The sequence below is a fragment of the Pleurodeles waltl genome, chromosome 6, assembly GCF_031143425.1.
Source record: "Pleurodeles waltl isolate 20211129_DDA chromosome 6, aPleWal1.hap1.20221129, whole genome shotgun sequence".
Taxonomy (NCBI): domain Eukaryota; kingdom Metazoa; phylum Chordata; class Amphibia; order Caudata; family Salamandridae; genus Pleurodeles; species Pleurodeles waltl.
This window is the reverse complement of record NC_090445.1, coordinates 1,418,741,806-1,418,802,753: the sequence shown is the minus strand read 5'-3', so window position 1 is coordinate 1,418,802,753 and position 60,948 is coordinate 1,418,741,806. Positions and strand designations below refer to the sequence as shown.

General features: G+C 43.5%; 1 protein-coding gene across 2 annotated transcripts; it reads right to left on the bottom strand.

Annotated features, from left to right (window-relative positions):
- Nucleotides 1-430: 430 nt before the first annotated feature.
- PPCS (phosphopantothenoylcysteine synthetase) lies at nucleotides 431-27,670 on the bottom strand. Of its 2 annotated transcripts, none has more exons than XM_069240774.1 (3): nucleotides 27,109-27,670; nucleotides 10,466-10,569; nucleotides 431-3,273 (listed from the first exon to the last, which is right to left on the bottom strand). In XM_069240774.1, exons 1-3 carry the CDS (start codon nucleotides 27,620-27,622, stop codon nucleotides 2,956-2,958), a joined length of 936 nt encoding a protein of 311 aa, XP_069096875.1. In that variant the 5' UTR covers nucleotides 27,623-27,670; the 3' UTR covers nucleotides 431-2,955. The 2 variants fall into 2 exon arrangements, with proteins under 2 accessions (XP_069096875.1, XP_069096876.1); XM_069240775.1 differs by lacking the exon at nucleotides 27,109-27,670 and adding an exon at nucleotides 22,674-22,795.
- Nucleotides 27,671-60,948: the final 33,278 nt, after the last annotated feature.

The following is a 60,948-nucleotide window of genomic DNA, read 5'->3' as shown; positions in this document are numbered from 1 at the left end:
TAAATCTACAAGTGAACTTAACACTCACATTACATGTTTTTAGGCCCATGGAACTGAAATAGGGATGTATCCCCAGCTTGCTAATGAGGATGTGGCTTTCAGAAATCTGAAGATACCTCTAAGATATTGTTATGTGCCTGCATTGTTGGGTACCTTTCTCTATACTCCACTCATGGACCAAACAGTTCTAGCAGACCATGGCCCCACACATCATCATCTACATCAATGGTTCCGATATCTCTTCACCTCCAGCTCTGGGTCTCTTTCTCAAAAGCTCCTACTGGCACTCCGCAAATTTTAGAATCATTTGTTATGTCTGGGCACAAAAGGTTGACGATTTAATGCAAGTCTGTCCAATTATAGTAGCTGTCACATTTGGGCCAGGACTCAAAGGTATTCTTCCTGAGCTTTAACATCAACAAAGTTGACATTTTCTTTTCACAGACCTTCTTTATTAAACATGAGCTTTTGTTTAAACATGAGCTCTTTATTAAACATGAGCTTCTGTTTAAACATGAGCTCTTTATTAAACATGAGCATTTTATTGAATCACATATATATCACTGATACAGGACAAAAAGTAAACGTGTAATTTGTTCAGACAAAGCCACAATAGATTTCCATGTGTGTATTAAATATAATTAACACAGCACTACAAACGAGCGTGAAAGTTGGTGTCAGTGCACTAAAATGGCACACTGCAGGGAGGTAAAATAGGGAAGCTGTGGTCCTCTGTATACAGCAAGGCTTTTCAATGCAATTAGTAGTGTACAAACTTAAAGCAGCAGACTTGATAAGGGACTAAATTTTATAGCTTCTCGTAAGGACTATAACTTAATTAGAACAAAATAGTTATATGATGAAACATGAAAAATCAACAGAAGTACTGTTCAACAGCAAGAGATATGCAAATCAGACAGTAAAGTTTCAAGTAGTGTTTTGATATCCTGCCTTCAAATCTGAGAATTACTAAGCAGGACATAAAATAGATTTCTAAATGTAAACATCTCTTGTCACACGCAAGTCCTACTTCTTAACTGCATCACCAACAGCTACATTGAGCTTTACATGCGTTTGCTGACATACTAAGTCGTATGCTAATTGTGATGATTGATGGATGTCTGAAGGAGGGGGAACAAGAAATCCAACAGGTTTAGATTCTAATTTCACACTGGGAATGGGACAGTAGGACAGGGGTTCAGTATAGGCAGGGCACACTTCACATAAACAAGATTCGCTAAATTTCCAGCATGAAAAATGCTATCAGAAATTATGCAGTGGGCAACGTTGCTACCCTAGAAAGGAACAGTATTTTGGAAGGCTACAGATGCTGCCTTTTTCAGTGAAATGAGCTATAAATATCCAAGCAGCCGGAACTCCTAATGCCTCCCAACTTTGAAATTCAAGGTGCTCCTGTCTTCAGGAGTACTTTAGCCAATTTACTACCTGGAAAAAGATCACTCTACATGTTATATGGGCTGCAAGGAATGTTTGTGTTTTTTACTTTTCCAGATAGGATGTAATAGCCGCTGAGGCATTTAAAATGTGTAAGCTTTCGTTAGCCAGAAACTAATGTGGTCTTCACTGAAGCACAGTAAGAATAACATTGATTTAACTGAAGGATTGTGCAATGCTTGTGGAAGACAATGAAGAGATGTTTAGATAAAAACCCGAGGGTGACCAGTGCTTCCAGAAAAGGCCCCTCTGATCAAGAAGGCCATCTTTCAGGTTAAGTCCATTTCACAGGAAGCCACAGGCTCAAAGGGTTTGTGCGATTATGTAAATCAGGATTTTGCACCCAGTACCAAATCCCTCTTAGCAAAATAAGACAACTTCTGGTCTGTCGTGAAATCCTGGTCCTCTTCAAGTAAGGCTGAATTATGTTGCAGAAAACAAACAAGAATTGGCAAAGTCAATAAGTCTTGCCTTTTGGACCTATATGTTTTGCTAATGAAGTTTACTGAAACTGCCCCTGCATTGGCCCAAAAAATAATAAACAAAAAGGAGGGAGGAGCACTGATACGACCCCTTTTGCCAGCTTTCACCCTGTAGGTGCAAGCATGTGTCAACAGGTGTGCACATGCCTAGAGAATGACACTAGGGCCGCTTTTCTTGAACAAAGATGGTGGCCGAAAATGGATGGATTAAAAAAAATAAGTAAACAGTGCAAAATAAAAAAAAGACCAATGAGTGCAGAGGGCAATGGGGGAGACAACGGGAGAGAAACAGAAAAGCAGCACATGAGGAAGCGAGCAACATGGGGTAAAAGAAAGGCACAGGGCAGATTGCAATATGGAATGCAGTGAGAGAGAGAGATAGAGTCTTAGGATGAGAAGTGGAGAGCAAATGAGCAGCACGGAGGGGACTGCAACACGGAGCTTAGGGTGGGTATTTGACAGAGGAAGATCATACCGGGGGAGAGCTGGGAAATGTGCACTAACATGAAGTCCTTAAACAAAAATAAAAAAAGTGAGCAGTGAAAGGGTACAAATCAGACAATCAGGTAAACAAACTATGGTCTAGTGCAGTGTTCCCCAACCCCCGGGCCGCGGACCGGTGCCGGTCCGTGGATCAATCGGCACCGGGCCGCCCCACTGTGGCGGGCGGTAAATGTTTGATAATTTTTCCGTGGCCCGCTTGTCACACAATGGGACAAGCGGGCCACGGAAAATTATCCAACATTTACCGGTCCGCGGCGATAAAAAGGTTGGACAACACTGGTCTAGTGGACGGATAAACACCGGAGGAGGATCATAGCCAGCAAATAGAAAAAAAACATAAGAAGCTGCTCCCTCAAAAGTAGCAGACCCCCATCAAATTTGCCACCCATGAAAGCTTTCTATGTTTGGCCCAGTTCCTGAAAAACTGGTTGTCTTTTAAGCGCGCACACATCATTTATACATATAAAGCAGCTGTATTCTTCTAAATGTCCTGAACTGACTTTTGTTTGCATTATTATTTCTCTATAAAACACGTGTGGCGCGTTTTAAGATCCCCCACAATCTTCTCCTCTATTTCCACGCCGCCTTCTGCTTCACTTTCAGAAATGGAAATGCTGGACTCTGAGTTGCTGGTCACCACAACAACAGAAGATCTCCGTGTATCAAGGAGGTTTGCCACAACAACCTGGTGACGGTACGTTTCCAAAGCTTTTCTTGCACGAGGAATCAAAAGTGTGGCATCAGTTTCCAATTTGAAAGAGATAACAAAAGCTTCAGGAGCCCAGTCTTTAACCAAAGGGGCCAGCATTTTTGGTACCATCTTCATTGTTATCTGCAGAGATAAAACATCATTCTAAATACATATCCAAAAACGTATGCCACAACTAGCCACATACCTTTGAAGGATAAACAACATATGGTGTGCCTTTCCATATAACATTGAATCCCACCAACATGTTTCTCTTTCTGCATTATAACTAGCTATATCCATTCTCAATCGACCAAAGAGCACCCTGCAGAAAGAAGTCTTGATGAGATGTGAGACACACCATTGCTGGTGTAAAGACCATCTCAACGCACAACGCAGCTGCTCGTCGAAAATACCTGCACGTCCCTAGACTTAAACTAAATCCTTAAGAGGTTTCCAGTTGTTCCAGGACATTTTGAATTTCACAGAAACTCCTGAGGAGCATGTTGTACTGGAACAAGTTCTAAGTATTTTAAGAGACAGAGGTCAGACTGACTGGAAAGTGCAAACTATTCACCCAGAAAGAAGAATATCAGAGTAATATTATTTCGTCCACTGGTATTAGCCAAAATTTTGTTTGATTGAAGCGATCCTGAGAGCCTCACCACACTCACATAAGGATGCTTTATGATTGTTTCTTGGACTTTGTGAATATTATGGCCATTTTGTTGCAGGTTATGCTTTGGGTGTGCAACCTTTCAGGATTTTACTTAAAAGAGGCTCAATGTTTGATTGGTCTTCACTGACCAATCATACTTTTATGGTGTGTAAAAAAACCTACTGTTTCAAGTCCAGGCTTTGTATCATTTTATTTCTGGAGAAAGTCAAGCTCTCACCCAAAATGTAAGAATACAATATAACAGTAAAGAATGTACAAGGAGGAAAACATTTCAGAGCAGATTGTGAAGAATGCCCATGCTATGTAAGATGTATGCGGCAGCAGGATCAAGAACTCAATGGGTTTTTCTGAGTGTGACAGGTTGTGTTTCAAAGGATTCATTGTTGCAGGAAGTGGTCAGATACAAAGAAAGACAGATGGCCAGATATAGGTGCCTAACAAGAAATTGGGGCCTCTACGCAAGTTGGTTCATACCTTACATTTTTCAATGAAGGTGTATGGAGACTTATCATTTTGTAAATACTTTATATTTGCATGCTGGTGTAATTAAATTTACTCTTGAAGGCAATTCAGGTGTCTCAGCCACCTCTAAGAAACTGAGGCAATGCCACATTGTGGCCGTCAATAGATGCACAAGTATGTACCATGGCTGATTACTGTTGAGAATGTTTGTTGTTGGGGAAGCAGTAGAAAACTCAAGAGATGCCTTTGTTTACTGTGCCACTAATCGATGGCCTTTGGGAAAACCAGCACTGGATTTCTCTGGTTAGCTTAATTAGAGTTCCGATTATATGAGACATATGATGGTTCTTGTTAATTACTGTTCCAAGTGGCTTTCTTTAACACACTTTATTGGGATTTCATTATTACCTGTACGAGCATATGAAACTGGACTTGGTAGTGGTACAGACAAACAAACAATGAGCCAGCGGAGCAAGGAAAGATATATCTACAAACTGCTCTGCAGGTGGGTGGTTCATGTGTTCATGCTCATGTTAACACTGAAGGCTTTTGCACAATTCCGAGCCCACCAGAACAAAGCAAGTTTCATTGTCGTCTGTGGCAGTGACGGATCAAGTCCAGGTCAACAAACTGGGAAGGAACAAGAAAGAGGAAAAGATAAAAGGAAGAAGGGGCTTCAGTCAAAATTAAGCCAGTCAAGCTGGAGGTAAAGCAGTTGGGTTAGGGGTCCAACTCTAGGCAATTTAGTGGTATGAGTGATCCAACATCAGAGGGGGGAGGACAGCACAATGCTTGTCAAGAACATCAAGAAAAATGGGGGGGGGGGGGGTGATACTCTGGGTGTGTACTGTGTAATAAGAGCTTATGAATGAAGTGAACTTAGTGTGGAGGGGTAAACTTTCTAATAACGGATTACATGTCCTAGCTAGGGGTGTCCTCTCGGGCACCTTGATTTCTCCCTGCGATAGGCCTTGCTTCCAGCACCTGCCCACTTAATGAAGGCATTTCGCCAGTATTCAAAGGAAGGAGGGGCTCTGGTCTTCTAGTTTGTGGCGATAGTTCACTTTGCTATGAGGAAAGCAAAGCTGGCAAATCGTGACACTGCTTTGTCTTATCTGGACCACTTCTAAACACCAAGCACCACTCATATTCAGGGAGTCTAACCCCACTCCTTTTCGTAGAAAACCCTACCTGCCTCAGTCTCCCATTTATAATGCAGCAGCAATATAAGCATGAAAGAGAGAGGAGAACTTTGAAGAGCCAGGAGGTTGTCTGCGGCCTGAACCCATGGTGTACAAGGACTACATGAACACATGTTTCCAATTCAGCATCTTCACTGGACCAGTACCAACAGACAGTGTGTTTAATAAAATGATGCCCAAGGAACAGCCCCTCTGTGTAGAGAGAACTGCTCTTGCAAAGCAACAAAAGGAATAACACTACCCTATCAAATTAATCCCTAAGGTCAAGAGACTACAGCTATGCCAATATTACCAATCAATCCACCGAATGAGACCCTGCTGCCAAGAAAGGCCCAAGAGTGGAAATACTGGGGCGTAAGGTCAGAGCCTCCTAATGAGGTGCAAAGCTCCGGCATAACACCACAACGCAACTCAGAGGAGGTGGAGATCAGCATGGGACTCCCAGAGGCCAGTAAATAGTCAGTTTAATTTGTAAGGGTGGAGTGGATGCGCCTTAGTGCAGGTGTTTAGCTATTGCAGTTACACAGAAAGGCAATAAAGATCAAAGTCAAGGGCCTCTAGGTTGCCTATCCAAGTCAGGAGATGCAGCTTGACTACAGCCACCCGCCACTACTCTGTGTGCGAAATGAACTCTCCTAGGATTCTGTCCAGGGAGCAAAATAACTTTCTTGGCGGTGTGATGGAAAGATTTGCAAAGTGATATCTTCAAAAAGGGCAATGCGACCCACCAGAGCAAGCAAGAGCAGAGCATTTTAAAAAAAGGCAACCTGAGATGGGATGGCAGATATTGATTTGTAAGGTTACGGTCAAGAAGGTCTTCATCGTTGTGACAGACCATAATGCCCAAGTAGCAAAATGTAGTTCCCTTCCCAACAGAAGGGTCTGCCACCTAAATCCATTGCCTCCTCGGGGGGGTTTGGAACAAAGATGAAAAATGTCCAACTTCAGGCAGTATTCTTAAAGACCTGTGGTACCAGTGAATTCCTTGAAGGTCTTGGCATTTTGGAATGGTCTATCCGAAGGTCTTTAAAACACATAAAGAGAACGTCAGCGATTAGGGGAATAACATGCGTCCTGTCTGTTAGTGGGATTCCCCATGCTGCACTTTCCACCGTCAGTCACATGGCAAGTGGTCCCATTTCCAAGGTTAATAGAACGGGGTGGCGGCAGCCCAAACAGATCCCCCTGCCAACTAAGAAGGAGGAAGAGATTAACTTCCCCGTGCACACCCACGCTGTAGGTTAGGGGTATAGAAATTGTTTTAGACAGATATAGCAGGATCCAAAGTGTCTTAGCACTTCAAAAAGGTAGCCCTATCAGAGGATGTCAAAGATGTTTTCCAGGCCAAGTAGCAATGTCGGATCAAGGCCAGGTCAGCGGTGGCAGCCTATTGAAGCCTATAGAGCAAAGGTCTCCACCCATTCCTATGCTCAGAGCTACTTCTAATCACTAAAAACCATTGTGAGCTACTGCCTAATATAGCGATTCTGTAAATGTACAAAGAGGCCAGATAACTTAACACTGCACCTGCAGCAACTCTAGTCCTGCTTTAGGGAGCATCCAGCATTAATGGCCCAGGAGCTGTATTGCAAATTTTTTACATTTGGAGTCCCCAAAGATCAGTTTGGTCCATTTGCACTAGAAAGCGAAAGAGAAAAAGACAGCAAACATGAGAAAAAAAACAGAGTAAGAGAGAGAAAGGAAAGCCACAGAACGAAAGAAAACAGGCTATCAGGAAAATAGAAAATAATGAAAGCAGAGCGATAGTGAAAAAATACAAAAGGGGGAAAAACAAGAGAAAGAATGAGAAAACAAATTAAACCAAAAGGAGCTAAATAAAATAAAGGGAAGTAAGAAAAAGAAAAGTAGTGAAAGGAATAAAGGAGGTTGCCGTCACACTGGCTGCTTCCCCGTAGGACCCATTAAGACTTTACCGCTAGGGTGACTGGCGGAAACCGAGGTTTACGCCAGTCAGCCTGGGGGGAAAGTAGTGGAAGTATTGTCTCCAGCTCGTAATCAAGCCGAAGACAATGCGGCCGCCTGCAGGGTGCACCAGCACCCTTGCAGTGTTCACTTTCTGCTAAGTGCATAGGCAGTGCAGGGGCCCCCCTATAACCCTCTGCACCTGTTCTCCGCCAGCTTTTTAATGATGGTAAAATCGCCATGAAAAGGCTGGTGGAGAACCAGGTCATAATCAGCAGGGAAGTGCTGCATGCAGCGCCACCATGGCTGATTGTGACCTGCACCCATCGTCAACCCAAAGGGATCACCGATCCCGGTGGAGACGGCGGAACCCTGGCGGTCTGACCGCCAGGGTCATAATGTGGAAGTCCAGACTGCCCTCGCGACTGCCAGCCTTGTAATCAGGCCCTAAGTATACTACTGAAGAGCAGTGTTTAAATACTCTTGACGGTCATTTCTAATCAATTATCCACTCATGTGGAGTTAGTGATTCAACGAGCGGACAAAAGTTGTAGTTTATAGTTGTAGAAAACCAGATGCTTACAAAAAGATGTGGTTTTCTGATAGGTTTATTTCCTGCATGTCAGTGTGCTAAGTTAGCTGATAGTGCCTATAACCAGCGCTATGTGAACTATCTATGCTAATGCACATACATTACATTTACATTTTTTTCATATGTATGTTTTTGGTGCACAAAGTGGGACGAACAGCCATGTCTTGTTTTTTCTGTCATGCTGTGCGAGTCCTATGTAATGCAATGCGTCTACCTAAATCCCTAGCTAGTGCTCTGGGAATTACTTGGACAGACAGGATCCATTCAAGACACATTATGAGAGAGAGAGGTCAAGATGCTTTTCACAAACAGAAGCTAGGTGCCTTTCACTATTGCTTCATCATTAGGCTGAAAAATAAAATTGCTTGCTACTGCTACCAGTTTCCTATAGGACAGGCAGGGCTCTCCTTGCTTCATTGCACAGGCTTTGCAGAGATCATGAAAGCATGTATTTCAATGTTTTCTACTTTTAAAATAACTGCCTGGAATGAATAATAAAGCAATTTGGAATATTTTGTATAATTTTCTTTCAAACTACAGTTGTCCTTACTGCACCACCAGCTGACAGCTGAAAACAGTCCAACTAACCTTTGGAAGCCATTCCAGCTTCCATAAATAGAATGCAGAGTTTCACCGCACATTATCCCCTTTTCCCGTATTTATTTAGTTGAAACTATGGCTATTTTAACACAACAGCAGTCAGGTTAAGAATGGGAGAGGAAATAATGCGATTCCAAACCGCATTTTTCTCTCAAAATAAGTGTTTTGCAAAAAATAAGGGAGTATAAATGAGGTGAATTATGCTAATTCATAGAATGGTGACAGGCCAGGGTGCTGTTATTGACAGTTAAATGGCAGGAGAGATATTTAGATCAATACTTCATACTGTCTAGAGTGCCTAACTTGTTATTTTAATAAAAAGATAGCTGGTGCTATTACAGATACCATGCTACAGACTCTTCCAGAACATTTCTCAAGTCACGAGGTAAACTAAAACTATCATACTAGAAGTGTTGGAGCCGACGGACAAGCTCACCAATTTTAAGTTGTGATGTGGATTCTGTCAGACCTTAGACAAGAGGTACACTCGACACAACAAACACTTTTGAGGTTTCTACAACATGTGACGTTAGCAAGAACAGCGTCAACTTTGGCCAATCTGGTGTACTGAGAATCACTGTTGGACTTTGAGCTGGGTCATGGCTTCCGGGAATTGGGGAAGGAATAGAGAAAGGCATCTGACCAAGTAACTAAATAGGTATCCCCTCTTGAGATTGTTTCTGCGTATTTGTATATGAAGCCTCGGCATTTCCAATGTTCTGCCTCAATGAGCATGCTGCAGTCCTCGTGCAACTGGACAGACCTTTGATGGAGGTCCCCCACTAGTTCGGTCCCTACTTGTGAACCTCCGGTAGCATGCCATCGGTGACAGTCCAGTATTGCTTCGGAACAAAGAGTTCCATTTGCACTGACTGTTTTACAATTATTTCACCTGAGAGGTGTGGAGTCTATAAGTTTTCATCAGGACGATCCTGGCCCCAATATTTAGTTTGCGTCAGTGGTTATTCGTGGTGGGCACCGGCATTCATCTTTGCAAACCACGCTGTATTTTTAAAAATTAGACTGATTCACAGCAAGTAAGAGAGGAAGACAAGGAAAGGTAGGAGAACAGGAAACTTAAGGAGGTTATAGCAAGGGAAAAGAGGTGGAATCAAGACTATGAAGCCTTGGTATTCCACAACGCTGACATTCTGCAGCAAGTTCCTTGCACTTATCTTACAGCACGGTCTGCCTGGACTTCATACCAACAGGTTTCCGGAAATTGTGCATGGTTGTTACGTTGCCTCCCATATTATGACCATTTCGCTCGTTTTGCGAACACATTTCGTTTGCAGTCATATGGTTTGTGCGAGTATCCCATCCAAAGATCATGATTACTTGAGTGGAAAGATGCTTCTGGCCAACAACTCCTGTGCTTGTTTTCTTCTGTTATCAGAAAAAAAGGCAATCAAGGGGAGCTGAAGAGGGTAAAATGAGTTTGCCTTCCAAGCATCCTAATCTCTAGCATTACTCTCATGATTTCATGCACACGAGGAACAGTGAAGATGTAAGATGCCATTGTTTCCAACAAGCACTGAATTTCAGCATCCAGTCACTGGCTGCCAGCCAGAGTGGTAGTGCATGTTTGCACCAGAGGTAGACATACCCTCAATGAAGTACACGGTTATAAATCCCCAACAATGACTAAGAAAACCACAGATGTTCTCAAGGGAGATAGCATTACACAACAGTCAGAAAAGAAGTAGGAATTTCAATTGTTCTATTAAAATATAGAATAACTTGAGGAACACGGGCACTATGATCTTTCAAAATAGATGGGGTCTTTGCTATATTAAGAATATTCCTAGTTTCTCTTGACTTCTGGCATCCAGAACCAAATGTTACAACAGCACCACAGCTTTAGCAGCAGAAGATTACCTGCAAAGGTCCACTGGATGACTGAATTTTATGCTCTGGCATTTCGGATGCTGGAATGTAAAAATCAGACACAGCTGCCGCCAGGTAAAACATTGCACAAGAACCTGTAAGCAAAAGTACAAAGAAATGAATGAGTGCATAACAGCTCATATCTTAACAAGCGCATCGCATTAGGTATGCTTTAGACAGATGTTCCACGTTTGCACCACAAATACCTTAGAGATTAAAAAAATTACATTAGAACTTATATTTAAAGGTCAAATAAGTTACATTTCAACCATAGTTGACAGATGCCAATGGCAAAAACACATTTCGACTGCTTTTTTCACAGTTTATAGAAATGTTTCCTGCTCTCATGTGTTCGCTCCTTTTTGAACTTGCTTTAGGTCCTGTAAACCCGCGCATAATTGAAGACAACGTCACATGAACAGAACGGCTATAACTGTTGCCGCCTTGATGACAAATTTGAAAACAAAAATATAAAACTCCAAAAACACTCTATTGCAAATGCTTGTGCCTAATCTTTCTACTATAAAACTCTTACTAAAACATTTCGTGTGGTTGTGGCTTAATGGGTCACCCATATTCTAACTACAATTCGGGACACCCATTTTTTCTGGTGGGACAGAACACTTTTTAAAATAATATTAACAGAAGGCTAGAGCTACTGTGGAAATGGCTTAGTGTAGGAAGTTGGCTCTGTATGTGCTATTTCAAAGTAAGGAATAGCATGCACAGAGTCCAAGGGTTCCCCTTAGAGGTAAAATAGTGGTAAAAATAGATAATACTAATGCTCTATTTTGTGGTAGTGTGGTCGAGCAGTAGGCTTATCCAAGGAGTAGTGTTAAGCATTTGTTGTACATACACATAGACAATAAATGAGGTACACACACTCAGAGACAAATCCAGCCAATAGGTTTTTGTATAGAAAAATATCTTTTCTTAGTTTATTTTAAGAACCACAGGTTCAAATTCTACATGTAATATCTCATTCGAAAGGTATTGCAGGTAAGTACTTTAGGAACTTTAAATCATAAAAATTGCATGTATACTTTTCAAGTTATTGACAAATAGCTGTTTTAAAAGTGGACACAGTGCAATTTTCACAGTTCCTAGGGGAGGTAAGTTTTTGTTAGTTTTACCAGGTAAGTAAGACACTTACAGGGTTCAGTTCTTGGTCCAAGGTAGCCCACCGTTGGGGGTTCAGAGCAACCCCAAAGTCACCACACCAGCAGCTCAGGGCCGGTCAGGTGCAGAGTTCAAAGTGGTGCCCAAAACACATAGGCTAGAATGGAGAGAAGGGGGTGCCCCGGTTCCGGTCTGCTTGCAGGTAAGTACCCGCGTCTTCGGAGGGCAGACCAGGGGGGTTTTGTAGGGCACCGGGGGGGGACACAAGCCCACACAGAAATTTCACCCTCAGCGGCGCGGGGGCGGCCGGGTGCAGTGTAGAAACAAGCGTCGGGTTTGTAATGGAAGTCAATGGGAGATCTAGGGATCTCTTCAGCGCTGCAGGCAGGCAAGGGGGGGGTTCCTCGGGGAAACCTCCACTTGGTCAAGGGAGAGGGACTCCTGGGGGTCACTCCTCCAGTGAAAGTCCGGTCCTTCAGGTCCTGGGGGCTGCGGGTGCAGGGTCTCTCCCAGGTGTCGGGACTTTGGATTCAAAGAGTCGCGGTCAGGGGAAGCCTCGGGATTCCCTCTGCAGGCGGCGCTGTGGGGGCTCAGGGGGGACAGGTTTTTGTACTCACAGTCTTAGAGTAGTCCTGGGGTCCCTCCTGAGGTGTTGGATCGCCACCAGCCGAGTCGGGGTCGCCAGGTGCAGTGTTGCAAGTCTCACGCTTCTTGCGGGGAGCTTGCAGGGTTCTTTAAAGCTGCTGGAAACAAAGTTGCAGCTTTTCTTGGAGCAGGTCCGCTGTCCTCGGGAGTTTCTTGTCTTTTCGAAGCAGGGGCAGTCCTCAGAGGATGTCGAGGTCGCTGGTCCCTTTGGAAGGCGTCGCTGGAGCAGGATCTTTGGAAGGCAGGAGACAGGCCGGTGAGTTTCTGGAGCCAAAGCAGTTGTCGTCTTCTGGTCTTCCTCTGCAGGGGTTTTTCAGCTAGGCAGTCCTTCTTCTTGTAGTTGCAGGAATCTAATTTTCTAGGGTTCAGGGTAGCCCTTAAATACTAAATTTAAGGGCGTGTTTAGGTCTGGGGGGTTAGTAGCCAATGGCTACTAGCCCTGAGGGTGGGTACACCCTCTTTGTGCCTCCTCCCAAGGGGAGGGGGTCACAATCCTAACCCTATTGGGGGAATCCTCCATCTGCAAGATGGAGGATTTCTAAAAGTTAGAGTCACTTCAGCTCAGGACACCTTAGGGGCTGTCCTGACTGGCCAGTGACTCCTCCTTGTTTTTCTCATTATTTTCTCCGGCCTTGCCGCCAAAAGTGGGGCCTGGCCGGAGGGGGCGGGCAACTCCACTAGCTGGAGTGTCCTGCTGGGTTGGCACAAAGGAGGTGAGCCTTTGAGGCTCACCGCCAGGTGTGACAATTCCTGCCTGGGGGAGGTGTTAGCATCTCCACCCAGTGCAGGCTTTGTTACTGGCCTCAGAGTGACAAAGGCACTCTCCCCATGGGGCCAGCAACATGTCTCGGTTTGTGGCAGGCTGCTAAAACTAGTCAGCCTACACAGATAGTCGGTTAAGTTTCAGGGGGCACCTCTAAGGGGCCCTCTGTGGTGTATTTTACAATAAAATGTACACTGGCATCAGGGTGCATTTATTGTGCTGAGAAGTTTGATACCAAACTTCCCAGTTTTCAGTGTAGCCATTATGGTGCTGTGGAGTTCGTGTTTGACAGACTCCCAGACCATATACTCTTATGGCTACCCTGCACTTACAATGTCTAAGGTTTTGTTTAGACACTGTAGGGGTACCATGCTCATGCACTGGTACCCTCACCTATGGTATAGTGCACCCTGCCTTAGGGCTGTAAGGCCTGCTAGAGGGGTGTCTTACCTATACTGCATAGGCAGTGAGAGGCTGGCATGGCACCCTGAGGGGAGTGCCATGTCGACTTACTCGTTTTGACCTCACTAGCACACACAAGCTGGTAAGCAGTGTGTCTGTGCTGAGTGAGAGGTCTCCAGGGTGGCATAAGACATGCTGCAGCCCTTAGAGACCTTCCTTGGCATCAGGGCCCTTGGTACTAGAAGTACCAGTTACAAGGGACTTATCTGGGTGCCAGGGTCTGCCAATTGTGGATACAAAAGTACAGGTTAGGGAAAGAACACTGGTGCTGGAGCCTGGTTAGCAGGCCTCAGCACACTTTCAATTGTAAACATAGCATCAGCAAAGGCAAAAAGTCAGGGGGCAACCATGCCAAGGAGGCATTTCCTTACACAACCCCCCCCAAACGAAAGAGGATGAGACTAACCTTTCCCAAGAGAGTCTTCATTTTCTAAGTGGAAGAACCTGGAAAGGCCATCTGCATTGGCATGGGCAGTCCCAGGTCTGTGTTCCACTATAAAGTCCATTCCCTGTAGGGAGATGGACCACCTCAACAGTTTAGGATTTTCACCTTTCATTTGCATCAGCCATTTGAGAGGTCTGTGGTCAGTTTGAACTAGGAAGTGAGTCCCAAAGAGGTATGGTCTCAGCTTCTTCAGGGACCAAACCACAGCAAAGGCCTCCCTCTCAATGGCACTCCAACGCTGCTCCCTGGGGAGTAACCTCCTGCTAATGAAAGCAACAGGCTGGTCAAGGCCATCATCATTTGTTTGGGACAAAACTGCCCCTATCCCATGTTCAGAGGCATCAGTCTGCACAATGAACTGCTTAGAATAATCTGGAGCTTTGAGAACTGGTGCTGAGCACATTGCTTGTTTCAGGGTGTCAAAGGCCTGTTGGCATTCCACAGTCCAGTTCACTTTCTTGGGCATTTTCTTGGAGGTGAGTTCAGTGAGGGCTGTCACAATGGATCCATATCCCTTCACAAACCTCCTGTAATACCCAGTCAAGCCAAGGAATGCCCTGACTTGAGTCTGGGTTTTTGGAGCTACCCAGTCCAGAATAGTCTGGATCTTGGGTTGGAGTGGCTGAACTTGGCCTCCACCTACAAGGTGTCCCAAGTAAACCACAGTTCCCTGCCCTATCTGGCATTTGGATGCCTTGATAGAGAGGCCTGCAGATTGCAGAGCCTTCAAAACCTTCCTCAGGTGGACCAGGTGATCCTGCCAGGTGGAGCTAAAGACAGCAATATCATCAAGATAAGCTGTGCTAAAGGACTCCAAGCCAGCAAGGACTTGATTCACCAACCTTTGGAAGGTGGCAGGGGCATTCTTTAAACCAAAGGGCATAACAGTAAACTGATAATGCCCATCAGGTGTGGAGAATGCTGTCTTTTCTTTTGCTCCAGGTGCCATTTTTATTTGCCAGTACCCTGCTGTCAAGTCAAAGGTACTTAGAAATTTGGCAGCACCTAATTTATCAATGAGCTCATCAGCTCTTGGAATTGGATGGGCATCTGTTTTGGTGACAGAATTGAGCCCTCTGTAGTCCACACAAAACCTCATCTCTTTCTTTCCATCTTTGGTGTGAGGTTTGGGGACTAAGACCACTGGGCTAGCCCAGGGGCTGTCAGAGCGCTCAATCACTCCCAATTCCAGCATCTTGTGGACTTCCACCTTGATGCTTTCCTTAACATGGTCAGACTGTCTAAAGATTTTGTTCTTGACAGGCATGCTGTCTCCTGTGTCCACATCATGGGTACACAGGTGTGTCTGACCAGGGGTTAAGGAGAAGAGTTCAGGAAACTGTTGTAGGACTCTCCTACAATCAGCTTGCTGTTGGCCAGAGAGGGTGTCTGAGTAGATCACTCCATCTACTGTGCCATCTTTTGGGTCTGATGACAGAAGATCAGGGAGAGGTTCACTCTCTGCCTCCTGATCCTCATCTGTTACCATCAACAGATTGACATCAGCCCTGTCGTGGAAGAGCTTAAGGCGGTTTACATGGATCACCCTCTTGGGGCTCCTGCTTGTGCCCAGGTCCACCAGGTAGGTGACCTGACTCTTCCTTTCTAGTACTGGGTAAGGGCCACTCCATTTGTCCTGGAGTGCCCTGGGAGCCACAGGCTCCAGAACCCAGACTTTCTGCCCTGGTTGGAACTCAACCAGTGCAGCCTTTTGGTCATACCAAAACTTCTGGAGCTGTTGGCTGGCCTCAAGGTTTTTGGTTGCCTTTTCCATGTACTCTGCCATTCTAGAGCGAAGGCCAAGTACATAGTCCACTATGTCCTGTTTAGGCTCATGGAGAGGTCTCTCCCAGCCTTCTTTAACAAGGGCAAGTGGTCCCCTTACAGGATGACCAAACAGAAGTTCAAAGGGTGAGAATCCTACTCCCTTCTGTGGCACCTCTCTGTAAGCGAAAAGCAGACATGGTAAGAGGACATCCCATCTCCTTTTGAGTTTTTCTGGGAGCCCCATGATCATGCCTTTTAATGTCTTGTTGAATCTCTCAACCAAGCCATTAGTTTGGGGATGGTATGGTGTAGTGAATTTATAAGTCACTCCACACTCATTCCACATGTGCTTTAGGTATGCTGACATGAAGTTGGTACCTCTGTCAGACACCACCTCCTTAGGGAAACCCACTCTGGTAAAGATACCAATGAGGGCCTTGGCTACTGCAGGGGCAGTAGTCGACCTAAGGGGAATAGCTTCAGGATACCTGGTAGCATGATCCACTACTACCAGGATATACATATTTCCTGAGGCTGTGGGAGGTTCTAGTGGACCAACTATGTCCACACCCACTCTTTCAAAGGGAACCCCCACCACTGGAAGTGGAATGAGGGGGGCCTTTGGATGCCCACCTGTCTTACCACTGGTTTGACAGGTGGGGCAGGAGAGGCAAAACTCCTTAACCATGTTGGACATATTGGGCCAGTAGAAGTGGTTGACTAACCTCTCCCACGTCTTGGTTTGTCCCAAATGTCCAGCAAGGGGAATGTCATGGGCCAATGTTAGGATGAACTTCCTGAACAGCTGAGGCACTACCACTCTCCTAGTGGCACCAGGTTTGGGGTCTCTGGCCTCAGTGTACAGGAGTCCATCTTCCCAATAGACCCTATGCGTTCCATTTTTCTTGCCTTTGGACTCTTCAGCAGCTTGCTGCCTAAGGCCTTCAAGAGAGGGACAGGTTTCTTGTCCCTTACACAGCTCCTCCCTTGAGGGTCCCCCTGGGCCTAAGAGCTCAACCTGATAAGGTTCAAGCTCCAAAGGCTCAGTTCCCTCAGAGGGCAGAACTTCTTCCTGAGAAGAGAGGTTCCCTTTCTTTTGCTGTGTTGTAGTTGGTTTCCCAACTGACTTTCATGTTCTCTTGGTAGGCTGGGCCATTCTTCCAGACTCCAGCTCTACTTGTTCACCCTGTGCCTTGCACTGTGCTCTTGTTTTCACACACACCAGTTCAGGGATACCCAGCATTGCTGCATGGGTTTTTAGTTCTACCTCAGCCCATGCTGAGGACTCCAGGTCATTTCCAAGCAGACAGTCCACTGGGATATTTGAGGAGACCACCACCTGTTTCAGGCCATTGACCCCTCCCTATTCTAAAGTAACCATTGCCATGGGATGTACTTTTCTCTGATTGTCAGCGTTGGTGACTGTGTAAGTTTTTCCAGTCAGGTATTGGCCAGGGGAAACCAGTTTCTCTGTCACCATGGTGACACTGGCACCTGTATCCCTCAGGCCCTCTATTCTAGTCCCATTAATCAAGAGTTGCTGTCTGTATTTTTGCATGTTAGGCGGCCAGACAGCTAGTGTGGCTAAATCCACCCCACCCTCAGAAACTAGAGTAGCTTCAGTGTGGACCCTGATTTGCTCTGGGCACACTGTTGATCCCACTTGGAGACTAGCCATACCAGTGTTACCTGGATGGGAGTTTGGAGTGGAACCTTTCTTGGGACAGGCCTTGTCTCCAGTTTGGTGTCCATGCTGTTTACAGCTATGACACCAGGCCTTTTTGGGATCAAAGTTTTTACCCTTGTACCCATTGTTTTGTGAAGAGGCTCTGGGCCCACCCTCCTGTGCAGGTTTTTGGGGGCCTGTGGAAGACTCTTTACTATTTTTAGTTTTGGTTGTCTCATCACACTTCCCCTGGGGAGTCTTTGTGACCCCTTTCTTTTGGTCACCCCCTGTTGAAGTCTTGGACACCCTTGTCTTGACCCAATGGTCCGCCTTCTTTCCCAATTCTTGGGGAGAAATTGGTCCTAGGTCTACCAGATGCTGATGCAGTTTATCATTGAAACAATTACTCAATAGGTGTTCTTTCACAAATAAATTGTACAGCCCATCATAAGTACTTACACCACTGCCTTGAATCCAACCATCTAGTGTTTTCACTGAGTAGTCAACAAAGTCAACCCAGGTCTGGCTCGAGGATTTTTGAGCCCCCCTGAACCTAATCCTGTACTCCTCAGTGGAGAATCCAAAGCCCTCAATCAGGGTACCCTTCATGAGGTCATAAGATTCTGCATCTTTTCCAGAGAGTGTGAGGAGTCTATCCCTACACTTTCCAGTGAACATTTCCCAAAGGAGAGCACCCCAGTGAGACCTGTTCACTTTTCTGGTTACACAAGCCCTCTCAAAAGCTGTGAACCATTTGGTGATGTCATCACCATCTTCATATTTTGTCACAATCCCTTTGGGGATTTTTAACATGTCAGGAGAATCTCTGACCCTATTTATATTGCTGCCACCATTGATGGGTCCTAGGCCCATCTCTTGTCTTTCCCTTTCTATGGCTAGGAGCTGTCTCTCTAAAGCCAATCTTTTGGCCATCCTGGCTAACAGGAGGTCATCTTCACTGAGAGCATCCTCAGTGATTTCAGAAATGTGGGACCCTCCTGTGAGGGACTCACTATTTCTGACTAACACAGTTGGAGACAGGACTTGAGGGGTCCTGTTCTCCCTATTTAGGACTGGAGGAGGGACATTGGTCTCCAAGTCACTAATTTCTTCCTCTGTGAGGTCATCATCAGAGGGGTTGGCTTTTTCAAACTCTGCCAACAGCTCCTGGAGCTGAATTTTGGTAGGTCTGGAGCCAATGGTTATTTTTTTGATATTACAGAGAGACCTTAGCTCCCTCATCTTAAGATGGAGGTAAGGTGTGGTGTCGAGTTCCACCACATTCATCTCTGTATCAGACATTATTTTGCTAAAAGTTGGAAGACTTTTTAAAGAATCTAAAACTGTTTCTAGAATCTAATTTCAAACCTTTAACAAACTTTTAAACTCTAAAAGACAATGCTAAACAGGGACTTAACACACAAGGCCCTAGCAGGACTTTTAAGAATTTAGAGAAATTTCAAATTGCAAAAATGAATTTCTAATGACAATTTTGGAATTTGTCGTGTGATCAGGTATTGGCTGAGTAGTCCAGCAAATGCAAAGTCTTGTATCCCACCGCTGCCACCAATGTAGGAAGTTGGCTCTGTATGTGCTATTTCAAAGTAAGGAATAGCATGCACAGAGTCCAAGGGTTCCCCTTAGAGGTAAAATAGTGGTAAAAATAGATAATACAAATGCTCTATTTTGTGGTAGTGTGGTCGAGCAGTAGGCTTATCCAAGGAGTAGTGTTAAGCATTTGTTGTACATACACATAGACAATAAATGAGGTACACACACTCAGAGACAAATCCAGCCAATAGGTTTTTGTATAGAAAAATATCTTTTCTTAGTTTATTTTAAGAACCACAGGTTCAAATTCTACATGTAATATCTCATTCGAAAGGTATTGCAGGTAAGTACTTTAGGAACTTTAAATCATAAAAATTGCATGTATACTTTTCAAGTTATTGACAAATAGCTGTTTTAAAAGTGGACACAGTGCAATTTTCACAGTTCCTAGGGGAGGTAAGTTTTTGTTAGTTTTACCAGGTAAGTAAGACACTTACAGGGTTCAGTTCTTGGTCCAAGGTAGCCCACCGTTGGGGGTTCAGAGCAACCCCAAAGTCACCACACCAGCAGCTCAGGGCCGGTCAGGTGCAGAGTTCAAAGTGGTGCCCAAAACACATAGGCTAGAATGGAGAGAAGGGGGTGCCCCGGTTCCGGTCTGCTTGCAGGTAAGTACCCGCGTCTTCGGAGGGCAGACCAGGGGGGTTTTGTAGGGCACCGGGGGGGGACACAAGCCCACACAGAAATTTCACCCTCAGCGGCGCGGGGGTGGCCGGGTGCAGTGTAGAAACAAGCGTCGGGTTTGTAATGGAAGTCAATGGGAGATCTAGGGATCTCTTCAGCGCTGCAGGCAGGCAAGGGGGGGGGGTTCCTCGGGGAAACCTCCACTTGGTCAAGGGAGAGGGACTCCTGGGGGTCACTCCTCCAGTGAAAGTCCGGTCCTTCAGGTCCTGGGGGCTGCGGGTGCAGGGTCTCTCCCAGGTGTCGGGACTTTGGATTCAAAGAGTTGCGGTCAGGGGAAGCCTCGGGATTCCCTCTGCAGGCGGCGCTGTGGGGGCTCAGGGGGGACAGGTTTTTGTACTCACAGTCTTAGAGTAGTCCTGGGGTCCCTCCTGAGGTGTTGGATCGCCACCAGCCGAGTCGGGGTCGCCGGGTGCAGTGTTGCAAGTCTCACGCTTCTTGCGGGGAGCTTGCAGGGTTCTTTAAAGCTGCTGGAAACAAAGTTGCAGCTTTTCTTGGAGCAGGTCCGCTGTCCTCGGGAGTTTCTTGTCTTTTCGAAGCAGGGGCAGTCCTCAGAGGATGTCGAGGTCGCTGGTCCCTTTGGAAGGCGTCGCTGGAGCAGGATCTTTGGAAGGCAGGAGACAGGCCGGTGAGTTTCTGGAGCCAAAGCAGTTGTCGTCTTCTGGTCTTCCTCTGCAGGGGTTTTTCAGCTAGGCAGTCCTTCTTCTTGTAGTTGCAGGAATCTAATTTTCTAGGGTTCAGGGTAGCCCTTAAATACTAAATTTAAGGGCGTGTTTAGGTCTGGGGGGTTAGTAGCCAATGGCTACTAGCCCTGAGGGTGGGTACACCCTCTTTGTGCCTCCTCCCAAGGGGAGGGGGTCACAATCCTAACCCTATTGGGGGAATCCTCCATCTGCAAGATGGAGGATTTCTAAAAGTTAGAGTCACTTCAGCTCAGGACACCTTAGGGGCTGTCCTGACTGGCCAGTGACTCCTCCTTGTTTTTCTCATTATTTTCTCCGGCCTTGCCGCCAAAAGTGGGGCCTGGCCGGAGGGGGCGGGCAACTCCACTAGCTGGAGTGTCCTGCTGGGTTGGCACAAAGGAGGTGAGCCTTTGAGGCTCACCGCCAGGTGTGACAATTCCTGCCTGGGGGAGGTGTTAGCATCTCCACCCAGTGCAGGCTTTGTTACTGGCCTCAGAGTGACAAAGGCACTCTCCCCATGGGGCCAGCAACATGTCTCGGTTTGTGGCAGGCTGCTAAAACTAGTCAGCCTACACAGATAGTCGGTTAAGTTTCAGGGGGCACCTCTAAGGGGCCCTCTGTGGTGTATTTTACAATAAAATGTACACTGGCATCAGGGTGCATTTATTGTGCTGAGAAGTTTGATACCAAACTTCCCAGTTTTCAGTGTAGCCATTATGGTGCTGTGGAGTTCGTGTTTGACAGACTCCCAGACCATATACTCTTATGGCTACCCTGCACTTACAATGTCTAAGGTTTTGTTTAGACACTGTAGGGGTACCATGCTCATGCACTGGTACCCTCACCTATGGTATAGTGCACCCTGCCTTAGGGCTGTAAGGCCTGCTAGAGGGGTGTCTTACCTATACTGCATAGGCAGTGAGAGGCTGGCATGGCACCCTGAGGGGAGTGCCATGTCGACTTACTCGTTTTGACCTCACTAGCACACACAAGCTGGTAAGCAGTGTGTCTGTGCTGAGTGAGAGGTCTCCAGGGTGGCATAAGACATGCTGCAGCCCTTAGAGACCTTCCTTGGCATCAGGGCCCTTGGTACTAGAAGTACCAGTTACAAGGGACTTATCTGGGTGCCAGGGTCTGCCAATTGTGGATACAAAAGTACAGGTTAGGGAAAGAACACTGGTGCTGGGGCCTGGTTAGCAGGCCTCAGCACACTTTCAATTGTAAACATAGCATCAGCAAAGGCAAAAAGTCAGGGGGCAACCATGCCAAGGAGGCATTTCCTTACACTTAGTGAGTTAAGATCACCTTGACGAGCCAACATGTGATTTGTCTAGTCATGATTTTGACCCCTGGAAAGACAAATTGAACTTGTTTATCTTTCCAAGGTAATAAATTGAGGACCATTACATTAGTGTAGTACTGGATTGAGGATTTATTATGGGGAGGAAAGCAACTACGGAACATGACAACACATGTTAGGCTGGAACTCAAAATAGCAGGGAACCAGAGTATAGCCATGCTTCTCCTCAACCATGTAATTCTGCAGAACCACTGGAGTGGATAAAGGCGTAGTCAGGAAAGAAGATGACTTCAGCACCTGTGCAAGTTTTAAGGACACTTGATCGCGCACTGCAACCGCTGACTGCTGCCCCTTTGGTCAGTTGACGAGAAGGACTTCCCTTAACAGAATCCGAGGAACGGTGGACGTCAAAACACTGCTTTATAAAATACAAATTACCTATGAAATTTTCACAAGATATTTGGAGACTGATGTCTCAGCGACAGTTACACTTCTGAAGTGGGAAGAAGGTTGTAAGACAAAAGTGATTCAACACAGTAGCACTTCCTCCAAGTGACAAAGCATTCCATCAATGGTTCCACTGCCACACGCAGGATACAACGTAGACTTAAATTTTTATGCCAGGCGAAGCCATATGCAATGCAGCAGAAGAGGTAATCTGGGACGCATGTAGAGATCACAGTAATTAAGCCTGGAGCTTGAGAAAGCCTCTGGTGTGCCAATCCCTTTTGCTGGGGAACTTCATTACTTATATAAAGGGGTTGGTACCAAAAGCTGTTCTTAATTATACTGCCATTGAAGACAAATACAGACAATTCGGTTTCCATTAGGGCATTCAGTTTCCTTCGCTTTCAGTATGAGCTTACCACATGATGGTATTTAATTAATAAAAAAGGGACATACAACTTGCAAGTATCCATCATTTTACTGCGGTATAAATGGTGCTTAGTGCTCATGAATGTTTTACACAGTTATGAACAGGACAAATAATGTAGTTTATAGGAAACAACAGTCCGACAAAGAAACTAAAAAAGTAGACAATCGAAGCTACTGTACGTACATTTGATTATAGATCAACCAATGAATACATCTCTATAGGATCCTTCTGCTGTTTATGTGGACAGCGTTTCAACCCCAGCCATGTAATGGGTCATCATAAGGACTGCAGAGATTCATGCAAAGCTTCGAGTCATGTACTAACAAAAAATGAGAAGCACATATTATTAGGAATATCATGCAAAAAAGGATTGTCTTGTTTAAAGTTAAGCATGCCAGAGGGCTAATTACTGATGTACATCTAGAAAAAATAACCGGAAAAAAGCTATGAATAAATCAAAAGATTAATGCAAGAGTGAGCCCATCACAAATGTGTGAGACAAAAACAGGAGACTCACTTAGATGCGAGATGCTTTGCACTTTAAAAAATTCTCAAAATGTGGAGCGTTAAGGGATAGCATTTAAAATTAGTCACTGCTGAGTAAAACTAAACAAATGAATAGAATAAGTGGCATATATGGGAAATTCTTAATGATATCAACGAGCCTATAAAACTATTCCTAGGTCTACTTCTATGAATATGATGAAGTCTCAAACCAGTTTTATGGGTGCCCTGACTGGGCACGCCACTCAGCCAGTTATTAATAACCCAGACCACATCCATGGAGCTTCCTGCAGAAACAGAAACAGCGGTCAGTGTCCAGATACAGGACTAGGTAGGATGCATGCAGCTGAGGCCCATCTTGAATATACAAAATGGCTTAACGGTGTGCTCAAAAGAGAATAGGTAAAAAGACTATGAAGGGACGCTCAATACTACAAATAGTGGAAACTAAAAACAAAAAACAAAAAAACCCAGAGGGGAATGGATAATTGAAGAGGAAATTTTACAAATGTCTTTAAAAATTACATTCCTTAAAAAAGAGGGTATAACTACACCCTAGTTCACCAAACACGAGTAGGCTTACTTACATTACCACAACCAATGCACTCACAAAGAACAGTTGTGTAAAACGTCAACTAATATATACATAAAGGTGCTTAAAAATAAAGTTGCATAATTATATAGTCCAGACAAGTTAATAAATGCTCCTGGATATGTATGAACAGGCCTGTAATATCTACATATACATGTAATACCAAAAATGTATAGAAATTAATAAAGAGTTGGCAGAGAAATGGTCATCCCATCTAATTCTCAAAATGGTAGGAATGTAAAACGTCTATGTTCATAAATGACTTGTTCAGATACTTTCAATACTACAGTGAAGTCACAAAGAATCGATGTGTGAGAAGTCACCTAAATGTATATAAACATGTATTTTACAATACAGTAATATAGTTATAAAGTCAACATAACTTAATCAATGTTCATGATCATGTATGAACAGCATGCTCTAGAGATGTAATATCTAAAAGTACATTGATACACAACTGTATAGAAATAAATTCAAAGTTGGTAGATATCTGGTTATCATAAATTCTCATAATGGAAGGCATGTAAACATGCCCACAATTCATTGTCAGAAGCACTGTTAAAGTGCAGTAGTGATCTACACTATGATTCAGGAACACAAAACAACAAATATGTTTTTTCAATCCAAGGGGGTGGAATTGAATTATTTCACGATATTAGGATTGTTGATGATGCCGTCACATTTGCAAATCAACTTGTATTCTGCTTTATTCAAGAAGTTTTGAACATCTTCTCCAATCCCACTTGTTTTTTTTAACTCTCTCAATCACCTGCCAATGAAGATCGTGGCTGGGTTTTATAAAGTGGCTTACAAGAGGGGATGTGAGATCCTACTCTGGATACGACTCCAGTATTGCCACAACTTAATCTTTACTTTTTGGACAGTCTGGCCAATATACATCAGTTTACAGGGACTCCAGATAGCATGGATGACATTGTTTCGTATTGCAGTTGTAGTAGTCCCAGAGTGTCTGTTTGATGTTACCATGGACATACTTATTGCAATCCCTATTGAATCTGCAAATTATGCGGCTGCCACATCTGTAGTGACCAATAATGTGATTGACTCCAAAATAAGTTCTCCCTTGATTTCTTACCCTCGCAGAAAGAGGACATTGGGATCTGGCTACAAAGGCCGGGTTAGAGTATTGCTCATATTGCAAAATGTGGTGACACAAAGCAATCGGTCTCTTTTTTGTCCTTGGGAGTTAAGAGGTGCTCCCTTTGGGAGTACCAAGCCATTTTCACAGACCTCTTCACTAGTTTATGTTGACATTCTCTGAACCAATAGCTTGGTATGAAGGATTTCCGCCTCCCTACAATAGTCGTCTCTCCACTTGGAGTTTCTGCAAATACACCGGAACAGGCCAAAAGGTAAAACACTCCCCAGGGCCCAATGGCAGTTGCTAGTGTAATAAAACAGTGTATTCCATTACGTTGGTTTTCAGAATAGTTTGGTACCCAACAGACCGACTTCTGCACATATAGTTCAGTCAGGAAAGTCAACTGAGCTCCTGCTGTAGGTATGAGTAAATCAAGCGTCAGGGGAAAGACAATTTATCCAAGTCAAAAATACAGTTTACTTTCATTACTCTGCCAGATCATGTAAAAGTTGTCTATAATATGGTTCCACTGACGAATGTGTCTATAGTAAGGATTGAGGGTTGAATCAAATGTACTGGCACACAAAATCATTCATGAACCAAATAGCAAAGTTGCGGGAAAAAGACGCTCCCACTGAAGTGCTTCATCTGTAAATAGTGAGCAGAATCAAACCCAAAATTATTTTTTTTGAGAGCCAATACAAGAAGAGAAACAATTAATTTTGTGGGAACTTCGATATGTTCAGGACAAGTGTCCAGGAGATCAGAAATCACTTTAATCCCCTCATTTTGATGTATGTTCATATAAAGTGATTATATATTCCTACAAACCAGAATTTCCTCATTACCATCAAAAGTACAATATTCGATATTGGTGATAAAGTCATCAATATCCTTTATATAGCTCTGTGTGGTGTTGACATAATCCCTCAAGTAAAAAAAAAATATATATATATTTATCAAAGACAAAAGGTTCCAAGATACAGCAACATCCAGAGACAACCGGCCTACCTGGTGGTACGTTAAGGTCTAGGTGAATCATAGGTAATGTAAATAATATTGGAGTTCTTGGGTGTTTAATGTTCACTGAATCAAATTCATTCTTACTCAGAAAACCCTCTCCTTTGGCTAAGCTTGTAATCTCCCTAATCGTTTTTAGATGTTCTGGAAGTGGGTTGGATAGTAATAGGACAGAGTGATCCTACTGTCAAAATGCCCATAAATCTGTCTGCTTTGAATCAAATCTTGCATAATAATTCCCCCACCCTTATGCACAGATCTGATCACAATCGTATTTTTTTTTTAAAGGCCATTGAGGGCTGGTTGTTCATGCAGGCTTATGTTGAAAGGAATGTACTCATGGGTCTCTAATTTTGGAGAACCCTCTCAGAACTATATTTTTAAATGCCAGCAATTCAGCCATCACCTAAGTATTTGGCGGATTAAAAGTTGTGAGTGGTCCTACGTTGGTATGGTTAGTGCTTTCAAGGTATGGTTTTTCACAAAAGAAGGTTTTCAGATGAAGATTTCTGAAAAGATTAAAAGTTTCCATCTAAAGAGAACCGAAGTTTGTCCTACCGATTAAAACAAAGGACAGACCACAGCTCAAAAGGGACATTTATTTTTCCAATGCACGATAGGAGTGGTTAAACATAAGGATAGTACTGCAGTGATAAGTATTTGTTTGTGAAGGGAGTACACTGTTTATTGTGGTTGGTCTCATTTACAGAACTTGCCTCGTTTGTCTTTCGTGAGGAGGAAAATTATGTGGTTGATAATAGAGTGTCAGACATAAATTGGGTCTCTTCACTTTCTGTCTCTGATGACTGCCCAAACTGAAAGTATTTACACAAAGCCACCTTGCTTGCATCCACTATTTTATGGTATTAAGACATCACATTAAAAGAACAGCAGCCAATATCCCCAGGCCAGAAAGAGGATTCCCATCTCCTTCAACCATTCATTGGAAGAAGCCTTGCTGCTATCAGAATGACTTTTTCAGGTGGGCTAGAAATGAAGCTATTCTAAGCCCCTATCTTCTTCACATTCCATCTACTTGATATATGAGAGACCGCATTCCTCACAGCGAGGCATAGTTTGGCCTTTTCTGCTACATCCAAGCAGCTCATATGACCAAGGACAAGTACAATTTCAGTGAGGAACTCAAATCCTAATTCGATACCAATTGGTTTCTATGGTTTCAGACATAGGTGCTGAAAGTCATGTGCGGGGGTGCTGCATTACCCCCCAAGATATCTATGGTGACGTTCAGATGGTGGATGAGCAGTAAGGATGCCTATAATTTTTTTTATCGTGTCACATTTTTATGCATTGAAAAACAGGCCCAATTTCAGGCTATGTCATCTGAATTTTTTTTTCCCTTTCCTTTTAACATGGAGAAAACTGTAGACGGTAGTTACCCAAGGGGTTGAGCGCCTCGGCGGCGGCCCGCAGCAAATGCAGGTAGTCGGACAGAGTGCCGAACTCCACGAAAAGCAGAGTGCCTTCTTGCCGCACCTGCTGGTAGCGCTCCAGCACCGGCACAATACCGGGCAGCAGACTCTGCTCGGCCTCAACCCGCTGGCAGCAATCTTCTCCCGGCACCAGCCGCAGCGCATCCAGCCAGCTGAGCGCCGTGAAGCGCCGACTGTAGGGGCTCATGGAGCGGTGGCGGTGCAGGAAAATGACTGCATAGCCGGCTTCCAAGAAACTCTCTGCGGACACGGCGCCGCGCCAGCCGCTGCTGAAGTTATCCAGGAAGCGGACAGTGCGGGACTCCAGGGGCACCTTGGTACCACCAGAGGTCACCAGCACCACCCGCCTGCTCTCTGCCCCGTGTCGTGTCGCGAACTCCCGCATAAGTTGGGCGGAACGTTCTATCCCGGCCGGTGGCGGAGGGAAATCCATCCCCAGGGACCCCACAGTGTCCGCCATGGCGAGATAGCTTGGGCTGCGTGTGTTCAGCAACAGTGAAATGAGAGGTAGGCGGGGCCAGGACCTGCCATTTTAGGTATGGGCAAAGGGTTAAATAGAAGCCATCTTAGTTGTGGTCAACGGACAGACACGGACTACCGGCCAGTGTCCTAGCGAGACAGCTACATATCCGTTTTATGATCTTGCGAGACGAAAATTAACATTGGCTTTAGGAAGATCTAATGTTTTAGACACTGAAAATGTATCAGTCTTTTTTGCACCTCTGTCTTTAAAATATTGCCTAACTTTGGTTTCACAATGAGTTTCTTTTTTCCATACTAATATTTTGCCTTGCTTTATCCATTCAAGTGCAAGGCTAAGCAAGAAAGGCTAGTATCAAGCCAAAGAAAACTGGGAGCACTTTCTCCACCTACATAGAGTCCTGTTAGCGCAGCAGACCTTAATAAGTAAATTTACAGGGGGGCACGAATAGGTCGATGAACCTTTTGACTTGCAATTAAGATGTTTTTATCATAACTCCAGTACATGCAAATCAATAAGCAATAACAGTAATAATCAATAGTCAGTAATTGTCACGCACAATGACCTTCCAGTCATAAATAACTACACCATTTAGTAAAATAATATTTATATCCTTATATTAACAATGCTATGGTCATGTAGATTAATCTCAAAATCAAATTAAACACATACAGAAACAATACTGACTGTCCAAAGCAGCGGAAGAAACATAATCTACTACTCCAGTCAGTATCTCCATTGTTCTCCTCCTGAGAAAGTTAGTCTCAAAAACATTACACACAAAATGTTACATTAGCAAGAACGGCATCTTCTAGCAGTCGGTTCTCATGAGAAACTCTCAGTTATGAGCACATTTAAACAATGCAATGGAAAATCACAGTTTAACTCCTGGGGACAGCCATTTTTTAAACGTTAAGAAATACAGCTTTGACATAAGTCTGGCAAGTAGGCCAAGACCTTTGCTAAGTTAAGGCCTACAATTAATAAAACTAATACAAAATGCATAACCCTTAATATGACATATTACTACATTAGTCAAACATATATTCAACTTTTCACAGTATTAGAATATTAATGAGTACACTTTGTGAACATTAGCAGCCACTCATCGTAATCACATTTTCAAAGGCGTGCATTATTTTTCTACGTTATTATATTTTCTACACAAACCCATTATTCAAAATACATGAACACTCATTAATAATTTTTATTAGAACACCTGCGCTAGCAGTCCTGCAAGGTTCGGTCTTCTCACCAATCCTGTTCAACCAATATTTAGAACTACTCTGTAAGATCCTCAGTAGTTCAGGAATTCTTTACAACCTATTAGATGATGACACCAAGAGCTATATGAAATTCTCATCTTTAAATGATATGCTGCATCTCTCTAACACTGTGGTAAGAATTCTAAAATAGACAATCGTTCACTCACCATTTCAAACCTAATGCTGTAAAAACGGAACTCCTTTTAACCTCTCTTTAAAAAAGAAAAATCCTGTACACAAGTGGGTGGAATCCTCTGCGCTGGATTGCAAACCAGCCGTCGTTGTGAATGTCAAATCGCTGAGCTTTTTCCTTGATAGCCGGCTTAATCTTCAGAGGCATATGTTTGCTATGGACAACAGCGATCGGCTCCAGCTAAGGCAGCTTTGGCCCATCTGATAGTTGATCCCAGAATAAGATTTAAAATCAGTAAGGTAGGTTCTGGTTCTCTCCAAGCTGGACTACAGAAACCCTCTTTTTCTGGACTTCTAAAAGCTCATTTGTTCCACCTCATCGTAGTTTTAAATGTGGCTTTGTTACAGGCCACAAGAAATGTGACCATCTCACTCCTATTGTGCTAACCCTCCATTAACACAGATCTTATTGTAAAGTAAAATGTTGCATATGACCTCTTAACTACCAGATCTATTCTCTTATTTACGGGGTCAGATGTCTAAAGATATAATAGTACACTGCATAGACAATCCTGCTATAATGAATCTACCTTAACCAGAGTACAGAAATCATGCCTAATCCCTGCAATGGATAATGTTTGGACAAAAGACAAATCCTTTCTTACAAGAAAGGATTGTTTGTCAATATTCTTCCATTCTCCTCTAATCACATTTCGTCTTGCCTTATGTAATGGTACAATCCAATCTCTTTTCTCTGGCAATTGACAAGAAAATCCTCCCCTTCATCAACAACTGGAGCATTAAAAAAAAGTCATATTGTCTCTGATGTGTTGTATCACCTCTTTAAAATCTGACCCCTGAATGAATCTCACCTTGACCTCCTCATCCAAGTCTATATCATCAGAGTCTTGAAACCCTGGCGTGCCCATTTTAGGTCTCTTGAGAGATGTAAGTGCCTCTTTAGCTTTAACTGCGGCTGCTACAGCTTCCCGGCTTCATAAGCTGCAAATCTGTCACAGTAGGAATCATTTGAGAAGACTCCATTCCTCTGGATCTATGTTCTTTTTCTTAGAAGTACCCTTGCCTTCCTCCATAGTAACACTGAACGAAGGCTTGCACTTACTTCCTTAAATAATTCGCTAATTGGAAACAAGTGACGAGTGAACGAGCAACTACACAGACTAATCCACAAACAGCAAGTCCCAATAGCAAAGCGACCCCCCCAAAAGCCACGCCCCACTGCTCTCATACAACCTGAGAAGTCAGAAATGCTGATTAACTGAGTGCAAGAGAACAAGGCTTCCAGATGTTCAACAAGGATGTTTGTCCACTAAACAATTTAAAAACGAAAAACAAGTTTAAGAAAAAATGGAGTTGCTCTGCAGAAGCTCTTGTAGCCTGGTCAATCCAATCACTGAGTCCACTCGAGCAGGACCTCTTGCTAATGGCAAAATGAGGTTGCTTTAGCAGACCCTCTTAAAAAGAAATTAGCTTAATTTTTCTACTTACCCTGGACCCTGGTGAAAGGAAAGAAGAGTAGAGCGTGCTTATTGTTTTATACCATATGGCAGGGGGTATTGGTAAGCCTAAAGGGAGGACTGGGAGACCTTTGTTTTTATTTACTTGGTTATCATTGAACAGTCACTCAATGGTTAATGACTGTGATGGGGAGTTTGGACACAGGTGCTCATGAGTACTGGCAGCCCCCCCCCCACAAACACTGACTCTAATTAAGTATTGGGTATGGCCAGTGCTTAATTTGAGCTAGTGTGTGTGGGTGGAGGCCAACAGCACTTATTTTTTCCACATCTGATATTTTCCGAGTTGAAGAGAGGAAAAAAAGACATGAATCAGAAAGATGAAGGAAGAGGAAGACGGCAAACCTGTCACAAATGGAGAAAGCAGGAACCTGCATTATAAAGGAGCGGAGAGTGTCTGGAAGGGGATTACACACTACCAGCCATTGTATTTGGTGTTCTAGCATTTAATTGCACTAGCCATGGCTTCTAAGCAGAGCTTCAGAAACTGGCAATCTTTTTTCCACTAATTAAGCACTGGATTTGACATAGAGTAAGAGTGGTATGTGTTCTATGATGACTAGACTATATGCGTCAAAATCACTTTTAACATCTCAGCCATTGCTCACCCAGGGAAAATAGAAATTCCACAAATTGGGTCTTCAAGGTGGGTGGCCCTATTTTTGGAAGAAAAGTTTATTGGCCAGTCAGCATTTGTGGATCTGGGGAATCATCATCAGACATATCCCTCTATTGTAGGTGCAAGAGTGCCTTGCGTGAGCTCAACCCCTTGTAGGAAGATGGGTTCAGCCCATCTACTCCACCTGGATTTTTTGCTTTTTGATCACCTGGTTTTAGTGTAGACCTTTTCCTGTGGTGGAGCCTCATAACCTGGGACTCACCCACAGTAAACAATGGCACATGCACTGCACATGTCTACCACCAGTGTCCTCCTGTTAAGATAAGGCTGCAGTGGCACAGCAATGGTAAGAGGCACTTATATGTGAACGTGTGTGCACACGTATGAGGGATGTGCATGGGATGCTCCTGTCATGTACAGCCCAAGAACTGCACACAGGTAGCCTGGTGCAGAAGGGACTCTACTGGGTTGGGTAATAACCTGGGAAAGACCTTATAATGTTAGTGTGCACATATAGAGAAAGTCAGTGTGATTTACTGTTTTGTCTGCAGTTACACTCCATTATACACTTAAAGGGAAGGCTGCCTTAGGGCACAGTGGTGCTCACCTTTGGTCTACAGACTCCAGAGTCGTACTGATGTACAGTATAACCTGTACGAAAAGACCAGTTCTGAAAAGTCTTAAGACATATCTGTACAGCTTTTGGGTCATCCAGGAATGTCATATTTCTCTTGCTCAGCTCAGGATCAGAGCCTTTGCCTTTTGTCAGCCTTGTGGGCTGGTTTAATTACTTTTCTCTCCAGCTTCAGGAACAAAGGCCTCCTCCCAAAAAGGGAGCAATTAACAGTTCTTAAGAGTGCTTCTGAGAAGGAAAAGGGTGGGAAGGACTACTCTGCCACAATCAGCCAGCTGTCACCCTGTACCTGGAAGAGGGCTGACCAAGCCCACTAAACAAAGGAGGGAGCCCAGATCTCTCGAGCCAAACCAGGCGATGGTCTCTTTTGAAGTTTTGCTGGGGAAGGCCCTGGCAGTGATGTCCACGAGGGGTGGAGCTGGGACCCCCAGATCAGACGTGGCAAGTGACTCCTGGGTGATGCCTTTTTTAAATATTCCGGGAGCTGTGCAGGGAGGTTGAGATAGGAGCGGAGAGGTGATGAGGCACATCAGCATAGGCCAGGGGGGCATCCCTGCTGGACACTCCTGCCCCCAGTTAAATGGTCCTGCCCAGGGGAGCTTGCTGTCTCTTGGTGTGCTTTTCTGCTGGGCACTGGAACTGGAGGCAGCCGCAAGGGACAATTGGAAGGAGGGACACTCTGACTGCCATCTGGCTTAAGGACTCTGACTCTAATTGACCAGTGGGGCTCTCCCCAGGACCAGGAAAGCTGGTTCTTGTATACCCCCTGAGGACCAGTTGGGGGAAAGGCTGGGCATCTGCACACCCACGGAGGGAAGCCCAGAGGAAAAGTAAAGAGAAAGGCAGGCACAGTGGGCCAGTGATACCAGCTCCCTGCAAAGTTCATCACCTTTGAGGCCAGAAGGCAGAAGAAGGTGCTCCAGGTGGCTAGGGCTTGCCACCCCACCCCATCCCTGGGACCCATGAAGCTGGCATGGCGGGAGAGTGCTATCGCGCTCCCCAGTGAAGGTGGGAGGGGGCCCACACATGGGGTCCTAGGCCTCTTCTCTTGCCACTCATTGCCCCCCATGTGGCAGGCCCTTCCCACGTCTAGGATGAGTGGGAAGCCCAGCCACTAACCACATGCCTGCTCGTGGGAACGGGCAGGCCAGAATACTACTGCTGGCTCCCGCAAGTGCTGGTTGCTCAGGGAGTTGGTGGGGACAGCCGGTGGCGGGTTCCCCAAGCTGTCCTCCCAAAAAGGAAGGTGTTTTTGTGGCGTGGCGCAGTGAGACTGGGTGCACCGAGAAAAAGGGGTGCGGTAAGAGGCCACTTTTTAAAAGAAAAAAAAGCAAAAAACAAAACAAAGGAAATTGAAGTCACGGCTCTGCCTGATTCAACAGGAGAGCTGCTATAAAAAAATGCACAAGGTCAGAGAGGAGTGCCACATAATGCCCTGTGGGGGCTGCCCAGCTTTGTAAAAAAAGTCACCTATCTTCAGCATGTGGTGGGCACAGGAGGATGGGGTCACCAACAAACAGTTTCTAAAATGCCGGAGGGAGCTGCAGGAGCAGCACAGCCTCCCCCTAAAGGATTACCCGGGTCATCAACCTAAGGTGGGCGGGATACTGAAAAGATAAGCCCTCAAGAGTTTCTAAGCATTTTCAAGCACTCCCCAGGCTTCAGCATGTGTTCTACTGCTGGGAGTGCTGCACACTCTAGGGGCAAAGTCTATTGCTGAAGTATCTGTGGCCTGAAGGTGGTCAACATAAGTTTTCATGTTGTGCAAACACCCTCCAGGGGTGAAGAGATATATTTGCACATGTGGTGATTATGAATGTGATGCCCTGTAGGGGATACATTTTAAGTGCAACACCCTGAAGGGGTGAAAGTCTATAATTACATAGGGCTGTGAATATAAAGGTAATGCCCTTCTGGCACTATTATTTAATTGCATTATTCATACTAAAGATTATGCCGCGTATACAAACCACCCAGACATGCTAGACATTTCCACTTGGTGATGCTTTAATTATGGAATGACACTGACAACCACTCCTTCAAAAGTATACATGCTTTATTGACAATATTAAGTGTGTTCTTTCAAAGTTACATTCACTTATTGCATTTAGATACACGTGAATGATCTCGGCATGTAATTTGTTGATCCAGATCTCCCTTTGGAAGGGGTAAGAGTGAGTATGCAATGTCATCAAGTAGTATTTCCAGCCGCTTAAGTGTAGTTGTAAATTGTTTCATAGTATTGAGCACTGTGTGTGTAATAAATTTATTTTTTTCCTTTTTCAAAAGAAAAAACAGACTGGACAATCATTTTAGTGAGTGCTGTTATTGTGTATCTGTAATAGTGATTGTTATTAATGTGTATCTGTGAATAGTGATTACTAGCCCACACCACCTCTCTTTGAGTAGGCCTTTAACTGCTCCGCTTCGCTACCCTGAGAGAGTCAAGCGCTACAATGGTGTGTTAGGTTCTCAGGGGAGGACAAATGTGGACCTATTACTTGTGCCGGCCTTACAACTTATGACCCATTTTCTTACAGGCCTAATTTCATTAAGAGCCTTCTATACTGCATATACGACATGCCTGCTCTGATATCTGAAACAAAAAGAACGTATTTCAAGGGAAGGGAGCAGTGGAGTAACGCAAAACGATGGAGCCCCCTGCAGAATGTATATTTCACAACTATTAACTGGTCTTGGGCTGAATGAGGCCTGAAGGTTTGGGGGTCCCCTTCGCATCAGGGGCTGCCGAGTCTGTGCTACACACCTGGGACATAGGAGGAGGAGATTGTTCAATGTGCATCGGAAATAGTCTGGAGGGTCATCATTAAATAACAGACATAATTTAGCACATTATAAATGTAAGCACCAAATATATCACAAGGAGTGTTTTGTGAGATTGTGATATGTGTGAGGTGCAGTGCAAATAATCTATTTGAGTGGCAATGCCTGGGGGCAAATTAAATATATAATGTGGCTAAGGTTCCAGTAGGGGCGTGCAAGATAGGGACATATGCAATCTTGTGACAAAGAGGGTGGCGCAATGCTGAGGCAGAAAGCTGGTTTTAAAGGTGAAAACTGTATTAAAGATTTGTTATATCATGGAAAAATGTTTGATTTAAACAATATGCCAGGTCCAGTTTCATCAAGACTGCTGCATATGTGGGCCCCTTTGGTTGCATCACTGTTGAACGAAGAAGTACAATTGAATCATGGGATAGCAGGCAGTGACTGAGGGATATGGCGCTGATGAGGGATAGTCTGGAGAAATCTCTAAATTAAGATAGTATTAAATGGGATCCTGTGGGACTGTAATTGATAGACGGGCATGCCAGTAGCATTGCCACACATGAGAACACTATACGGCAGTTTTGAGCGTAGGTGTAATTTACAAGATAAAATATCCGTCATAATAATAGTGTACATCAACAGGAACCTGCATTCTGTTCTGGTTGCAAATATGACACATACTGCGTTGTTTCTCACCGGTAAATATTGTTCATTGTAATATGTGAAAACTAATAAAAATAAAAAATTTAAATATGAATTATTGATACTCTCAAGAACTTCCAACGGGGAAAAAAATAGAAATCTATATAACACGAGTGACACACTCGACTACGATGCGATTCACACAGGACTGCACAACTCTTCCTTCCATCTGAAACAGTTGCATATTCCCAGGAGTAGTGGTGAAAGTCTTTCATGATACTCACATGCATTACAATTCACGTATGTGTGTAGGCGGACAGCGTACCTTTATGGTCGCTTAAAGGTAACACCACAATGCATTTGGAATTGTAAACGACTTTCAGTTTTAGACATGAGCCCCTCCACTTTCATACACGAATATGCCTTTACTCCTGTTCTTGACAGTAGTTAAGTGAGGAGTGTATTCAGTAGCGCACTTCCAAAGTCTTATGAATATCCACAAACCTGCAAACACAGGCGTGTTTATCTGCATGTGTTCCCATCCAGAAATAGAAACTCCTGCCCCTGTAAGACCCATTACTCTAGTAATTTAATAATATTATATGTGAGTAAATCGCATAACAATTATACATTTAAGTTTCATGAATACAAAGCGTGGATTTACACTCATGAGTGGAGCTATGTGCACAATGACGTTTGGTTTAGGTCCAAGCAGCTTTGTGGATCAGGCCCTAAATATCTACTTGTGGCAAAGACGTGTTGGTACTCTCCACTAAATGCACGGCAGCCAACCTGAGAAGTGCTGCTTATTTGCCACTAAAAGTATAGCATCTCTGCAGAGATGTGCTTGTAATTCAGACTATTCCAAGCCACCCAAAACTATATCAATGAAGTGGAGGGCAGGTATTATTCATTTTTAACCTCTTAGCTGCTGGGCCTTTTCCCCCCCCAGTGCTGACCCCTTTTTTGGCTATTTGGGGTAGTTCGCGCTTAGGCCTTCATAACTTTTTGTCCACATAAGCTATCCACGCCAAATTTGCATCCTTTTTTTCCCAACATCCTAGGGATTCTAAAGGTACCCAGAGTTTCTGGGTTCCCCTGGAGGAGACCAAGAAATTAGCCAAAATACACCTAAGATTTTTTTTTTTTTCAAAACAAATGGGAAAAAAGGGCTTCAGAAGAAGGCTTGTGGTTTTTACCCTGAAAATGGCATCAACAAAGTGTTTGCGGTGCTAAAATCACCATCTTACCAGGTTTCAGGAACAGGCAGAGTTGAATCAGAAAACCACATTTTTCAACACAATTTTGGCATTTTACTGGGACATACTTAATTTTTACTATTTTTTGTGCTTTCATCCTCCTTCCAGTTAGTGACAGGAATGGGTGTGAAACCCACATTGGATCTCGGAAAGCTACGTATTTATGAAAAGTAGACAAAATTCTGAATTCAGCAAGGGGTCATTTGTGTGTTCCTACAGAAAATAACAGCTGAAAAACATTATTGAAATTCAGCTGAAAAAAACAGCCATTTTTCTCAGCGTTTTACTTTTTTGTAACTTTTTCCTGCAATGTCAGATTTTTTAAAGCAATATACCGTTACGTGTGCTGGACTCTTCTGGTTGCAGGGATATATAGGGCTTGTAGGTTCATCAAGATCCCTAGGTACCCAGAGCCAATAAATGAGCTGCACCTTGCAATGGGTTTTCATTCTATACCGGGTATACAGCAATTCTTTTGCTGAAATATAAAGAGTGAAAAATAGGTATCAAGAAAACCTTTGTATTTCCAAAATGGGCATAAGATAAGGTATTGGGCAGCAGTGGTTATTTGCCCATCTCTGAATTCCGGGGTGCCCATACTAGCATGTGAATTACAGGCCATTTCCCAAATAGACGTCTTTTTTACACACTGTCTTACATTTGGAAGGAAAAAATGTAGAGAAAGACAAGGGGCAATAACACTTGTTGTGCTAATCTGTGTTCCCCCAAGTCTCCCGATAAAAATGGCACCTCACTTGCGTGGGTAGGCCTAATGCTTATGACAGGAAAGGCAACATGGACATATCACATTTTTACATTGACATCTGATGTGTTTTTTGCAAAGTGCCTAGCTGTGGATTTTGGCCTCTAGCTCAGCCGGCACCTAGGGAAACCTACCAAACCTGCACATTTTTGAAAACTAGACACCTAGGGGAATCTAGGATGGGCTGACTTGTGGGGCTCTGATCAGGTTCTGTTACTCAGAATCCTTTGCAATCCTCAAAATGTGGCCCAAAAAACACTTTTTCCTCACATTTCGGTGACAGAAAGTTCTGCAATCTGAGAGGAGCCCCAAATTTCCTTCCACCCAGCGTTCCCCCAAGCCTCCTGATAAAAATGATACCTCACTTGTATGGGTAGGCCTAGTGCCCGCGACAGGAAATGCCCCAAAACATAACGTGGACACATCACATTTTCACAAAGAAAACAGTGCTGTTTTTTGCAAAGTGCCTAGCTGTGGATTTTGGCCTCTACCTCAGCCGGCACCTTGGGAAACCTAGCAAACCTGCACAGTTTTAAAAACTAGACACCTAGGGGAATCCAAGATGGGGTGACTTGTGGGGCTCTGATCAGGTTCTGTTACACAGAATCTTTTGCAAACATCAAAATGTGGCCAAAAAAACACTTTTTCCTCACATTTTGGTGACAGAAAGTTCTGGAATCTGAGAGGAACCACACATTTTCATCTACCCAGGGTTTCCCCAAGTCTCCCGATAAAAATAATACCTCACTTGTGGGGGTAGGCCTAGTGCCCGCGACAGGAATAGATCACACAAGGGTCAATGTTGGTACTTACATGAGGCAACTGTTGACCCTGGGGTGATCCATTCCTTACGCAGGCACTAGGTATAGGCACTCAAGTGGAGTAGTGTTTTTATCAGGACAGGTGAGGAATCACTGGGTGGTAGGAATTTTGTGGATCGCAGCATATTCCTGTAGTTTGTGTGACAGAAATGCAAGAAAAATAGAGTTTTTATTCAAGATTTGAGCTTTGCAGGGTACTCTGGGTAAGAAAACTTTGGGGAATCCACACAAGTCACACCTCTGTGGACTCCCCCGGATGCCTAGTTTCCAGAAATGTTTGGGTTTAGTATGTTTCCCTATATAGCCGCCGAACCCAGGACCAAAAACACAGGTGCCTGCCTTACAAAACAAGTTTGTTTTGTGATAGATCATTTTGATGTCTCCACAATACAATTTGGGCAGTGGAATCTGGGGCTGAAGTAAACTGGGGAGCTTCCAAGAGAGCACCCTCTCTGTGCTTGCCCGCACATTTACCTGCTCTCTGGGTTGGGCTAATCCACTATTGCCCTGTTTCAAAGACTGTGCTTGCGAAGGGACAACAGGACTGCCCTCATCACCTCCCTCACAATTTACTGGAAGGAGTTATCCAATGGGACTCCTCCAACTGAAAAATCACTCCCAGAGTCTGCACCATTGTCCTATCCCTCAGATGCTGCCTCAGTATCTGCTGTCTCAGTCTCTGATCCTATGTCAGAGCTGTCCTCTATAACCCGAGTGACGTCAGCAGCAGTCATCCATCAAGATGCCATCTCTGCTATTGCGCTAAACTGTTGCTCTAAAACACTAGCCTAAATAGACAGTCACAAAATTGCTGGTGTGTGTGTGTGATACGTGCAACAGTCGAGGCCACCTTACCTGCGCTTCTTCCCTCAATCAGCACGTTCTTTCAAGACACTCAAACACCTTGTCACATACCATTCGTTACAGTCTTTAGCACCTCCTGCGCCCAGTCCAACAATCATTATTGGTGCTCGTACTCCCATGTCCTCCTCCTCGGATTCCCTCATTACCACCCAGCAAACGTGCTCTTCATCTCTCTATAGCCACCCCCCACCACGCACATAGATTTCATTTGTATTATAGTGCAGGTAGTGGCTGACTTTATTAATGTACTCAGCTCTTTACATAAAATACAGATTTGCTCTTTGCAGTAGTCATTTAAACCTTCTGCGCTTCTTTATGGCACTAAAACTGCCACTAGACAAAAGTCTGATCCTTTTGTAGCAGAAACATAATCACAAGACTTACTTGACTTTTTTTATTGCTGCCTAAAAGCTACAGTTGAAATGCGTCATTTGAAGTATGTGCACTGCTTTGAAGACGCAAGCTGCAACTGCAAGACAACTGTTGGCAAATATACATATATATATATATATATATATATATGATATATATATATATATATAGATCACTTTTATATGTGGGTCTGGTTTTCCTGGGGGCCGAATGCAGCCCCCAGGGAAACCACACATGCACTGACAAAAGTGATCTATATATATATATATATATATATATAGATCTTTACATAGATATATCTATCTACATGGATATATCTATACATATATATATATTTTTACATATATATATATATATATATATATATATATATATATATAGATCTCTCTATATATATAGATCTATCTATAGATATATCCATGTAGATAGATATATCTATCTACATGGATTGATATATCTATATATAAATCTATATATTATGTAAAATGGCCCCCAGGGAAACCCTACAACTACAAAAAAAAAAGACTGCCCCCACAGGGGGTCGCCCTGCCCCCCTGTGGCGCGCTGACGTCACAAAGGGGCGGTGGGGGGAGATACGGAAGCTCTTCCGTGTCTCCCAGGGCTTTAAAAAAAAAGAAGAAAAGATTTTCAAACCCCGTCCCTGGTGTCGGCCACTGGTCGTGACCCGCACCAGGGAGGTACTGAGGGCGCGCACTAAAGGGGTTAATGTATATTGCATATTAAACTCTCTGCTGTCGTGTTCACCCTAAAATTAGGCAAACAACACTACCATCTAGTGGGCTGTCATAATTGCCGGTGTTGAGAATAGCCTGTGATGAATACCGGAAACCACTGGCACAAACTGAGCACTGTTCTAGGCAACTGGCCAAGCATATCACGATCCACACGTATCTAGGACTCCCAGCTCCTAAAGGTCACTTTCAGTGAGGCAAATATTAATCTGCCAATGTTCATGGACTTTGCTCTGTTGACTCAGGTATTTGAACTATACCCACCCTTTAGATGTGGAATGATTAATTGTGTGGAATTATTTTTCCAGTTTTGACAGTGCTTGTTCTTTTGAATTACGTTTTCTGAGAGTATTTCTGTGCATATGCAATCAGTTTTACATTACCCTATTTGTCTACAAGTGCTATCATCACCATTGTAATAATACGTTTCATCATTCTTCTCATTGCAATTTTCCTCGTCCTATTCCCGTTTTAATTATTTTTTCTGGCCTCACATTGATTGAGATTGATTGCCCGTTTTCCATATTGAGCAACTAGAAACTATTCTCTTTCAGCTTTTAATCATTCCACTAATTTTTGGTAATAATCATCTTTCTTTACATTTTGAATTTTAATTGTTTTCTGGTCATTTTGAGAGTGATTGTCTTTTTTTTAATTATTATATACTGAGCAACTGAGTACTACTATCAACTCTCCACTCCATTGTAATTGTTTATGATTTTCAGTTGAACTGTCTGACTAACCCCAAACTTTACAGGACGTCCATTTTCTTTGGTACTTCAAGAGCACCTTTCATGCAATTCTCTCTCCTGCTGCCATCTTTGCAGGGCCCACCACTCGCCTATTGTTATGCAATTCAGTGGGCATGCATAGCCTATGTGCGACGTCATCATTGTGAGGCCCCAATCATTGTGCTTTCTACATGGCTGTCGCTTTACGCGAAGCATGTCAGTGCTCCATTCATTCCTAGAAGCCGTCAGTTATGGTTGCCTTGCCTGCCTCCCTTTGCTTCAGTGTTGTGCAGCCAAGAACAGTTGCTTGGGTTATGCTGAATGATATTCTGATCACAGCAATTTCCCCTTGTATAATTCTGTCAGTTTACACTTTTTTAAATATATTTTTTTAGCGACTTTAGTACTGCGTTCAAGTTTATTATGTGAGTACCCGGAGGGATTGCTCACAAATGTAACTTTTTTAATTGTGACCTTCTTGCACCTTATTATTTTAATAGTGATCTAATCCCAATTTTTAATTGTTTTTTTCTTTCAGTGAATTGAGGCCATTATGTGTCTTCTTACGTGAGTAATACCTGTACTCACCACTAATTTGGCCTAGACTTTTCAAACACTCACCCCAAGTCACAGATCTGGGTTTAATCCATCGTTCTTTTGCTCACCATGCCACCCCAGTTTGGACCCAGATATATGCAAATCAAGCCAGGTCCTCCCTGGACCGGAAACAAGCATCCTAGTACCGGTTTCAGGGTATCACCCTTCATCAGCTAGGCTAGCTTGAATCCAGGGGCACAGTGAGCAAGGGACCCACATCTGGGCATACCCTTCCCACTTAGGGCAACTTTAGCAATACAAAAAGATGATGGACAGAGTGTTGAAACTTTTCAAACACTCACCCCCAGACACAGATCTGGGTTTAATCCATCGTTCTTTTGCTCACCATGCCACCCCAAGTTTCAACACTCCGTCCATCTTTTTATTTTGTTTTGTGATGTTGCTTTGTGCGCCCAGTGCCAATAAATCAGCTGCACCTTGCAATAAGTTTTCATTCCATACCGGGTATACAGCAATTCATTTGCTGAAATATAAAAAATGAAAAATAGGTATCAAGAACACCTTTGTATTTCCAAAATGGCCACAAGATAAGGTGTTGAGAAGCAGTGGTTATTTGCACATCTCTGAATTCCAGGGTACCCATACTAGCATGTGAATTACAGGGCATTTCTCAAATAAATGTCTTTTTTACACACTGTCTTACATTTGGAAGGAAAAAATGTAGTGAAAGACAAGGGGCAATAACACTTGTTTTGCTATTCCGTGTTCCCCCATGTCTTCCGATAAAAATGGTACCTAACTTGTGGGGGTAGGCCTAGCGCCCGCAACAGGAAAAGCCCCAAAACACAACGTGGACACATCACATTTTCACAAAGAAAACAGAGCTGTTTTTTGCAAAGTGCCGAGCCGTGGATTTTGGCCTCTAGCTCTGCCGGCACCTAGGGAATCCTAGCAAACCTGCGCAATTTTGAAAACTAGACACCTAGGGGAATCCAAGATGGGGTGACTTGTGGGACTCTGACCACGTTGTGTTACCCAGAATCCTTTGCAAACCTCAACATTTGGCCAAAAAACACCCTTTCCTCTCATTTTGGTGACAGAAAGTTCTGGAATCAGAGAGGAGCCACAAATTTCCTTCCACCCGGCATTCCCCCAAGTCTCCCGATAAAAATGGTACCTCACTTTCGGGGTGGGCCTACTGCCCGCGAAAGGAAATGCCCCAAAACACTATCTGGACACATCAAAATTATCAAATACAAAACTACCTGTTTTTGCGGGGGGCACCTGTGTTTTTGGTCCTGAGCTCAGCAGCCTTCTAGGGAAACCTACCAAACCCAGATATTTCTGAAAACTAGACACCCGAGGAAGTCCAGTGAGGTGTGACTTGCGTGGATCCCCCAATGTTTTCTTACCCAGAATCCTCAGCAAACCTCAAATTTAGCTAAAAAATCTAATTTTTCCCACATTTCTGTGTGGGATCACCGCCCTGGGACAAAGTTCATATCACCAAATGTTACCTTCAATCTCCCGGTAAAAATGATACCTCATTTGTGTAGGTGGGCCAAGTGCTTGTGAAAGGGAAGAGCCAAAAACATGTCGATATTGAGGGGGAACCAAAGGGGGCCCAAAAGGGCAGTTTGCCCAAAAACATTTAGGCTGACCAGTGCAGCAGAATTTCTATCGCTGTAGATGAGACAATGCTGGGTGGTAGGATTTTTGTGGATTCCTACAGATTCCGGAAGGTTTCATCACAAAAACGTGGGAAAAATGTGTGATTTCCAGCAAAGATGGAGGTTTGCAGGAGATTGTGGGTACAAAAATGGTGCAGGGTGCATGTGAAACACACCACCCTGGAATCACGCAGATGTTTAGTTTTCAGGTGTGTCTAGATCTTGTGGATTTTTCTACATGGCAGCGTCCCAAAGTCCATAAAGTGCAGACCTCACCATTCCAAGTGGGACGATTTTGAGAGCCAAGCTCTCATGGCCCAAATGTAAAACTAAAACCCAAAATAATCAAATGTTTCTTGCTTGCTGTGGGATAAGATGTTTTAGAGTGCATGGGAGAGCTGAAAGACTGTTACCCCCTTCAGTTTGGGTGGGGGCAGAACCAGGCACATACTGGTTGGTAGCGCTCACCCCAATATTTTTAGTTTTTTTTAAATTCCCTGGCATCTAGTAGACTTTTCTGCCCCCTGGGGTGTGGATCAGGGGTAATTGCCCCATCTGCCCACTAATGGGCAGACCAACTTTGGCCCCATTTATTTGGGGTGGGGGTATGGCCATACCCCCACCTTCTTATTTTTGAAAAAAAAAATCCCTGGCCTCTGGTGGGCTTTCGGCCTTCCAAAAATAGGCCTATCTGCACCCAAGGGGGGCAGATATGGCCAACAGTAACGTGCCCCCATGGGGAGCGACCCTTACCCAAGGGGCTGCTCTCCTAAAGAAAACACACGCATGCACACACACCAACCCCTTGTGCATAAGTGGTTTCTGCCCCCCTTGGGGGCAGATTGGCCTAACAAAAATTGGCCGGCAGAAATGGTCTAAATACAATTTGCCCCCCCAGGGGAGCGACCCTTATCCAAGGGGCTGCTCCCCTAAAGAAAACACACGAATACACACACACCAATCCCTGGTGCATAAGTGGTTTCTGCCCCCCTTGGGGGCAGATTGGCCTAACAAAAATCGGCCGATCTGCCCCCAAGGGGGGCAAAAATGGTCTAAATACAATTTGCCCCCCAGGGCAGCGGCCCTTGGCTAAGAGGTCGCTCCCCATCTCTAAAAAACAAAAAAATAAAAATTACATTTCTTTTTTTTTTTATCCCTGGCACCTAAAGACATCTCCCGCCCCCCCCTGCCCCCCAGGGTCAGATCGGCCTAATAACAATAGGCCAGTCTGCCCCCGGGAGGGGGAAGAAATGGCCTAAAATAAATTTGGCCCCTGCCCACCCAACCCCTGCAGGAAATGACCCTTGCCTAAGGGGTCACTCCTCTTGCATGACATTGGCGCAAAAAAAAAGATACCGGATGCCTAGTGGTTTCTGCCCCCCTTGGCGGCAGATTGACCTAACAAAAATCAGCCGATCTGCCCCCAAGGGGGGCAGAAATTGTCTAAATACAATTTGCCCCCCAGGGGAGGAGTGACCCTTGCCTGAGGGGTCGCTCCCCATATCTAAAAAAACAAACAAAAAAAACACACAAAAACAAAATTAGCCCTGGCGCCTAGAGGTTACTGCCCCCCCGGGGGCGGATCGGCCTAATAACAATAGGCCGATCTGCCCCCGGGGGGGCAGAAATGGCCTAAAATAAATTTGCCCCCCCGGGAGTGACCCTTGCCGAAGGGGTCGCTCCCCTTCTGTGAATTGGGCGTAAAAAAAAAAAACTCCCAGTTGTCTAGTGGTTTCTGCCCCCCTTGGGGGCAGACTGGCCTCATAAAAATAGGCCAATCTGCCCCCAAGGGGGGCAGAAATGGCCTAAATATAACTTGCCCCCTTGGGAGCGACCCCTGCTTAAGGGGTCGCTCCCCAACTAAAAAAAAAAAACACAAAAAAAACAACAACAAAAAATGGCGACTAGTGGATTCTGCCCCCCCTGGAGCAGATCAGCCTAACAATAGGCCGATCTGCCCCCAGGGGTGGCAGAAAAGGCCTTGAAAAATATTGCCCCCCTGGGGAGCGACCCTTACCCAAGGGGTCGCTCCCCTCATGCCATTTTCCATAGAAAAATAAATCCCTGGTGTCTAGTGGGCATTTCGCTTTACGATCCGGCTTTTGAAATGCTCTGCGAGACTTCAAAGGGAATGAAATTCCTTTCCTTTGAAGCCTCTCAGGCCCCCATCACATGATGGGAAGAGAAATGCTTTGCATTTCTCTTCCAATCGCGCTGGAAGCTGAGCTTCCAACGCAATGGGGAAGTGGCCTCTGATGAGTTCAGCACACAAATGCACGCTGACGTCATCAGACGTCACTGGGGGGGGGGGGGGGGTCTTTATTTTTATTCTTCAGATGGCATATCCTGCCTTGTATTTTTTTTTCATTTACCCTGATTATGTTTCTGATGGTTACTTTTTCTGTCTTTCGCATTTGATTCATTATCAGGTCGGGTGCCTCGTTGGTGTTGCAGTGGTTGGAGTTTGTCAATGAAACTTCACAAATTTCTCCTGCACATAAAAATCATTCCAAAATTCATTATACACCATGCTACACAAGCTTATAGACATGTTCACATTCAAAAGTGCACAAATTGTGAAAGATTCACTCAGCTTCTGTGACACGATGCGTTCTTCAGTGAAAAGGAGACAAACACCAGGAACCTGTTGTACCAAAATATTGAGCCATAAATATCACGGCCAAAATATTGTGTTGTCAAAAATATCATGAGACTTAATAATAAGGGTAAGAATATCATTTTTTAGGGATTCAATAGGTCTTGTAAAATATAGTGTTACATAATAAAGTTTCATTTAATATAGTTGTGCATAATATTGTTTTAGTTCATTTGATTAATATTAGTTATGATAGTATTAATAATATGTTTGTTTAATTTGGTTTGGCTTACTTTAACTTTTTATGATTTTTTTAATGTAATTAGAAAATGTTAATTTAGGATAAAGTAAATGGGTATGTCTGGATTAAGGTGGGAATATTTTAAACATGTGGATTTCTTAAAATGTATACTTGATTGTTCATGTAATTTAATTTCTAATTGGTAATTAGCTATGTAAATTAACTCAGATATTTAAATTGTTTTTTAATAATTGTTAATTGGTTGAGCAGTTCAATTATTAAATTGTTTAAATGTTTTATTACCTGTATTGTTTTAATTGTTTTATTTAATAATTTAATATTTTTTCATTTTATTATATTTTATTAATTACAATTGTCTGAGTTCATTATTTTGGTTAGAGAGGGAACCATTTTCATTTTAAATATGTTTAGTATTTTTTAATTTTTACTTTTTATTTGTAACATAACATTTGTATTTTAAAAATGTATTTGTTTTATATTTCATGAATACATTTATATAGATAATTCTTATTTTTTAATGTAAATGTTTAAATGTTTTATGTAAAAATTTGGCGTGGGAATAGTAAATGTGACCCCCTCCAAAGTCCAACACTTCCTGTACTGGTGCTTAGATAGGAGTATGAATAGTAAATTTGACACCTAAAAAGTCTTCCACTTTCCCTACTTTTGCTCAGATTGGCTTGTTGATAGTAAATTTAACTCCTCCAAACTCCAACATTGCTCCTAATTTACTTATATTGGCTTGAGAATAGTAAATCCAACCCCCTCCAAAGTCCAACACTTTTCCTACTTTTGCCTAGGTTGCTCTGGGAATAGTAAATCTGACTCCTCCAAAGTCTAACACTTTCTCTACTATTGCTTAGTGAGGGTTGTTACTATTTATTTTGATTTTCAGATTTTTAAAAATATTTTTTACATGATTTACAAAATTATTTGTATTTTTATATTTACTATTTTATTTATTTTGGAATATTTTTTAAATTTATTGTGTCTATATAATTTGATTCATGTTTGTTATATGTATGTATTACTGTTTATTATTAATAATGTCCTGTCGTTTTTATTGTTTCATTTTTTAACAATGTATCTTTATTTTTTAAACATTTTTAAATATTTGTATTTATTTTTAATTACTTTAAACTTTATCTAATGAAATATATTGCTATAAATAGTAAATTCAATATGCAATAATATTTCTGGCCCACAATATTTTTGTAGTTTACAATCATATTTACTAAGTATGTAAACATGATATTTTGGTTCCTGATATTCCTTTTCTGACATTTATGTATCACGATATTTTTGTTCCCCATATTTTGTCATAAAACCTCAGGGACCAAGTAAGCAAATCTCTACCTCTGTGCAAATGTTGTATCTGGACTGTTTGTAATGCAGGCTGTACTGACATCAGGGGTAGCAAGTGGAATTTGAATGTTGTGATGTGTTAATACTCGCTATACAAAGTGAACAAGCCATGCTTCCTGCATGGCGATCCATTTTTTTTTTTGCTCCAGAATTTTTCAGCATACAAAACACATACACTTGTTAAAACCGACAGGTGCTTAAGAAGCAGAACCTGGGACCTAATAGTAATAACATATAAAGTCTTTATTAATATAGATGATAAAGTGCCTCCCCAGATGTCAAGAGGTCACTCCGGCAGTGAGTGACTCAAACTTAGCATGAACTGCTCTATTTTGCAATGCAATTCTTTTGTTTCAAACTTTGGTTTTCATATTTCCGAAAATACAAAATACATGCATTATGATGACAAATATAAGCTTTTAATTTTGAAAAAAATAGTTATGAGAAAATGGGCCATTTTCATGAATGTTTTTAGTCTTGATATTTGACATACCAGCTTGTGGTAACAACCTGTAGCAGTGGGGGGCCTTAAAGTTCACATCAGTGGGGGGTTACAGCAGCCCCATGCAAACAAATATATGTTTTTTTTGCATGAACTGTTTCAACTGCTGCAGGAATTGTTCATTTTTTCCTGTGTTTGGGATACATGTCTTGGGTCTGTGAAGTACACACACCCATTTCTCCCACAGTCAGACTACCTGTGGCCTTACGCACTAATTATAATAGTAATAATAATAAAAATGGCGCTGGTGTATGTATTGTGTTGCCCGAAGATGCTTTTAATTAGTTATTGAAATGTAATGCTCATTTGACCCTTTTCACTTCTCCTATTCCTGCTCCCAGTTTCACTGTCCAAAACTCAAGGTCTGCTTCCCCTATGTGTGTAACTCTGGAGCCTCAGGGTCCAGGTCCTTTGAACAAGAGGGTATGGTCTTCTTGCCCCTGTTTTCATACACTGAGGCATCACCATTTGAGAGATTAAATTGATTTTTCAAGGGAAACAGGCATTTATTAGGTATTTCGAAATGGACAAAATATATATTTTTGATCATTTCATTGGATACTCATCAATGAGCAAGTCTAAGGGGCTCATCACGACTTTGGCGGTCGGAAAACTCTGACCACCAAAGCCATGGGGAGGAGGCAGCTGTCATACCATCATCGTATTCCGATGTTCCTGTTGGGCTGACTGGCTGGGACATCGTATTACGATGTTCCCACTGGTCAGACTGGCGGAAACGGTGCTAACATAGCACACTAGCACCCCTTGCCCATACCGAAGGGAGTCGTGATCAGCACGGCGGCGCTGAGATCGGCGTCGCCATGGCTTACCACGAGTCTGGCCGCTGTTAGCCAGTTGGGAAACTTGATCCCGGCACTGATGGTGGTGCCCTGGTGGTGTGAGCGCCAGGGTTGTAATGTGGCGGTCAGACCACCTGGAGTGCAGTGGTCCGACTGTCACCGTGGGGATGGGGGGCTCACCACTGCCAGCCTCGTAATGAGGACTTAAGTGTTTGTTTATAGTGCCAATTCTCTTGTCTGAAACTCTACTCCTTATTTGTGTAGGTTCTCATATTGTTATGTTGGGTTAAACAGGTGGCTGATTTTCTTCCCTTTTTCATTCTGATCCATAGTTCAACCATTTTTCAATTAGGTTGTGATAATCCCCTGCCTTCCTTCATCACCACAAATCAATTTGGTCTCATCAGTGTAGGAACACGGTGGCAACCAACCACGTGTATGCTGCAACTGTATGACTGTCATCAACCCATTGGATACCCTTATCTGTTTGGATGTGGAACAGAGCTTCTGGAAAAAAGAGACTGATCAATAAATTGGAATGTGAGACAGTCATGGCTAGATTGGCAGGGCAGGTTCAATTTGCACCCTGACTTGGTTAGTTGCCTATTTCATAAAATACTGTTGCTCTTTCATTCTCTTGCAACTATCACCTTCTGGGCATCCTTATTAATGCTTAACAGTCAGCTACCTCTGCTATCATGTTAACTGTATGCTTGCCTTTTACTTCGTGCAGTGCTCTGCTGCCTTTTGGGTTTGGCTTACACTATACAAATACCACATATGTAATAGATCAGTGGGGAAACAGGAGGAATGGCAAGAAGCGGAACTAAAATAGGTCATTGTGACTTATAGCTAATAGGCTGGCTATGTGAAATATGCTTTTGGAATACATCTTATCACCATATTAGTGGCAGGTTGTGCACTTACACTTATCCAAAATAAGGGTAGCCTGTTGTGCAAAATGAGGTTCGGGTAAGGCACCTAAAATGAAACAGTTCTTCACAAGGAAATTATTTTAAGACGTTTAATTCATTTAAAAAGATATAGGCAGTACTGATACAAATCACTATAACTTAATGTAATAAATCTAAAGCATGTTATACTAATTTAATTGATATCACACACAAATCACCCGGGTTATCTCGTAGACCACAGACTACATGAGACTGTTAATCTAACACAACACTATCTTGAGTAGTTTCCTAAATTTAGTATGATCAGTGCACATTCGGATAAGAAGTGGTAATTCATTACAGTAGCGAGGGACTAGGTATGAAAAAGATCTGCCCCTTAAATGAGATCCACCTACTCATGGAACATTAAGCAGAGCTTTGTCACTGGATATTAGAACTCAAGCCGGGCGGTAGTGTGTGAGCTTCGAAGATAAGTAGCTGGAACCTTTACCTATCAGGGAATTATGTGTCAAGCAACAGATCTTAAAAATAATCGTCTTCCGAACCGGCAATAAGTGGAAAGAACTTAAGAGGGGAGAGGAAGCTGCCATGAACGGAAGATTACAGACGAGATGAGCAGCAGTGTTGTGGACAACTTGTAATGTAGATTGTAAAGTCTAATTTGCAGAAGCCAGTAAGGCATTACCATAGTCCAATCATCCAATCACCAAAGCTTGAGCCAGAGTATTCCTCAACGAAAGTTGAAGGAGAGGGAAAACTCAACAGACGCGTTTTATAAAAGCAAGTGCCTGTGATGTTCAAGACCTGTTCTTTCATTGCGGGAGATTGGTCAAGACGGACACACAAGTTAAGTTCTTGATTACCTGTGTGGCGCTTGGTGCTGTACCTTATTCTGGAGGCCACAAATTGTAGACGATTAGCTGTTGGGCCTTGCCAAACAGCATAATCACTGTTTTGCCTGCATTCAACTGGAGACCATTTTTGGTCATCCAGGCGGCAATCGCTTTCATCTCCACTGAAAAGTGTTATTGTGATTTGACCAGATCTTTGTCCATGGAGATTATTAGGTGTGTATCATCAGCATAAAATAGTAGTTTGAATCCAAAAGCTTTAACAGGCTTTGCAGGGGGTAAATGTGTATAACTGGGATTTTAGACAGCAGGGGTGAAGCTTGAGATGTGTATGATGTAACACTGAATCCAGAGGAGAAAAATACCTACTTTTGTTTTTTTACAGTATCCATCTTTAATTTGATGTTATTTGTGGCCCTTCACTCCATCTTCCACTGCTGTCATCAGCTGTTCAGAAGAGGAGTAGTGGAGGAGCAACACCTCACATGTTATCACCTGCACCTGCCTCAATCTCATATTAAGCATGGTTGCATGGCATCCATACCAACCAGCATCAGGCCATATCTCTGCTAGACAACCCACATTTTTTAAAACAGTACCAGGCACCCCGTAACCTCCCATACCATCATCAGCATTGCACTTACCTCCCTCTCCCAAATATGAGCCATCCACTCTACAGCCTTAAATATACACAGTAAACAAGACCCATGATGAAAGACAAAGATCCCATATTTGTAATGAATAAACACCAGATTATTATAAAATGTGTAGATCACAGGAAACCTTTACAGAGTGTGTTTCAGTAACAGTCAAATGCAACCAGTCATATGATTAGAGCAATAATATAAAGTCAACATGTTTCAGTGCTCAAAGAGTATATTTCATAAGGACATACACTGAAATGTAAACAATATAGAGAAAGCACTTACTGACCCTAAGTAAGGATAGGTGCTCCTGAAAATACATACATATCAACAGTCATCATGCAGCCTATATACTGATACTATGGGGAACGGAAGGCATAGAAGTGATGACATCATATATCACCATAGATTCCGCATATTAGAGGGGACCTTGATGATAGTGCATCAGCATATTTAAAAGACCTGACTGTTTGTTCATGGTGAGCAAAGTACAGGAAATAAAAGTTACCTGTCTCAATTGAGACAGCAAGGGCACCAACAGGATCAGACAAATACTTTACCTCTCCCATGTTAGGGCCAGTGCTTTGTTTCGATTTGAGGAAACACCAATGATGAGCAGCCCAGCTGCAGTAGAACACATCTGAGAATATCTCTCCTGGGTGTTCCCCTGAGGTGTCTATCTTTTTTTCACTTTAGTATAGAGTTCTATTACTGGTCCATGGACACTCACAGTAACTAACACATAGAAGAATTGAGTTTTTTTTCATGTATCTAATAGGGTTAAACATTTTATAAGAACCCATTCAATAACTAAAAATAGGGATTCCTTTGGGTCCAGGTTTTGCGTTTTTACCCCCTCAAAACTACAAATACACTTTTGAAATGGAAACCATATACTATCACCACCATTGGCTACGCATAATGCATGATCAGTGATCTTTCACCTGCTCTCAGGCAACTGGCATTAGACAGTGGACATAAGCTGCGAAAGAGGATCCACTACCCACGGTCAAACTCCTTCACCAAAACTGAACTTCTGAGTCCCTGCTACCCTGTGTTTCTCCTCTCAAACATCCCAATTACAAATATGTATCGAATATGCATGCTTCCATGAGTAGGAGCAGCCTTTTCAATGGGGGAAGGTGTGTGGTAGAGCTTGGTCAAGGACATTGCATTCAAGCGCTAGAAAACAAAGTGGGAAAATCAAAAATGTCAGGATATACTCAAACCACACAATTACACAAGGTACAGCAAAATAGTTAATCTGTGCAAGCTCCTGGCTATTATGCATGATAGCTCAGTTATAATGGTCATTTTGCACGTGTGCTGTGAAGAAAGTCCTTCTGGTCTAAAAGTCTGTTCTGAATCACATTAAGTCCTCTATGGTACTAGGAGTTCTCTAGTCACACAATTTGTTCTTGACACTGTATGCCTTAGTAGCAAGGTCTGCAATTTATGGCAACGTGGGCTAAAATAGGAGTTTGAAGGAAAAATCCAGTTTGGAGAAAAAACAATTCTGTCTGCTCAGTCCAGCATCTCTAACAATCACACAAAAAGCATTCTACAATGATGATGAGGACGGCTGGGGGTTTGAGAACAGTGTTACATCATTCACTGGATGGCCACTTTAAAGAAATGTGCATAAGGTAAGTTTATGTCCTATGAATTTAAATTCCATAGTTGATGGTATACTTAAAATCTGACATGGATCAAGCACACCTGGATCTACATGGAACTCCACAGGCTCTATGCCCCTCAGTGGAAGCGCCGCCCCGCTCATTACAACCATGTCTCCACCAGCCTTTTTCATGGTCGTACAACCGCCATGAAAAGGCTGGCAGAGAACAAGTGCTGGGGGACCACCGGGGGGCCCCTGCACAGGACATTATCGTGTGCAGTGCAGGGGCCCCCCTCCCAGTACAATTGGAATGCGCACTGACTGCTAAGCACACAGTGTGCATTCCAAGGGTGATAGGGAGGCCCCCTGTGCTATAGCGTTGGACTCAGCTCCAAGTCCAATGCCGCCGCATGTTTTCCAGTGAACTGGCCAGCGGAAATCTCACCACGGGTCTAGCGGTCGGGTTTTCTGACCGCCAAACTCGTAATCAGGCACTTTCCCCTTAGCGTTGTTACTCACAGGTCACTGCAGCAGGCTATACAGCTTGTGAACTACGTCATTACGATCAGAAACTGTACAAACCACTTGATGCTTTCTTTATCTTGTACCTTAATCAACACTCTTCTGCCAGCTGTTATCATTGCTCATTCTGAATAACACACAAGAATGGCACAGGCTGCAGGGGCTTCAAGAATTTCCATTACTTTTCAGACTATCACAGTCCCTTTCTTTGACACTTTGACAATGCTTATCATACACCCCTATATACTCCACTCGATGCACCATCTTTTTAGTTGGGCACACAGCAGAGATGGTTTGGAAATTTCAGATTTACAGCCCTGGAAACGCACTAAGCTACGCCCCTTCTTGTTTTAGTGGCGGCATGGAGCTAATCTTTGTCTGGATAGGAACATGCTGAGCCAGGAGCTATCCAAAGTGTGGCTGTTCATGGCCTCAAGACCCTTAGATGACAATTGGTGAGCATATGGGTTTACATAGAGATAGGTTATGTATGCAGCTTAGTGGGTAGCATATGCGTTAGCAGGGTCCACCATTACCTAGGCTCATTAATGCTCATGAAACCAGTGGCAGTGGTACTGAGAACCATGAGTCCCAACTGCATGCGGTCCTACATTAGCAGTGGTTGTAAAGGGGAGCAGCTCCCTTAGTCACCACAATTCAATACATTCCTGTGGAAAAGGTCCCTGCACCACTCGCTACCATAGAATCACCACAGGCATCGGGAGGGGCAGCTTCTTTGCAATACCCTGCAGGTCTCCCCAGTGAGACACTGGATCCAACCCCACATCTGCAACAAGGTCCGTTGGTCTTGGGCCCCAATCAGACCCATTATCCAAATGTTCATTATGGAGATTCCCAGTAGTCATTGCTCAGATGACATATTGTGGAAGACAAGCACATTACCCAGGTTTCAGGCAAGGTCTATCTTGGATGCCATGCCTCTAAGCCATGGCAGAACAAACACCTCTCAGGTAACCCCTTTGCTGCAGCCAGCAAGTGCCACTAAGCAAAGGGAGAGGAGAGCGTCCAACATCCTTGTGCAGCCCAATCTCGTGAGTTCTAGTATTACTTCCTCACTGGCCTTTCTCCTAGAAGTTATCGAAGTAATTTATTCCATTCTTCCTGGATGCACAATAATATGTTGCATCTGTCTCCGTGATGGCACATGTCCATTAGTGCACCTACACTATGCTGCACACACACTGCACCATTACACATCAAATCTGTAACTGAGAATCCACAATCTTAGTTGTCTGTCACCATGCTTCAGCTCAAGTAGAAGAGACATTGGATTTTAAAACCCTCAATTAAAGTTCTCTAGAACTTAAGTAATCAATGCAGAAATCCACCAGGGGTGGAACACCCAGGAACAACAGGGTGACATGAGCATATTTTGCAGTAGACCTCTAAGGCAACTAGCAATTTACACTCTCATAGGGTAATGTTTGCTTCAATAGTAAAATCACTTGCATGAGTTATAACAAGAAACTGTCCAGCAAGTATTTTCATGGGCGGCTCCTCCGTTAGGGTGGAGGAGCATCGCCACCCCCGCCAGCAGCAGAAGCTGTAAAATTTTCACAACGAGGGGCTAATAAATAATATCCCCTCGTTGTGAAAGGGGCGGGGGAATTTGGGATGAGGAGCAGTGACAGGGAGTGCACAACCCTGCCCCTCATTGGGCATGTATGTTTGGCCGGCCTACTCATGCCTGGTAGGCTCTCAGGCTCCCAGTCTGCCTGGGAGCGCTTCCAGCCAATCCTGACACTTCTTTGAGCAGCATCAGGATTGGCCGCAGGGCAGGATGGGAGCCTGTGCCTGACAGCAGCCAGCAGAAGAGCGGAGGCGGAGCGGCAGCGAAAAGGTAAGTGTTCATTTTATTTATTTTTTAATATTAGACCTCCAGCTCCCACCCCCACCACGCGTTGCCCCCGCCCATCTCCTTATGAGCAAAGCGAGCAGTGACTGAGTATTTCTCTTTTAACATTTTAAATTGGCAGGGCATTCCACCTGACAGGAGTGCAGCAGTGAGGTGATGAGTTTCTATGTTTGAAACACCAGGTTTCCTAATAGTAAACTAAAAAGGTTAAGTGACATTATTAAAGCAAGATGGCTCAAGGGGTTGTGCGTCCTTCTGCAGAGATTTTTGTAACCTGCCAGTAAGTTTCAAAGCCACCTGTAGTGCTGCTGAATAGCCAATTAGTACAAACACCCGGGCACAAGAAAAGAAATATATGCAGGTAGGCAAATAAATTCTCAATGTCCAATAACGCATGTTAAAATGCCCCTGATGGACAGAGCCTGTGGAAGGCAGGCATGAGGTTGAGAGGTTTGGAGAGACAAAACCAGATAGAGTGCTTGGGGAGGATGAGCGGTCTGAGTGGGTTTGGGCATAATCATGAGCACATCTATGAATCCATCAGATAACATCAGGAGCAGAACCCAGAGTGAGTTTGTATCATGTGCACGGGCATTCTAAGCAGTCTGTCTTGTCACAAGCAGAGCTGAGCACGTCGGGCAATTACACCACTAGATGTCCCATTCACTCTGGTTTGTATCAAAAGGGGAACTCTCAGCAGGTATGGGTGTTATCAGGAAGGGTTATGGGTGAACCTAGGCATAATCAGGAGTACAACTCTGATGTCTGTCAGGAACAGAGCTCTGTTTGAGACTTAGAATTATAATGTTGAGCTGAGCAATGAGTGGGTCTTTAAACTGACTAGGGTTCAGAGCTCTGAGATCCTTCTGGGCATTAGCAGGAGCAGAGCTCTGCATTAGTTTAGGCAAGATCTGGACTAACCCTCTCAGGCCATCTGATTATTGTCTGGACACCTCTGTTGAAACACACTGTGGAAAGGAAATTCAAAGCCCAGATTCTTGCACATCAAATGGGCTGCAGACTGTCAAAACAAGGAAAAGTCAAGATGCTAGAGATCGCAGTATGGGATGAAAGGTCGAAATAAATGTTAGTATTTATCATGCAGAAGCACAAGTATCAAACTATTTTTTCGTTGGTGTCAACTAACCAATTCCTTCAAAATGATGGGTACAAACATAAGGATATAAATCATGAAGAAATTTGATCTTTTTACTGCACCCGTGAACAGGGACCTTTTGGAAAATGTGAAGGCATAGATTTAGGGCCTAATTGCGAGTCTGGCGGTCCTAGGACTGCAAGACCTGTGGTGATGGCGGTCAGACTGCCACTACTGTGGCAGTCCAACTGCCAGAAGACTGCTGTCTACACCAGGATCGGTGATCCTGGCGGGCTGACGGCAGGTGCAGGTTGCAATCAGCCAGGGTTGTTTACAACCTGGTTCTCCGCCAGCCTTTTCATGGCAGTTTCACAGTCGTTTCACAGTCATGAAAAGGCTAGCGGAGAACAGGTGCAGGGGGCCACAGGGGGACCCATGCACTGCCCACGCCTGTGGCATATGCAGTGCAGGGGTCCCCCTGCCCAGCACTGTTGTAAAGCTCACTGTGCAGACAGTGCGCATTACGAGGATGCTGGTGCCCCCTACAGGTGGCAGCATTGCTGCTGGCTCGATTATGAGCTGACGACAATGCTGCCGCCACTTTCCCGCTGGGCTGACCATCAGAAACGTAGGTTTCTGCCTGTCAGCCCAGTGGGAAAGTCATAATGGGGCAGGTGGGGAGGTCACCACTACAGTGGTGTCCACCCTTTCGTGAGGTTGGCAGGGCCTTAGTGTGACAAAAGCTTTCTGTTCCCATAGCCCAGCTGCGAGGCCACACCTGCATTAGTAAGAGAAATTGTGTGGGAAAGCAAGAATAGTTAACATTTCTACAAGAAAAAAGATAGATAAAGGCCACGTTATTAATCTCTGCCACCAAATGGATAGTTAGATATTAATTAAAGGATAGATTTCCTACAACCAGTATTCGTGCAAGACACAAACCTATTTCCTTTGTTCTGAACTGTAGTAAACAGCTCACAGGAAATTTAGGAAACAACCTACGTGAAGATACCTAGGCTGTTTATGTTTTATCCTTTGTCTAAAATTCCGAATGCTGGTTGCAATTTGCAAAGGTAGGGCAGATTAATGATCTACAACCCCTGTTTCACAATTTGGTGAAGATACCTCCTGCTATGCATACTGGAAGTTGATATCCTTTTTCTTTGATCGTGGACTAACTAGATTTTAGTTCTAACTTTCGTAACTTGAAAGTAGATTTTAAGACACATTTTTCTGAATTTTCTCGCGTGGAATAGGAGGAGCAGCATTGGAACTGGGATCGGAACAACCCTGCTACAAACGTCTGCTACAAAAGTAGCTGTAGGCAGTTCAACTTTTAAGCTGATTTAATCCCTGGCAAAATGTTAAACCAGAGCTAGCAGATGCCCTAGGATCTGACTGCCTATTTCAGGGCTCCTTGGTTAGTTCTTGTTGGGAGCAGACAGAAGTTGTCCTTTACTCTGATTTGTCTAATTCAAAAGCGGTATCCAACCCTTCTTAAACTTTCGACAGATTTCACAGTCTGTCTCCTCTTTTAGTCTCTTCTTCAGGATCAAATGAACAACCCCTTTGACCTGAAATCTCCAGCTTTCGTTAATAGCATATAAAGTCAACCTCCAACCGAAGGGGAATCCAAGTAAAGTTCACAGGAAGCCCCTCAATGCCAAAGCCTTTAATATAACATTTATTTATTGTTATTTACTTTCAAACAAAACCCTAATAATAATTTAGTAACCAAAAAGAGGTAACGAAATGATTCAAAACCATATTTTGCCAATCTCCTTCCACCTTCTATGTATGAGAAAAAGCAAAAGGCAACAGGAATCCCTCCAACAACCACAAACATACTTGGCTGTGGTCAGTTTGTGGTTCTCCATGGACCACAACTCACAGGGCAGTGAGAATGGCACAAGTGCCAGAAACGGAACAAATCCACTCTTTTCTCTCTTTTGCCAAATAAGCACATTTGGAAGGTTTTTAGCCCAAATTTGGCCTGGAAAGAAATGGATAAAAAGGTGACTTTCAAATTCAGGTATTTTCTCCGTCCAGACCTATCCTCACACCTAGTCATTTCGGCATGTTGTTTCAAAAATAAAAGGTGATTTATAGCACTTTGGAGGGTATAGCCTTTATTTAGACTATAATATTACATCCATATATGCATTAGAGCCCTGGAACACATTTCTGATTTCACACCGTTCATAAAACCTTCGATGACATGTTCCAACACCTGAACGCGATCTCTCTAACCACCTGTCTCCACCCTCATCTGGTGTTGAATCAGTCCCCAGAAGTTATAAATATCTGTCAGTTCTCATGTGCAGCGTTATCAGGTTAGTGCGAGTTGTGATTTTGGAGGACCTTTGCAGCAGAGGGGTAGCTTCTGACTTAGACAGTATATGCTGCAAACAAACCGGTGTGGCAGGTATGGGAAGCAAGGTTTCCTGTAGAGCTTTTCTTGTTAAAACTAATCTGAGGCTCGAATGCAAGGCAGCAGTTGGAGTTATTCATCTTAGCCTACATGACGTTTGTGTACACCAGGTGTCTCCAACCAGTCGATCGTAGCTACCTGTAGCCTCACAAACAGCTGTAGGGTAGCTCACAGCCATGAGTTTATTTTTAAATGAGTACAAGGTCACATTTCTCTTCAAAAGAAAAGGCAATGATGTGCTTATTTTACGATATTATCTTCAGGCTGCAGATAGCTGGCCCTGATGAGGGCAGAGCTGGAGTCAGATTTATGACCCAGGGCACAGAAGTGATGAACTGAAGCACTGGGGCATTTAAATCTTAAATAAAATTCCTTGTCAGGTCAATATTGGATCATGAAAACAAAATGTTGTTTCTGAATACTTTCAAATGGAAGAAAATGGAACTGAAATTAGGTTTAAAGTCAATGATACTGGGTGTGGGGGTGCCTGGTAACACTGAGTGAGTGGCTTGCCCTTCAGTAGCTCACACAATGATTTTCACTAATCAGAGGTAGCTCCCACTAAAGAAAGGGTTAGAGACCCCTGGTGTACACCAGGCTAATCTCTCTGATTCCTGTGCCCTACATACATTACTCCATGTGATTGTTTGTTTCTCATTTCTTATGTGAATGCCACACTCCGAGCATGGCCACCTTTGGAAGGTGTCCCCTACGTGCCTTTTGTTTTGAAAGGTATAGTACCATTGTAAATAGGAAAAGATATACCCCTGAAGAAGAGCAAAGTAAAGGGCAGCATGCCATTTTAACAACTCTTTCAGATTGTAAGGGCTTTCTATCGCCCTTGCTCACTATCCATGGACCTGGAAGCTGAAGGTGAAAAGGTTTTCGGTGAACAGTGATACTGGGTGCAGGGTAATGAGCTACGACCAAGGTGTATTCCTGAATGGTTTCTGCCCAACACTACTGTACTCACTACATGATGAAAATACATTCATTTTGACAAACTAAAAAACTATCACTATAATATACATTTCACATTTACTTTTAGAAACAAAGTTGAGCGAAGACCTTCTGGGTTTAGTAAATATATGTAATTTCTCAATTTAAAAACCCTATGCTAGTTAACCCTTACTCATACCTCAATATCCGAAGGAGAACTCAGGCTGAAGATTTCTTACAATAATTTTTCCATGCAAGATATCTTGAGATATCTGTGAAAAGTGTGTTAGCATCATGTGAGTAGGGGCATGATAGCATTTTACATAGTACAAAACGTGAAATACTAATTTCCCTGGTAGCCAATTAGCCCAGTTTCTTGTCACACTTGTTCAACCAGTTCTGGCTTTTGAACAACAACACTTCGCTCGCTGGAGGTTTTCAGCCACTATTCACAATACTAAAAGCAAAACCACAAGTCCCAGGAAGCAACATCACACTAGTTAAAAGATTTGGACTGGCAGGAAGAGTGAGACTTGACATGAGACCACGTGCAGATATAACTATTCACACAATAGCAGCACTCACCCCACAGAGTTGTGCAGAAAAGCAAGATGTGGAAATTAGGCGAATTACCTCAGACTCTACACATAGACTAGTTTCTTTAAAAAAATTCAAAAGGCCTCGGGCCACATGTACGATATACATGTTTTGCAACTCGCAAAATCACATGTACAACAGTGTCAATGACACTGTTTGCGATCCGCAAGCGGGTCGCAAATGACCTACCTCATGAATATTCATGAGGTAGGTCGCAATTTACGACCACATTGGGAATGGCCACTCTCACAGGGATGGTGGTCTGCTGCAGACAGCAGACCACCATGTCTGTGACTGCTTTTAAATAAAGCAGTTTTTTTTTTTTTTTAAATGCAGCCCGTTTTCCTTAAAGGAAAACGAGATGCATTTCAAAAACAAAAAATGAAAAGTTAAATGTTTTCACTGCCATTCACAAAGGGGAAGGGGTCCCATGAGGACCCCTTCCCCTTTGTGACCGGGTTTGCACCAGTTTGAAACTGGTGCTATCTGCGATTGTTTTGCGACCACATTCGCGGTCACAAAACAATCATACATGGGACTGTGACTCGCAATTAGGAAGGGAACACCCATTCCTAATTGTGACTTGCAAACCCATTTTGCGATTCGGAAAACAGATTACCGAATCGCAAAAATGGGTTTGTAATTCCCAAATTGCATTTTACACATCGCAAACGGCCTGATTCGCCGTTTGCAACGTGCAAAATGCTTCGTACATGTGGCCCCTGATCCGCTAAAAATTCTGTAAAATAGACAGAGATCAGAGATGCTTAGAGTGTGAGGTGCAGTCAGTATTCGTCAGATACCATGTGAAACAGCATGTGAGACAGTCACAGTGTTTAACTGGCTGCTCTGCAATGTCTACCAGAAGTCAATTGCACACAT

What these genes read in the sequence shown, in the direction of transcription:
- PPCS (XM_069240774.1), bottom strand. Translation starts at nt 27,622, where the DNA reads ATGGCGGACACTGTGGGGTCCCTGGGGATGGATTTCCCTCCGCCACCG. An exon ending in CGAGGCGCTCAACCCCTTGG is followed by an intron (nt 10,570 to 27,108) that starts GTAACTACCGTC and finishes TTTTGCTTACAG; the next exon opens with GTTCTTGTGCAATGTTTTAC. An exon ending in CATCCAGTGGACCTTTGCAG is followed by an intron (nt 3,274 to 10,465) that starts GTAATCTTCTGC and finishes TTATCTCTGCAG; the next exon opens with ATAACAATGAAGATGGTACC.